This window comes from Caloenas nicobarica, chromosome 2 (assembly GCF_036013445.1).
Source record: "Caloenas nicobarica isolate bCalNic1 chromosome 2, bCalNic1.hap1, whole genome shotgun sequence".
NCBI classification, from domain to species: Eukaryota; Metazoa; Chordata; class Aves; order Columbiformes; family Columbidae; genus Caloenas; species Caloenas nicobarica.
In genome coordinates, this window is record NC_088246.1 from 97,587,848 (window position 1) to 97,651,323 (window position 63,476).

A 63,476-nucleotide genomic window follows, 5' to 3' on the forward strand; every position below is an offset into this window, starting at 1 on the left:
CAAGTGCTATTGCTAGGCAGACTGACAGAGATTCCTCAAGTAAAGTTAAGGAAATATTAATACTTGATTACAAGGCACAGGGAAAATCCATCTGGGTTACTGTATATAGTTGTCCATATCAAGGATGAAGACTTTTTTTGCAACTTTTCTATTCAAGAGGTAATTAACAGCCTTCTTGGGGCATAAGAGGACTGAAATTCTAGACCAGCCTTTTAGAAATAGGCAGTACAAAGAATCAATTTGAGTCAATGTGATGAGGTTGCAAAGGGATGCTGTGGTGTGTTCACTTTCTTTGGCAGGGGCTGGACTTATAAGATCCCTTCTAGTTCTTTAGTTTGACCACCCTGTATCATTGTATGCAATGGGCCTGTAGGGTTTAGCTGACAAAATTCTTTCTTGTGATATATACTATGTTAGATTTTATATATAGTTTTCAGTGGCATGTACTTACCTTTTAATATCACTGAGGTACAAATGGAACAGTCTTGTCATAACTATACCGAAAGAACGAGGATGTGAGTAAAATCTGTGATATTTGTTAACTTTTTTTTTTAACATATATTTGACCAGTGTATCATAGGGTCATTGAAAAGGTGAAGGGACCTTTGCTTTCAAGTCTGTTTACAAGAAAGATCTTATGTTCTCCAGACCTTGTTCTATAACGATTAGAGAAATTCAGGTAAGCAGATTATGCTTATGATTTTAAAGGTCAGATTTTGTAATCTGTTTCATTTTCTATCCTTTTTGTCAGAGCATTTAGTACAGTAAGTTCTCTTACAGAGAGGGAAGAACATACTCTGGTAATTATCATGAAACATGCAATTTTGTAAGCATACATTATGGGAAACTGAATGTGGTGGTGATTCACAAGCAGTTTATCTTCCTGATAAAAAATAGTACGAAACCTCTATATTCATCCTGAGGCCAGTGGATTTTTTTTGCTCCATATTTGCTAGGGCTATGTATGTATTTAAGTGAGTTTAAACAGGGGAGTGGCAAGGGGTGTTTCATAACCTTATAGGTGATTACAGTTTATAGCCAAATGATCTCCTGAATTACATTAGCTGAAATCAATGTCTTCTACTAGATGAACAGACTGTTCCATAAAACCTTGACAGGTAAAGCATTAATAAGTGTCAGAGCTGACTTGGTCAATTGAATGATTTGCTGACACTTCTTTTTGCCACAAGCCTGCACTTTTAAGTTTAGTGTCAAAGGTTCACTATATATAGCTGAAGGCAGCAAATAGATGCTCTGTTTTTCTGCAGATTTCTAACTAGCTGCCTGTTTCATTATCTCTTCACTGGAGCAGTGTTTCCAGTCAGAAAATTAAAAATATGGTGAAGCTCCAGTTGCCCAATCGTGGCCTGGAGGACAGGATACCTTCTCATGCAGAACTTGAGGTCCTTGAGAAAGAAGAGGCAGACTCCAGACCAAAATGGGATAACAAGGCTCAGTATATGCTGACATGTGTAGGGTTTTGTGTGGGCTTAGGAAATGTCTGGCGGTTTCCGTATCTCTGTCAGAGCCACGGTGGAGGTATGTCTCTAATATATCTTAACTAACTTTGGCTCTAAACTAGGTTTAATCTCTCTTTTGGGAAAAAAATAATGGAGTATGTCTAGAACTGTTTGGTTCTTGTAAGAACAATGATGTTCATCTCTACGGGACTGTCTTATGGAGAAGGTTATTTCACAGGTTATGAACACCCACTGAAGTCATGCTAGTGATGGAAAAAAAGGAAGAAACTGGTTTTATTTCAGGACACTAGATTGATCAACTCAGTCTTGCATTGTCATCTACACAGTATATTTCCTCAATCTAAAACTAATATTGCTTTATCACATATATATATATAATGTCTATTTCAAAATATTAACAAACTACTTGAGAGTATGATTCTGATCATGATCCCAAATGATCTTTTCATAATAGGGTTTTCATTGGTTTGGGGCTGCTTTGTATATCAACTGTAGGGTCAATGTCTGTGTAATTTGTAACAGGAGTAACAGCATGAAAGTAATTGACACTAAGAATATGGTTTTTAGCAGTTGGTGTTATTAAGTAGTTTAAAATCCAAATGTATGCTGTTTACCACATAATTCACTGTGACTCCTTAGGGCTCAGGTTAGGACTGAAGGACCATATTAACATTTTCTTTCATGGTTTTGCTGTTTGTTTTTAAAATTACCTTGAACGGAACCATTGCTTAAATATGACAACACAAATTTCTCATTTTCTGACAGTCTTTTCTGCCCACTATCTACTTGTTATCTGCATTTTACTCGGATATGTGTAAAAATGGTTTGTTCCTTTGTGAAGTTTGATCTTGACAGAAAACTTATGGCTTAAGGAACAGTATTTCAAAGTAATTTTCATTAAGTGTACACAGTGAGATGCTTAAAAATTGCTCTTCCTAGTTAGAGTAGAGACCAAGGAGGGCTCTGCAGGGAGTTGGTTGTACAAACTCAGGCACGTTTAACAACAGATGACTCAGTTGCAAGAAGAGATGCTTTTAACATGGATATTTTTATAACATGGGCTGGTATTTAGATTTCGCAGTGCAAAGAAGGTCATTTGCATCACAACGAACTCTAGTTACAAAAACGTTACAAGACACACACACTCAAAAAATCAAAACCCCCTTTCCATGTGTGACAATTTTAATTTGAAAAAGTGGATGGTTATCTCTAAAAAGCACTCATTGGCTTCTCAGGTTCTTCTGCTTAGTCTTAGAAAGTGGACATGCCTTGTTTCCCCAGGATTGATTTACAGGCACTTTCCTGCTTCTCTGTCTATCTTTTCTTTCCCTCATGTTCTAGCCACATGAAATGCAGCTGGAAAATGAACATCAAACAAACACAAAGAACGTGGTATGGACCATGGTTTTCTGACTGATTTTGGTGATTTATGAATTGCTTGTGTGTGTCTGTCAGTAATCTGTTTTAATTTAGCCTTTGGCAGCAATTATTATTCTTTGTCATCATCCTGTGGCCTGTCCTTGCTCAGGGACACTTAACAGTTATCCTCAGCTTCTTGGTTCCTTGGGACTCTCTCCCTCACTCAGTTTTTAGGCAGAAGCTGAAAGGCAGCACATAGCAAAGAAATGACATAGCTGGCTCTGGGCTTTGAGCTACTGTACAAATATTGTCCCTGTAGCCAGGCTTGCTACTTTCTCTATCAATTCTTCTGTATAACCCCAAATACTGTGACTCTTATCAATACATAAGAGGAAGCAGCGATGTCTTCCCATGGCTTCCTTAGAAAGAGCTCCTTAACTTCATCACACGTGAGGGTGGAGAGCTGTTGTGCAATCCCTTGTCCCTCCCTGCTCTACAGTGTATCTCAGCCTCTTCTGGCAGGTCTAAATCCAATTCCTGCCACCACTGCCATCCTGTCATCACAGTTCTCTAACTTCTCCAATCAGAAAAAAAAAGTATGGCTCTTGCTGTTCTTTAGATAGATAGCTCTGAATTTGATCATGTGACTATCTGTATTGTAAAAACAGATCTTGAAGTTCTTACTTCTGAAGGTATTTTGGTGATGAGACATTTTCTACCTCATGAGATTTTTCTGGCTCCTGCAGCTCTAATTCCTGTTTAGCCATGTTCACAGCATAGCAAACACCCAATAGATGCAGCGCTCTGCATCATCTTTGATTGCACTGACACTCTTAAGCTACCTCCAGCTGGGAACACATATTTACCAGACATTTTGGACAAGTTCTGCCTCAGTCTTCGCCACTCAACGTGATGACCAAGATGATTCATTCATCTTTGCATTTCTGTAGCCCACTCAGGGACACAGACCTGCCTCTAACAGAGTAGAAGAAAAGTGCAAAGTTCTGCACCTTCTTCCAAGTTAAGTAATACAAAGCATATACTAGACTCATGAGTGTGTTGAGGGAGCTCCATTTTCCCTTACTCTCTCCAGTGCCTTTACCCTGGATGGTGTATGTCTTCGCACTTTGTGTATTCAAGATATGTCTTTGCTGAATCCTGGGTGCAGAGCAGCAGGAATCCCTGCTGCTGCTCTCTCACTAGAAATGGGGATTGTGCTGCTCCTCACTCTGTCCCTGGCATGATTACTTTACAGATTCCTAAAGCTGACTTTGGATATGAAGATGGATTACAGCCATGCATTAAGAGATATAAAAAAATACAGCTATTTTCCACACAGTAAATACCTGCAGAGGATGAGAGAAAGTCCGATATCATCACATGATTAGAAGCCGTCTCATAAGGTGCATGCAGAGTCAGGTTGCATAGACTACCTCATGAAAACAATTTCTAATTTCTGAGGCTTGTCTTTGCTGCCATAAATTCTTTCTTTTTGAAATATAAGTTATATTGATGGACATTTGGAGCCATTTAGCATGGGTGAGGTCTGGTAGCAAGGCTATAGATAGTCATATTTCAGCAAGTACACTCCCAAATGAGATTGGATGTCTACTTATTTTGTGAATGAATCAGTGTTTGCATGTTTTGTATCTCTCATGAAACATAAATGGACTATAATGAAGTACAAAATTTACCATCATAGTGCTTGCACTACAAGGAAGGTGGATATTTTTCCCTGCAAATGGATGGTAGTGAAGGCAGTTAGGAACACTGAGTTGTACAGATAAACCTTATTTTCAGATGTTTGAACTTAAATCTAGAATTATTTGAGGACTCCTTCTTCCTACACACAACACAACAATTGTGTTTTAACACCATGATACCCAAATATACAAAAAGAAATTGGTGGTTACATAATTTACTTACTTTTGTTGTCATAGGTTACGAGCTTATATTTTTAAAAATTGAATATTTAGCCCAGTAAAATTTAGTAGAGTAAAGCACATTTTATACTTTTCGTGTCTTAAATGTTGCAAAACACACCATTATCACAGGCAAACTAGATTTCAATATACACATAGCATAAAAGGTACAGTGTTTGCCTCAGTGCTCTCACCAGCTTAACAAGATTGAAATTTCCTTTCAGTTGGTAGCTATCTCTGACATTACACATAGCTTTTGTTTAATCTTTATTGAGCAACATGTCGTTTAATCTTTATTGAGCAACTTGTCATTTAACCAACTGTTAAACATTTTCCTTTCATCCCTGATGAGTATTATAAAAAAGAGGATGTACATTTAAAGTTTAAACCATCAATATATATAAAAAAGGTCTTTAAGTCTACTGCTCACACACGTCTGCTGTAAAACTTGCCACTGCATGAGTGAGAATTTTTTCATCTCTGTGCATGTCACACTGAAAGAAGTGACAGTAATGACATCAGCAGTTCCTTCCTGGTACTGGTACCTTCACTACAGCATAGATCTAAGAGTACGATAGCACAGAAAAACATCTCCGCCTGAAAGTCTACCTGTCTTCCCTTTATGAGGAATTATGTGAAAGCAATAATATTCTTTTTCAATTTCATGTTAGAAACTCTTAGATTAAAGAGAGAGTAATAGCCATACAGGTATTCGATCCAAATATTATGTGTGCTGAAATCCAGTATTGAAACAGGAGAAGAATCTAATATCTCAGATTTCAGACTGGAAAGATTACTCATTGTTTATATGTATCTATACAGCATTTATTTTCAGATCGTTGGCTTATTTGTTAGGTTTATAAAATTTTGACAACTTTAAAAGCATAGATTTTTTTTATGTCCCATATAGTAGCTTTGCAGAGTCATTGTCCCTTACGTTTCCATTGTAGCTTCTTTCAGAAAGGCTGGAGAGAAATTGAGAGAAATGGAAAATACAGCAGAGTTCAATTTCTGAGCTGGCTGTTAGAACTGAGCTCCAGAAAGAGAAAAACCCACGCAGGAGAAAAAAGTGGCATACACATTTGAGAACTGCCATTTTATTTCTTTTGAGAATTTACCAATATTCTTGCAGCCAAATATAGTTGGCGTTACTTATTTGTCCAGTCCTAACATATCACACCCTGCATTTTTTAAATCATCAAGCTACTGTGCTACACATGGCTAGTCCTTCAAGCTAGAACTGTTTGAGTTGTATTTTTTTTTTCATAGGGATATGAATTCTGCACCACAGTTGTATACACACACCATCTATTTTATGTCTGTGATAATGAAAGGGGTGGGCGGAGACCCACCTTCTCTGTTTGTGTCCATCCAGGAACCTGAAATTTATTTTTCCTGATGATTTCAAGGTAGTGAGGAAGCCAGGGAGCTGAAGCACGCAGTTGGACAGCATACCTTTTTCATGTAGCAGGTGCTTTCACAAAAGTCATCCTTTCCCCTTTTTGTGGCTGCACAAGGAGGAAGGTCATGGAGTCCCTTTATCTGACTGCTCTGTCAAAGATGTGTCATGCTTAAAGACTTCTCTTATGACATCTTAAGAAAGGTCCCTCTGTCAGTATCTCTAGACGCCAGGAAATCCCCTGAGGTTGATGGAGCTCTTGTGGCACGTCCACCACAGAAGATGGGTCAATGCTGAGACTCTTGCAGCAAATTTGGTGCACTGTGCTACCCTCACGAAGAGTTATGGTGTCAGGACAGTGCTGTTGCTGAATCTCACTGTCTTGGAGGGTGAGACACAATGTCTACCTAGATTGCTAGAGCTCTGCGAGTGGACGTGCAGTTTGCATTTGTGGTTTCCAAGAATGTCTCAAGCTTGGAAAAAACGGAGCTTGAATCAGAATATCCATCAGCCTGCTTTCTACCGAAAGTGAAAAGTTCCGACTGCCTTTGAACGCTTTCTAAAGGAAATGCTTTGAATGCTTCATAGGAAACAGCCTCATCTTCCCTTCCTTCTGCTGATGGAGATGGTAACGACCAAAAAAATACTTTCTTTGACAGTCATGAGAGGAAAGAAGTGGTCATAGATTGAAAGGATTATAAAGGCTGTGTATTTGCTTACACAACAAGATCTTTGACCATGGGGAGAATTTCTAATCAAGTCCTTAAGCAACCTCACTGTGACCTGATGAAAAATAAGTGACGTGTCTCCATTAGAAGTAAAGATGGTTAAGCAACGCACCTTGGCAGAACTAACTGCTAGTTCGTTCTTAAATTTCAAGAGATGATCTAATATCAAGTTGAGTGTCAAAGGGTGACAAGAACTAAGCCCGAGTGCAAATGAGGAGCATTTGGATCAGGTGGCTGTACAGATCCATCTTCTGGACTTAATTACTACCATTGCTGAAGAAGGGCTTTACCAAGAGAAGTGGGACTGCAGTACAGCAGAGACCTATCCAGCATCCAAAAGGGGAGGTAAAAAAAAAAAAAAAAGATCCAGATGGAGCAGCCATACAAACTTTGTAGGGTCAGGTTTCAGACTCTTAGGAGGTGTCTTGGGCTTAAAACAGAGAGAATGCTCTGGAACTAGAAATTGCTGCCATAAACACAATGATCTTGTTCTTATCTCATCTTACCCTGGACAGAGTGTGACAGGAGGGAAAATGTGTGCCGGTGTGACATGAGGTTGGAGCACATGACATATTTCTGGCTCCTTGCAGCTCCACGCATTGCTGAGTAACCTTGTCTCTGTGAAAGGCCAGAGGCTCTGTGTGTGGTGGTTGTCCCACTGACTCTCCCATGGAGGAAGGAAGCCATCAGGATGTAGGAAGAGGGATCGCAACAGTGAGAGGGCACTCATCATATAAACTGCAAAAATCCTGTTTTCTATAAAAGCAAGAACAAAACTTCTGGGAGAAGCATTGTTCACAGAAGTAGGGAGGAGTATCAGTAGAAAACAAACCCTTTGAAGCCAAATCTGCATGCACTGCATGTCTAATCAGTTGAAGAGAGGCCCTTGTGCACACACCAGTTCCTGCACAGCTAAGCCAGTCCACACAGACTAAATGGGACAAACCTTTGGCAATGCCAGAAACTATCTGAAAGGACAGAAGGGGTCAGTTGCTTGCAGTGACAGAGTCTGGTACAATTTGAACGAATCCCAGAACCTCTGCCAGAGTTGGGTAGGACTTTTACATCGTCAACAGCGAAGCTGGCCCAGAGGCAGCTGAAGAGTACATCACCATTTCTGGCATAGTTGCCTTTCAACAGCCAGGCAACAAGGCTGGAGAGAGGGCTGCCCTGTTACATCTGACATTAGCAGCTCCTGCTGCCAGTAGTTTTGTAGAAGTCCCTGGAGTGGTGGGAAGACAGAGAAGAAGAACCTTGCTTTCGAAATGATCTTAATCCCTCTAAAATTAAAATATGCCCTATATGTTTCACACATTTCAGAAAGACACAAGTCAGGAAATTATTGCTTTAGCATTGATACTGTTTGTAATGATATCTCATCTAAGGCCACAGTGCTAAATTTGGATTTGCAACTAAAGGAGTTCAGTTACTTCAAATCTAAGGTGGGCCACCATCCTTCATTCCGTAATAAATAACCACTTTCCCCCAAGGTGAGAGAATACCAGCTTGAGGCACCTAGATCTAACAGCTACTCCCCAATGCTGCAAGGCTTTTATTCTTGCAAGGACGACAAGGTCTCTGGAAAAGTGAATGTAGCCAAGATGTGAGAAGTGGAGAAGAAAACAAATGGGATACTAGACTGACACAGAAGAAAGAGAGGAAGAGTCAGCAGAGCTGGAAATTTAGCAGCCTTCTCTACAAATAACTCATAATGAGCCCTTCAGTCTTCACTAATAAAAAAATTACCCAAGTCAGTTATTCTTCTGTTCCTCCTTTGAAACCCCTTCAGTTTGCCAGTCTCTGTTTTTGCAGTGATAGATAGTTTTTAATGCATGCAAGATGAGCTACACTGATTTTGAAAAGTGTCACATTTTTAGTAAGAAGTTTATGCATTGCTAAATCACATGCTTTGCGGTCGTCTGAGAATATCGTGTCTATATGGCTACCTTTGGCAACTGGCTTCAACAAAAAATATATTTTCTGCTGCATCAGGGATTAGTCATTCAACATGATGTGTGGCATGTGCATTTTTGAAGTGCTCAGCATTTTGAATAGCATTTTATGTATTCAGAACTACTGATTTTGATTAACAAATCTTAAAAATGTCAACAAAAGATGAAAGCATTACTTAAATTCCATAGGAGTGGAAAGTAAAAAGTATAGTTGGCTGATTTCATTATAATAGTTTCCACTTGATACAACAATATTGTTTTTAGCAGGCTTTACTGAAGTACACAGAAAATAAAGACTTTGCATTAATGATAATTTCTAAAACTCTGATGTAGATGACCTCAAGATACCCCATGGAGCAGAAAAGCATCCATTTCAGCTCTTCCAAAAATCCTTCAACTGCCGTGAATTCAAAACTATAGTTTCCATTCTTCAAATTTCTTCTTTCACTTGCTATCTGATTTTCATTGCATACCTGACAAAAAAGTCAACAAAACCCCAAACCTGAACCATTCACATACCGTTTTGCATTTTTTATGCCCTTAGATTATTTACTGCCTATGATTAGGAAGTGAAAGACTTTTTGCTTTGACAGATAACCATAATTCTAATATGTAACAATATTCAAGCATTTGTGTCTGTACTTTAGTATTCCAGTATGGTGTTACATGTTGTCTCCCATGTCCGAGGTACACCTTACTCAGGAAAAAATTATTTTAAAAACTTGTACTGTACTAATCAGCCTCGTCATAATTCACAAAGTTTGAATCCTCAACTTCAGATCTCTTCTGTTCAAATATAAAAGCTGTTGAACGCAGCTACCAGGAAGAGGTTGATTATTTTTCATAGACAGCCCCAGGCTCCTGCTTACTCTCTCAAGGCATCTTGCTTAGTTCATTCAACTACTTCATAGAATTTGCATGATTCATGATTATAAACCCATAACCTTTTGCAGACTAAAAAGGAAGTTGTTCCAGGAAAGTACCTTTCCTCCACTTACAATCTAATGGTGGCTTCTTCAGAGTTTAATCTTGAGAGAGTGTAATTTGTGTTTGTGTTTGTCACTTGGGAAAAATAAGAATTCCTCTCTGAAACCACATATATAATGAAGTCCCTTGCTTGAGAAGTCAGACAAAAGTGTTGTTCAGAAACTGGAGAAGGATTTCCACAAGTATGCTTACAACTCGCTTGCTGTTTCAAAGGCCTCAGAACTGAAGTTTGTGCTTTATTGTGGCACTTCACTCATGGGAAACATCTTTTTTGTTTTCTTCTTATCTATTTCAGGAGCCTTCATGATTCCTTTCCTGATTTTGCTGGTCCTGGAGGGTATCCCCCTGCTTTATCTTGAGTTTGCCATTGGTCAAAGGCTGAGGAAAGGCAGTGTGGGTGTCTGGAGCTCTATCCACCCTACCCTGAAAGGGGTTGGTAAGTCTGAAGAGGATACAAAAAGGCACCTGAGAAGCACAAGTCTCTGAACTGGTAAACTTAAGAGCAAAGCTTCAGGATTTTATTCCGATGTGCCAAAAGAGATTCCAGGATCTATTCCTTTTCCTTTCTCACTAATTCTTCGTTGGTAGATCACACTAATCAGGATAAGGCACTATGACAAGATTGTGTCCATGTTCCCTGGGACTGTGGGTCCAGTTAAAACATTTCTCTAATTTGAGACCAGTTTTGGGCTTCAGAGATATTTTCTGTATTATGATGTTGGCTGTTTTTACAGTTAGGATGAAAGTTCAAGTGTGCAAAAATATTGTTCTGTAACTGTTCCGTGGATAAATAATAGTTGAATCTGTTTCTAAGCTGATTTACCAGACTTTAGCTCCATGTGATGTTACTTTCTTACATCTAAGAGAGGGACCACACTAAAAGCAATGGAGATAGTATTTAGCAGAAAATATCTCTTCACATCTGTATTAGACTTCTGAGTATTCGAACAGTCTACCTGACAGTGCAGTAAAAGCAACATGATGCACACAGCATCAAAACCTCCATGGATACCTTATTACACGGGAAACACAGGAGGAGCCATCTGAACACCAGGAAACACTGGGAGGGTGACAAGTACTGGCACGGGTTGCCCAGGTAGGTTTTGGAGTCTCCATCCTTAGAGATATTAAAAATCTGCCTGAATTTAGTCTGAGGCAACTGGCTGTAGGTGGCCCTGCTTGAGCAGATGATTGGACAAGATGACATCCAGAGGTCCCTTCTCACCTCAGCTGTTCTGTGATTACCACACACTTGAAAGGGAAGAAACGCAGCCAGTTAGAACTGGTTTTGGCATCCACTGCATCTGCAGATCAGTTACAAAAGGTATTTGTTCATTGCATCTGGAATTTTTCAAACTTTTTCAAACCCTAGGAGCCCTCAGGAGCTAATCATTAGTGTTTATTGTCTGCCAGAGAAGTGACCAAAGGTTGATTACGTAGGAGCAAGTGGAGAAAGGAGAGATAGTGGCTTGAATCCTGCACCTTTTCACAGACCGTGCCTCCTGGCAGCTATCCAGCCTGTACAGCAAACGTTAGCCCCAAACATCTGCTGACCTCTGCAGTGACACTGTGGAAGGGGAAGACAATCCGGGTCTCATTTAGGCAAAATCCCAAGTCAGTTGAGCTTTACACTTACCCAGCATCCCAAATTCCCTAGATATCAGTGGGCAAGACTGTGACCAGGATTGTGTAGGGTCTGCAGGGAGTTAGTCCACCCATAATGTTGGCTCCCAAGTGGTGTCAGCTTCAGTCCCTGAGTAATTTTAGGCTGTATGCAGGACTCACCTGTCCAACCTTTAAGTAAGTAATTCACAGTGATCTAGCCTACATCCAAAATCAAGAGAGGACAAGGGAAAGGCTATAAACCATGGAATTAGGGTGGGAAGGAAAGCAGGGAAAGGTTGAGGCTCATACCATATATTTTGATATGTCTTGAAGATGAGAGTATTGAAATTTGCATTGTGTTCTACTTTTAATTTTTCAGGCATAGCAGCAATGTTGGTATCCTTCCTGGTGGGTTTATATTATAATACTATTATTGCCTGGGTGATGTGGTATTTCTTCAACTCCTTCCAAGAGCCCCTGCCTTGGAGTAGCTGTCCTCTCAATTACAACAGAACAGGTATATTTTATGAAATATTGTAATTTTTTTGCACAGCACATTTTTCTATTTCTAGCAATTAGCCTGATCGAGTCTCTTTCTGTAAAACAACAGCAAGGCATGGCAATCCTGTCAGGAGCATTGTGTTATTTTAGTGCTTGTGTTTTGTAAAAATTCATATTATATACAATATGATCAATGCTTAGTCTTTGAGATAAAGTTTGATTTTTTTATATGAAACTTCGTGGCTGATTATGACAAATGTGTTCACAAACAAAATATTCACAAAGTGCAAGTCTGGCATAAATATTAACACTTTCCAGATTTAGACAATATGTTTCATTCATCTCTTCACCAATACCCCACCATTAGCATATCGAGAAGGAAAAAAAAAAAGAGATGTGCAATTCATATGAAACACCTTTATCTGTCAATGTGACAACAGTCTACAGTTCCTTGGAGACTGCTTGGTGACAGCAGCTTTGTTTTCAATGGTCAGCCCTGCATTAAACTCTGTGAAGCAGGGTTTTCTGGTGGGTCAGTGAAGAGCTCTTCAGAGAGCTTTGCTCCTGTCCTCCCAGAATAAGTATTAAAAGCCTCATATAAAGGCAGGCCAGGGCAGAATACTGCACAGGCCAGCGCATTGCAGGGAGATGAGAATCCAGCCTGAGCCGACAAGACCTTGAACAACGCTCCACAAAACTGAAAGACAAAGTGTTGCTGATCCAAAGGAGGTATGGGAGGGGAAGACATGCCTGGCTGCAGGAAGCTAAAAAAAAAAATAAACTAATTCCGTGCACTAGAAATATATTTATGCTCCAAAATCCTGTCTACACTTTCTTTGGCACAAGAGGCTTCTAACTTCAGGTTTTTGTAGGAAAAAAAAAAAAGAAAAATTATAAAGAAAGAAGAGTCTTTGAGTGAGCTTCAAAGATCTTATCTGCGTGGTTGAATTAATAGAAATAACAATAAAATCTGTATTAAAATCCTGTCAAACAATTTTAAATCTCTAATTTTTCCATGAAACCATCCTCTAAGAATCTGAAATTTGCCAACAACAAATTTATTTGCATTAGTTGGTATAATTTAGAACATTGGTGGTTATTATTTAACTTTTTTTTTTCAAGTAAATAAAAGACATACAGAATAACAACCATTTTGTGGTTACAGATTACATAGAAGAGTGTGCCAAGAGCTCTCCTGTAGATTATTTCTGGTACAGAGAAACATTAAACATCTCCACTTCCATTGACAATTCAGGCACTATACAGTGGTGGCTTTTGTTATGTTTAACGTGTGCATGGGGTGTACTGTATGTATGCATAATCAGAGGCATCGAAACGACAGGAAAGGTACACTATTTTGGTTTTTTATGAGATGATATTTATTATGCTGTTGTGATTCCTTATTCATACAGACTTAATCATACTGTAGAAACTGTCTATTTCTTGAGTAAAAGCACATCCAAAACTTTGTGTGTCACCACTGGGGCTGCTTTTTGAAGAAGGAAGCTGAATGAAATGGAACTTGATTTGATTTGATTTGATTTGGTTTGATTTATGCAGAGATTTTTGTGAGCAATTCAGCTTCCTTGTCCTAATAGGTCGTAGTAAAACATTATTTAGGTATTACCACCATAACATTAGCCTTTAGTGCAGGATCAAGGGACTCTGTCTTTTCGCTTTGGCCATTCCCTTCAAAACATACGTGTACAGATTTATTTGGGTTTGTGCTAGTCCTTAATATTATCCCTCTAAAGTATGACCAATGTTCTGCTGCCCAGCAAAGCCCTAAGAGCCTATCCTTGCATCAGCGGAATCAACCTGATCTCAGGATGTAGATTATTTTTTATGCTGCTTTTGAATGAGCTGAGTTTACTTTCAACGATGATATCTTGTCTTAAATAGAGCACAATAACCGCAAAAATGTTCAATATCAAAATGTACCGCATGTACATAGTTTTCTGTTGTATGTCAATAGTGTCTCATTTGAAACTTTGGGTTATTATTTGTTAGTCAAAGTACACTGCTTGTTCTCTTTTTTTTTTTTTCTGCAGTGCTATTTAATTCAAGTGTTCTGTTTTATTTAAGTGTTTTATTTATATGCTTCTTGTGCAGGCCGTGTATATAACATCAACCCTTCCATACCTCGTGCTTACCATTTTTCTAATCCGCGGCTTGACACTGAAAGGATCAACCAGTGGAATTGTGTATCTCTTCACCCCTAATGTAAGTCACTGCATAGTTCCTCCCTCAGTAAAACTTGACGTATTAATAGTTCTCTCTGTAACTAAAAACCAATCGAAAATAAGTCCCCTCCATTGGTGCTTTTCTAACTGTGCCTCAGACACCTTTAGAATCTCGATTCTAGGAGCTGAATCCTTTGCATCAGATGCAAAATATACACGTACACATACGTTCTCTCTCTCCACCCACATCAAAATCTGTTATAAAAAAACTGAAGGATCATCACAAAGCAATGCCATAACGGGGGTTGCTTTGTTTTTCTGTATTCTAGTTAAGGACTAGTCTAACTTTAAAGCACGAATCATGCAGCTGGGAGTAGAACCCATTTAATCAGTATGGCTATACAGACAAAAGACCTAAAAGAATGGTTTAACTATGCAATAGTTTCTAAACAAAATTAAAAGGGGTTTGACTTTCCATAAGAAGACCTGTGAATGGTTATTGTTAATGCTAAATAATAAACAACTTTTCTGGAAACAGGCATGGCAGCTGTCAGCTCTGGAAAGTAGCTTGTTTAACAATTTTCAAAATATTTGAGGAAAACCTCCAGATAGTTGTTTTTTTGTTTGGTTTTTTGTTTGTTTGGTTTTGTTTTTGTTGGTTTTTTGTGGGTTTTTTGTTTTTGTTTTTTGGTTTTTTTTTTTTTTTTTTTTTTAAGTTTGACAGTGGTATTAACCTATTTGTTATCATTCTTCAAAAATGGTGAGTTCTGCATGGTTAACATTATTGGTTTATTTATTGTTTTAAGTTCCTCATGTTCAGCCCAAACAGTAACGTTGCATATGCTTAAAGCTCTATGTCTGTTTCCTCAGGTTACCGAGCTGGCTAACCCAGTGACATGGCTGGACGCAGGTGCTCAGGTCTTTTACTCTTTCTCCTTGGCCTTTGGAGGCCTCATTTCATTCTCCAGTTACAACTCTGTTCAGTGAGTAGCCAGGCAAAAGCCAAATTTTATATGAAAATTTCATTCTTTCAAATGAAGCTTGTCCACTTCTGCCCTATCGTTGCACAGTAATTACTTGGGACGGGAACACCATCCCCTCAGCCACATAAGGCACATCTCTGATTGATCCTAGATCTCCCGAACCAGATTTCAGGTCCCAGTGGTGGCTGATTTCCTGCAGAAAGACATTGTGGTGCAGACTGGAAAGAAGGGGACTGGCTGCCCACCAGCAGCTGATGAGCAGGAGCTTCTTTTGCAGGAGTGCTCAACATGTGGTGTTGCTCTTTGTCTCCACGCTATTGGAGCTGGGTGGTGGTACACACATTTCAAAGCAATTTACAGACCACAGTTTAAATCTTTAGTTCAGATATTAGAAGATATATCTAGGAGTTTTCAAATTCAAATTCAGTTCCTTCCTCTATATATGTCATGGGGCTCAGGAAGAGTTGAGGTACAAACTCCCATCACCCAGGGAATGACACAGTTAGCAAATTATGACATGGCACTATGTTCTACACTCACTCTCCCAAAATATTGGCAGAACCACCAGTACCTCTTGGTGCCTTCCATCTCTTCAACACTGTCCTCTTGAAAGACAAACTGTGCAGCATTCTCTGAACCTAAGATTTTTGATAAAAGTCTCTGAATTAAGTTTTAGTTAACTGGTTTGATCGTGCATTCAGAAATCTGTGCTTCAGTTTTGGCTCAGGTTTGAACACACCACGCCAGCATTTCAGTCACTGATGTAATTCCCTCCTACCACTCTTGATTTCAGATGTTTTTCAAAAGTTTGTCTGGAACTTTTGGTGCCTGCAAGTCTCAGTGCGAAGTGACAAGCCCCGCTTCAGGTCCAAGTCAGTGTTTCCACAACCATGAAGACTGCTGAGATTGTTCTGCATCTTTCCAAAAGACCCAAAATAAAATGAGTAGCGTCCTCCTGCTTTTCCAAGGCACAGGGCTGTAGAACCAATCCATGTTCCTTCAGCTCTCAGTCATTCACAACTTGAGGAAACCACAGAAAGTCATGAAATTTCCATGGAGATATAAGAAAAACACCATGCAGATTCCAAAGTGTGACACTGTGGTGTTAAGCCACCTGCAGTTCAGCACCAGCTGGACCAGGAGTGAATGACTCTGCTCCCAGATGGTTTGAGAGTGTAAAGATCTCAGGAAATACCATGAGGTTTCAATGCCATCAGGGATTCACGTTCATGACCAGGAGGAGCTTGAGCATCTTACTTTCGCTGGAGGGAAGAAATATTTTTATCAAGCCTGTCATTAAGAATCTCATGTTACAGTGAAAAAATTGACATGAGAGTACTGCAAGGAATTTCAATTCAATGCACACCATGCAGTAGAGACCTATTTGCAATGCTACAAATAAGGAAGGCCACAGTGTCACAGGTCTTGACTAGACAGGCTTGTCTTTCCTCTCCTCTTGAAGGTGATCAGAAAATTAAATATGACAACATCAAGTTAATCTCAATAGTTGTCTCTTTCCCAAAAGAAATACAATATCTAGAGCTTTACAGCCTTCTCATAAAACCATTAACTAATTTAATATTGATTCTTTATCTCTCCTCTTAGATGAAATTTTCTTTCTGGCTCTGCAATTTTTTTGTCTTAGCACAGATACACTGGCAAGAAGTGCCGGCAGCGGAGAGGTCTCTACCAAGCAGTTTAACTTTCACAAAGGAACAGCTTGTCTGCTCAACCTTATCTGCACAACGTTTCATCATATTTCCAAAACTTCAGGATGTTTTGAATTATCTTTTGTCCAGCAATGAAACAAAACTGCTCCCAAGTGCTCTTGGCTACTGCGATTTCACCATACTGAAGTGCTATGGAAACTTTTGGTTACTTTTCCCTTCTGACTGTCTGAATTCAAACCCAAATCCTTCACCTTGCAGCAGAATACCTCAGTAGCTAAGATACAGCTTATTCCAACGTGTGTTTGCATATCAGACATGAAAAAGAGGAGACATAGTTTTTTGCCCCTTATGTTTTACTTTCTATAAGCCAGATGTGGAAACAACTCAAGCAGTTATTCCTTATAAATAGGATCATTTGAGGGGAAAAAAAAAACCTCAAAACAAACAAACAAACAAAACTCCACAACATAGCTCTTAAATTACTTAAGGCACCAATTCACTAAATCTATCTTGAACAGCTGCATTTTTATACTCTTCGAGAACATGCTGATGAACCTAAGCATCTCTAGACTACTTTGCTTTAGTCTTGACAACCACTTTTTAGTATTCATTTTGGGAATGTGTTTGCAATCCACTGTTTCTTTTCTTTCAATTGCAGCAATAACTGTGAGAGAGATGCTCTGATTATCTCAGTAATCAATGGTTTCACATCCATCTATGCAGCAACAGTCATATACTCCATCATTGGATTCAGAGCCACAGAAAGATATGATGACTGTTTTGACAAGTAAGTTGTTGGAAAAAACAAAAACAAAAACACAGAGTATGCAGGTGTTTAGCTGAGGCAGGTCTGTTAGCCTGATGATAATGGCTTTATAATTTCTGAACAATTACAGCACCTGACCTACATGGCATCAGACCACCCATTACTTTAAAAAAGTTAAATCATGTGATATCAGCTCCATGGGGAATGATCATTATTTGAGCCTCCTTATTTGCTACATAACTGCTGGAACCACATTTTACATTATTCCCTGATGTTTCCAAAAAGTAACAAGGAAGGCAAAGAATACTCCATATTTGCTTTTTCTTTTTAAACATTTCTTTCAAATATAACTGCAGTTAATGTAACAATTTATATTTACATAAGTTTGATTCAGTTTGTGATATATTATTTCACTTAAACATTCTCGAATATCTGTAGTTTTAGAGGTAAATGTGAAAAATTAATCGCTTGCATCAGTGGACATGAAACATGTTCTGAGGGAACGTATTACTTAACTGGATAAGGCAAGTTTTAATAAAACTGGTTCTGTGAAAAACTGGATTTTTCATTACATACTTTAAAAACAAACAAACAAACAATCAAAGGATACTAGGCTGCTTTCTACTCTGGCTGATGTCAAATCCTCAAAGGCCTCCTCAGATAGTGGCCAAACTATGGAGTTCTGCCTTGGAGATCACTAGTGATGAGCCACTGAAAGCGCTGCCCAGTTTAAGAAAGCTGCCCATGACCAGGTGGCTCTGACAGTCCTGCAGAGCCCTCGCCACAGCTGGATCACAGTGTAGGCACCTCAGGTACTGCTAGTGACTCCACATACGACATTGGGAAATCACCCAGATTAATTCATTAAATTCTTCCCATTTTAATTCAGTAGATGAAGTTCTACCAGCCACTGGAAAATTGTCCAGAAACTTTGAAAAAAAGGAAATAATGCAGAATTCACAGTAATTGATGCCTGCTGAGCTGACATATGGCATCAATGTATTGTAATGTACCCTGGTCCCTGGGTCAGATCTGTGTTTAGGTTGCCTCCTGGAGAGCCTAAATACTGAGGTGTCATCAGAGGTAGCTAATTTTAGCAGAGCAATTCAGACTCCCTTCCAACCAGGGCTGCAACACTGCGCGTTCCAGTCAAGCTCCTCCATATTAAGCTATAAAAGTGCATGATACGCAACTGCAGACACCTCACACGTTCCCAGAAGCTGCCCAGTCTGGGAGCTGCAACCCAGTCTGGGAACTGGTGCCCAGTCTGCGGTGCAAAGATGTGCACCTAACTTCTGCACAGGTCCCTAGCATGCCTGATCTATTTAGCTGTCATCTGTGCCACAAATACAGTGCCAGACTCACCCGGGAATAAGAAAGAAAGAATTGCACATGCACAAAACTTGTGGACTTCGCAATTTCAAAATCTGATCTTCAGCAACAGAAACAGTGTGTCCTTTGTATCTTTATAAAAGACATTGTGCTCTTGATAACTTCCTCGATGATGAAAATGAATCCTGAGGATGCTTACAAATAAATAATTTCAAGTTACTTGTGTTTCATTTTTTCAGAAATATTCTTACCCTGATGAATGCATTTGATTTGCCAGAAGGTAATGTAACGCAAGATAACTTTGAACAAATGCAGCAGCTATGTAACATGACCAATCCGACGCTTTTTGCAAGCCTGAAGTTTGAATCCTGTAATCTGGAAAGTTTCCTGAATGATGTAAGTTTAACACCCTGACTCATATTTATACCATAAATATGGTAGGAACACATAGAAATTTCTTTTTTTTTACAAGGTTGTTGGGTTTTTTTAATATTTCCACTGATTCATTGAAATTGGCTTGGAATGCCCTTAGACTGAAGAATTTTTTTTTTTTACCTCATTTTGTTTTTGAAGAGATAAACTGTTTAATTTTTCTGAAAAGTATTGGCAATCTGTCAGACTAGCAATCAAAACGACAAGTGTTCTAGGCTGGCCTCACGTAGCAGCGGGTATTTCTCTGGAACTAGCTGGTGACAGCTGTGGTGGGACAAGATGACCAGGGAAGAGATGTCCAAAGCGAGGAAGCAGCTGGAGCAAGCCCTGTCCCGACCAGTACGAGTGTGTCACAACACAGAGAGAATGGATCTTGATTCTGGGGTGAAAAAGTTACAAGAAAAATTTGTGACTAAATGGGTGCACCTTTTTTTTTTTGTTGTTAAAAAGGTGGTGAATTACAGATGAAAATAGGCATCCATAAAATTCCTTGACATAAAATTTGTATTATAATTACAGTAGATATTTTGCTGGATTAGGAGGTCTTTGTGGAAACAAAAAGCATAAGTATTGTGGTATGGTGTAGTATATACCAAGTCTAGTTAATACTGATGCAAATTTAAGTGCCGTGTGATGGTAATGAGCCTAATTTTGGAGCTTCCGAAATCTTCCACAGGGAGTCGAAGGAACTGGCCTGGCCTTTATTGTCTTCACTGAAGCTATCACCAAAATGCCTGTCTCACCTTTGTGGTCCATTCTCTTCTTCATCATGCTCTTCTGCTTGGGTTTGTCATCTATGTTTGGAAATACAGAAGGTGTGCTTGTGCCTTTACAAGATCTTAATATTATACCCCCCAAAGTGCCTAAGGAACTTATTACTGGTAAGTGATTTTTCAGAGATCAGTGACCTCCCCCGTCCACAGGGAATAGCTTGTATGCCAGAAAATCAACCCACCACCCACCTACTTTCTGATCTGGCGTGGTCCTCAGAGTCCTAGATAACCTACTGAAGGTTTCCTCATGTCCCCCAATGGGGCAGATTTTGTGAGGTTCCTCCTGAGCCTGCAGAGAGCTGCCCGCCCTGTGGCTTGCCTGTCAGCCCTCTCATAATGATCATCATCATCTCCATTGGGAAGCTGGAGGACCCCAGTCCTTCACCCCAACAGGATTTCTCTCAGTGGGACATTGTCACACCAACTAGGAGGAAGAGGACCTGTTTTCTCTCCTCAGCCTCTCCCGTTTTTTTGCAGGATCAACCTGTGCAACCTTTTGCCTGTGCAACCTTAGGAGAGTTTTGCCATTTTCCCTGCACAGAAGCAGGCCTTCTCAGAATACCGTTAAAAAATAAAGTTCTTAACTTCAGGCTGCAAGTGAATTAAAATATATAGCTTTCTAGCTGCTGGGAAATTTTCTTACTTTTTTTTTCTTTTGATTTCTTTCACTTTCTTTGTCTAAGTACGCTGTTTTTGTTTTTTTCACAGGTCTGGTTTGTTTGGGGTCTTACTTGATAGCTTTTCTTTTTGTGCTGAAGTCTGGAAATTACTGGCTGGCTCTATTTGACAGTTTTGCTGGCTCTATCCCCTTGCTAATAATTGCATTTTTTGAAATGTTTTCAGTTGTCTACATTTATGGAATTGGCAGGTATGAAATACAAGTTAAACATTACTAGAAACCAGTGCATAGATTGATTAGTTGTGTAGCTGCAATCTTGCTACATAGCGGTGCATAGAATTTCTGTTATAAAAATCACTGAAATGACGCAACTGTAGTTTGGTGTTGCTTATATGATTTAGGTTTCTGAAACAGTTCTCGAGAAAAAGAAAAAATGCTTTGTTAAGAGTGCAGTGGAGATTTTTATTTGTACATGAAAGCTTTCCACTTTAATAATACATTATAACAGGTAATGCTTTATAACAACGAGCTAAAATAAACACAACCCTAAGACACTGTAATAAAATATTAAGCATTAGCAAGTGCATTAGAGTATAATAATAGGAGCGCAAATAATTTATTTTTAAAGTCAGCATCAGAATGTACGTCTTTGTAACAGTTACATAAGTGCCACTATAGGTCATTTACATTTTAAATATGGTGGCTCTTACAATAAATCCTCTTAGGATAATTGCATTAAATATTTAATTAGCAGAAGCAAAGTACAAGCACATTGGCACTGACCTGATAGCTTAAAACGGAGGTATATCCCAGGAGTGTTTAAAGTGAATGCTAAATAACAGTGTCCAAAGCAGGGATCTCCAGACAGGCTGCAGATATTGTTTTACAGCAGGATGCAAATCCAAGGCTACTGAGATACGTTCTTAGCTGATAGATTCAGGACTTTATCAGTTGTAGCAGTGAGTAATTGTCCTATCAGCTTTCTAGACGTGTAATAAATCAAATTTTGCCATCTATCTGTTCATAATTAAAATGTAGGAAATATGAAAAAGGCACAGGGACTTCAATCACTCGTAGGTTTTGCTTGAACCTGTGCCAGACCCTCCAGCTGTGCTGCTCCTGGCGATGGGGTGAATGCCCTTGTAGCCCATCGTCCCATACTTAGAGTTTTATATTACCTGAGAAGGCATGAGTCAACTCGGGTCTAATATATTAGGTGAGCAGAGGGAGTGCCCTTGGGAAAGAAGGCTTATTTTCATCCATTAAAGACAGAAAAGTCTATGTCAATCACTTTTGCTTCCCTTTAAAATCCCAGAACACTTTACAAAGTCAAATTAAAACTATTCCCAGGACACAAACATCGGATGAGGCCATAGAGTGGTGGGGGCTGATTCAGAAATGAGCTTCACACCAAACTTTCATGTTCCCCACCAGTACACATTGCTGCAGCACTCTCTGAGCACAGAGCTTATCAGGGCTGCCAAAAGAGGGTGTTGTCTGCTCTGGGTGAGTTTGTGTGACCTTTTTCTGATAAAGGGTCATTGGTAAAAAATCTCTCTCTCCTCCTTGAAGGAGAACCTGTGTGTTATCCATGACACTCACACGAACGAGACTTGGACGCACTCTGCAGTTGGGACACGGGAGTCCATGTAATTTTCAAAATGATACCTATATCTTAGAAGTTAGGGATGAAGAGATAAAATAATGTAGTAATTGAGACTCAGCTGAATTCTGTGTGTTGTTCATAGCTATAGGACCAATTGAATATTCCCCTCAGACTTATCCCCATAGGCTACGAAGGAAAGCTAGATAAGAGGACTAACAATAGAAATGCCAAACTTCCAAACTAATTATTTTTTAAGAAGTGTGTGCACATAGTGCTGCATCATATGTAGAGGTCATAAATTGGTTCAGGACTGATGCAGACAGTATCACTCTCAATGCAGGGGTTGTTTCTTCTTGTGGAGATATTTTTTGCCCCATTGTCCGTTGCATGCTCTATGAATAACCCAAATAACATATTTTTAGGTCTTCTTAATAATGTGTAAAGTTAAATATTGTTTCGGTATTCAACTTGAGAAAACTGATAGAAATCCAAATTAAGCAAACGTTATGCAAATAATGTAATTTTAAAAAATACTCCCATTTGCTTTTGCTCTTTTTTAATATTGTGTCATTCCTTTTGATTTCTGCAGCTCTGAGATGCTTACAAAAATCCCTGGAACAATACTGCCCTATGTTATAGGAAAGTCCACCTGCATTAATTTTTGTGCTGAAACTATTTCTGGTACTTCACAGACTTCTAAAGAAAGTACACTTGCAAAAATAATTTTCCTGATTTACTTTCGAAAACTATGAGTTAAAAACTTCTAATATGGTTACAGCTATATCTGCCTTAAATTGAAATACTTAGGTCTAACTCTTATGTTGCTATCAATCCTCGCTTCACGTTGACATTAGCAAACCCATGGGAAGCACAGCTATGTGTGTTTCGAAGTTCTGTGTTTATAAGCAGGCACCATTTGATCCTGACAAGATTTTACTCTCCTGAACTTCCTGATTTTGTTTCCAGGTTTAACAAGGATATCGAGTTCATGATTGGACATAAGCCTAATATTTTCTGGCAGATTACCTGGAGAGTTATCAGTCCCCTCATTATGTTAGTTATCTTCTTCTTTTATTTTGTGGTGACAGTCAGTAAAGAACTACTCTACAGCATTTGGGACCCCAGCTATGTAAGTATATAAAACCAAAATATTTATTTAGAATTATTTCATGTGTTCTTGTTTAATGTAAGAGTCATAGTCAGTTATATTTGTCTCCCATCTGAAAGAGTTTTCTGGTGAAAAACTTACTACAAGACATAAAGTAATAATAAAAAATAACACTTAGATAAATAAGTCCTCAATTCAGCTGTAATGCCTGCAGCTGGTATATAGTGACATCTAAGAAGCTTTTCCAAAGTGGGCAAAACCAAAACTTTGGTCCAGTTGTCGGGTAAGACTGAAACAGATATCAGTTCCCTCGTAGGGATTATAGAAGAGCTGGAAATGTCACATCCCTTCTATGTTGGCAAAGAACCAAATCTGAGAAGCCATTTTGATATTGCACTTGTTTCTGTGTGCATTTAAAATCACAGCACTGCAGTTGTGCTAGTTACTTATCACTGACAGAATGAATTAATATTAACTAATACTAATATTGAGATTTCTACTTTCCTCTTCCAAATGTATTGGTATGATTTAGATTATAGTTGCAGCAACAAGTTACTTACTTTTCCTTCTTTCTCCTTGCAGAATAAAAAGCTGTATATGGTACAGAGAAGGGCATAATAAAAAAATGTGGGTCCCATAATTTTCTCCATCACCTCATCTCTTCCGTGACTGTCTATTATAGCTCTGCTTTTTTTGTTCCCTGGTTCTGTACCAGTCGGCATCCTTAAAGCAGAAACAGTCATGCAGCACAGCTAATTTGTAAAGATGAATTTTTGTTTTCATAAGACAGAGACAGAAAGCGAAAGAAAGGAAGATGGGGAAATAGGCCTGTTTTCTTCTCTCATCCTTGACAACCTCACTTCCTTCTTAATAATGCTTCAGCCCTCCTGCACCCTTTGATTTCAGCCTTCCCACCCAAAGGCCATTTGGCCACCAAGCCCTGGTGACCTGTGAGCTCTTCACAGCCCCGAACCCCATTTTGCCTGGGAAGCACACCAGGAGCAGGGCTACTGAGCCCTTCTTGGCTCTTGCTTCCTTCTTGACACCTTCTCTCCATTGCTTTTAAGTAAAAATGACAGCTGAGACTGGAAACCCTTGAGCTGGAAACTGCTGTGGAATAGGCAAATTCTTGTGCCATTGTGGCTAGCTACTGCTCTGATTACATTTTTGATCTGTTGAATTAATGAACATGTGCATTTTCCCAGATATTTGCTCCTCATGACTTCTTACAACTTGATTGTTTGCCCTTTCAGGAGGATTTCCCCAAAACAGAGAAGGCTGAATATCCCAGTTGGGTTTATGCTATTATTGTAATCCTCGCTGGAGTGCCCAGTTTGGCCATCCCTGTCTTTGCCATCTACAGAGCCATCAGAAATTGCTGTCAGAAAAAAAATGATCGTACAGGCCTTATGATCGCCACATCTGAGACTTCTATTAATGGAAACTTAAAGTATTCAGCATAACACCATTTAAAAGTGTGGAAAAATGTTTTGTCAGTGAGAAAAGTAAAAACATTTTATTCAAAGAATTCAGAATTAATTTTATTTTCATAGAAGGATAACTATGTGTTGTTTTCATTCATTTACTTAAGAAGGCAAGGCACTGTGAAGAGTTAATGGCTTGGATCCTGAACGCAAAAAAGCCACATTTGCGATTGAGGCACTAGGCCAAATCATTTGTCCTCCTTCTGATTTTGAAGCCAGCTTATTTTAAACTGGCTTGCAGTTCTGTGTTTGGCAATGCACTGCGCTTGACATGCCGTAAGTGACTCTTTCATGTGCAATCATTCTGGCTGGGTGGCCAAAATGAAGAATAATTTAATACTGACTTCTCTTGCACATTAAATTGTTTTACTTTACATATCACTGTGTTGCACAAAGCCACCAATATTATTTGCAGAAGTTTAAAATATTTAATAAAAACATTTCTATGTATGAGAACAACATTTTGATTCATTTATAATACTGGATATTTTACTTTATTGCCTACTGCTTTCAAGTTCCCAGCACATAGCACTGCTTTTGCTGATGGCAGAAGAGGTGATTTTGCAATGGGGCAGCAGCAGTTCAGGAAATGGCAAAATCTGCCTTTTTTGGCACCCATGAGCAAGCAGTGCACCACTTGCTTGGGAGGTCCATACTGGTGGGGGATCCAAGGCACCCAAGTGGTGCAAAGCTGCTTCTCTCATCTGTCACAGTCAAGGTGGGTAGCTCAAGTTCACATACACACACACCCCCATGCATACAGACCTACTGTACGACTATTTTAGGCTTCTAATTTCCATGTGACTCAGAAGAGCTAAGTCCCATTCCTTATGTGGTCACTGGAGAGAGAAAGAGGCACCATTACAGCTCCAGGCTGAATGCCAGAAGCAGACAGTGTAAATGTCCCCTCTAGATAGGTAGTCCCTTTCATCCAGCTATCCCAGTATGCAGGCAACACATTTGTATCACTTTGTACTTCTTTCTATACACACCTTTTAAGACAAGAATAGATCCAATTGACAACCTGACACTTACTCATAATGAAAATACTCTTACAAGAAATAGGGATATTTAGGGTATCTACTCTAGAGCATATATTTAGAGTAGTATATCTGCTTTAAATAGAGAGTAAAGTAGCAGGTATTGTACGTGTATTTCATAGAATCACAGAATAGTTTGGGCTGGAAGGGACCTCTAGTCCAACCTCTCTGCACTGAGCAGGGACATCTGCAACTAGATCAGGTTGCTCAGAGCCCCGTCCAGCCTGGCCTTGAATGTTTCCAGGGATGGGGCATCTGCCACCTCTCTGGGCAACCTGTGCCCATGTTTCACCACCTTCATTGTAAAAAATTTCTTCCTTACATCTAGTCTGAATCTCCCCTCTTTTAGTTTAAAACCATTACCCCTTGTCCTATTGCAACAGGCCCTGCTAAGAAGTCTGTCCCCATCTTTCTTATAGGTCCCTTCTAAGTACTGAAAGGCTGCAATAAGGTCTCCCCAGAGCCTTCTCTTCTCCAGGCTGAACAACCCCAACTCTCTCAGCCTGTCCTCACAGGAGAGATGTTCCAGCCCTCTGATCACTTTTGTGGCTTCCTCTGGACCCTCTCCAACAGGTCCATGTCTTTCCTGTGCTGAGGGCTCCAGAGCTGGACGCAGAACTCCAGGTGGGGTCTCACCAGAGCGGAGTAGAGGGGCAGAATCACCTCCCTCAACCTGCTGGCCACGCTGCTTTTGATGCAGCCCAAGATACAATTTGCCTTCTGGGCTGCAGGTGCACACTGATGGCTCATGTCCAGTCTTTCATCCACCATGATTAAATTCATTTGCATTTCAATTTCAATTTTTTTTAAACTATTTGAAAGTGAGTAATTACTTCAACTTTTAAAAGAAGTTATTCTGTAACGGGAAAACCAATTTTTGTCAGATCTTCCTGCAGAGAAAAAGCTCAGCCACCAAGAATAAGTACAACTGAGTTTGCAGTGGTTGGCTGCAGGTGGCAGGGATAGGAGTGAGCGTGTTGCCAGAATGGTCCCTGCACAGCACAAGGTATCTCCCAGCACAGCAGCAGCAGCGGGAGTGATGGTGCTGGGTGCCCTGGCAGCAGTGATGCTGTGCAAGGGCTGCCAAACCACACTGCATACACTGATTTGTGAGTGCTCTGCGAGACACCCTGATGAGGGACCGGGAAGTTGAGTTGCTCCACTGATGGATATGGATGTCTGCAGAGCTGGAAGCAGATGAACTGTACTCATCTGGGGAGACTTGTGTAGCCTAGATATGGAACTGGCTGCTGGTTGGATGATCTGCAACGTCACCATATTTGTACGCTTAGCTGCAGAGCAGGGCTGCTTTTTCTCTCAAAGTATTTTGGTGGAAAAAAATAAATCCATCTTCAGTTAGATACTCTTCCCATTTCAAAAAGGAGAATCCAGGCACAAAGTGTTGATTTAGTGAAGCTATCTGGCTGGTCTCTCTAGTGTGGACTGAACTGATTTGGAGTGCAAAATAGCAAAACCCTGGTATAACTGAAAGACAACAGAAAAATGTTCCCACACACTTTCAGTTGAGGAAAGCACTCAGCTCTTGCATTCATCAGTAACTATTTAATGAACAATAAAAATATGCATTTGAGATTCATTGACAGGTGGGAAGTGATTAACCTCTAGCAGCTATGGTGAAAAGGGACCAGATTCTAATGTCTCAATATACACAGACTAATTTTTCTTGTCTTTTATTCAATTTTCTTTTTGCCTTTGCAAAAGATGTCTTCAATCATTTAACTCTGTTAACAAACTAAAAGAAGAAATGGCAACACTTACTTTATTCACAGATTTTTTCCAAGTATCCTACAATGTTAATAAGTCTGCTGTAAAGGTTTGTTTTTTCTAATTATATTCAATGTCACACTTCTCTGAAAGTATCTGAGAACAGAAGAACAGAAAATAAAACCCATTTGATCCTGAGTTACCCATTAACAACATATTCACACGTTCTCTAACTATAGAAGGCGCTGCAAAAAAGTCAATAATGGTAACTTTGTCTGTATAATAATCATTCCTGGTTTTGTCTTTAAACTGCAATGACATGTTCCTCTACATTACATAAAAAGAAAACTCCACCTCCCTTTCCAGGATCCTTCAGTCACCCCGCATAAAACCTGTAGGGAAGAGAAGGTTTTGAAGGATCTTCCCATTTAGAGGGAGCTAGGAATATTTCGTTAAAATGTCAAAAGATTTAACAGTGCCATCTGAAATCCCTAAGGAAGATGTCAGACCCAAGTGGGACAATAAGTTCCAGTATATTTTAAGCTGTATTGGATTTGCCGTCGGTCTGGGGAACGTGTGGCGATTTCCATACTTGTGTCAAATACATGGAGGCGGTAAGATTGAAATGACACTTTGCTAAAATACTAACTACAATTCTGATATAACTATACTACCTTATGATGGGCATGAAAGTTATATAATCACATGTATTTTCTTTTTTTTTTTTAAACTATGTAATTCTCATAAATGTTTTACACAGGTTAGCTTTTTCTACAGAAGTATGTTTAATTTTAAAATGATGCATTCATTAAGGAAGTAAGACCAGGCCAATGCTAACTCTCAGCAAAACCGATGTCTTATATTATTCTACAAAGTTCTTACATTGCTGCTACAGTCCCAATGGGAGGAGGAGGAAACTGAATGTGCAGCTCATTACTTTAAGGAAAAGCAAGAAGTCCTGGGGAAGTCTGAGTGAACCACCCACCAGCCGAACGGTGGCTGTGCCTTCCTTTGGGAAGGTGGGCGAGTTGTTCCTCTCCCTTCACTGATGCTCTTAGGAGCTACCTCGTCATCTGGAACTATCCTTGCACAAAACTAAGTTGCACTTTTTGATGTCGGTGAGGCTGTTGAAAATGCTCAGCTGATAGACCACAAACAGGAGCCTGCCAGGCGGTATGGACAGCTGCCCAAGCCTGTCCCTGGGCACCATTCCCACCAAGAATTGCTTTAGAAGCAGCCACTTTAGTAAATATAAATGGATCAGAAATTAGTACTTGATAACTCACCATTCACAGCAGCTTTTGAGATCTCCCATGGCAAGCTGTCTAAAGCAGAGTGATAAAGCAAATTGTTTCAGCCCAGTGTTGTTCATTATCTTTCAATTAACTGGAAAAAAAGAAAATTCAAATCTGAAGAAACTGTCAGATGACAGAAAAAATTTATTAAATCCAAGCTAGTTCTACCAAGGTATCTGTATTACTTGATGAACTACATATATTTGAATAAAACAATGAACCAAGAATGGATGCTGCTTTTAATGAAGGGAGGTGTTCTAGAAAGAAGTAGCCACTTAGGGACTCTGCTAAGTAGCTGAATGAATGAGATAGAGCAGGATGTATCAACAAAAATAATCTTGGCATATATAAGCAAAGAACTAGAAAGTAGGTGGATATATTGCTACCAATACCAAGAAAACTTCTGAACTTCTTCTGAAAGTCCACCTTTTCAAGTCCAGTTACAAAATTAGACAAAATGCAGAAAAGCCCCAACAATTATTCAAGGTCTGAAAAACTTATCAGACAAGGAACAACTCAAGAATCCAATCTATTCGGGTCATGAAATTGAAAATGAAGGAGTACATTTATCATAGTCTAGAAACAAGCAAATGGAAATTATTTGGGTGGCAAGGAGCTCTTTAACAGTGAACATGTAACAGTTGGAAGCTATGATTACACAAATTCAAATAATAGAAGAAGCAGTAGGTTAGATTTCTTCCAAGAGATGTTTTCCGTTATTTATTTGCAAGATGTGAAACCCAGTGAAACTCTCTCAGAAGAATGCCATAACCAGGTGGTTAGGAAGCCATAGGTTCAAGCACACACTCTCTATGTGTTTGCTCAAGGGAATGGCTGGAAAAAGCCTGTCACTTCAGTTAATGATATATGTGTTAATGAGATGTGTTAAACACCTTTAGAGACACCCCCATAGCAGATATGACACGGAGCCTGCAAGGAAGATGTTCTTCTGAAGCAGGAGTTGTAGACAAATACCCTACAGCATCTTAGGTGGCCTTTCCATCTTGGAGCAAAGGAACAAGCATTCAGTATTAACAGACAATATAATAAAACTAACCCAACCTAATGAACATTCAACACAAAGTGCTCAGTGGAAGGTTTGAAACGAACAGAGGGACCGTAGCAAGGCGCAGCTCCTCCACATGTTTCATTGACACAGAGCTGTTTCTGGGGCCACCGGCTGCATGAGGCTGCATGAAATTTGTGCTTCAGGGTTTTGTGCAAATCTCTAATACAGATTAAGATGAAATATCTTCTACTGACCATAAAAAGGCTCTCATGCCTTCCCATGAAGCACCAAGGGTCGATTCTTAGTGCTGGAGGCAGGGGACTAGCAGTGGCCAGCTGTTTGTCAACCTCTTCAGATCCTGACCTCACTTCAGAAGATCAGCAGCACTTGCCTCCTACTGAGGTTTGATCTTTCCCCTCCATGCTTCCCTTCCAGGGTCCCCTGCATCCCTGTACTACAGACCTCTGCCACTCCAGGAAAAGTGTGAGTCGGAGCACAAGGAGACCCATTGCAGTATTTCTTATGTACGCCATAGTCCTCAGAAAGCCTGTTTGCTTGTGTATCCAGCTTCTGAGCACCGATATATCCCACAGGAGCTGCTAGGGACAAAAGAGTTGGGGTTTAGAGCAGGTCTAAAAATAATAAAAATAGAAAAATGCTGAAGGGACAGAGGTTGAGTCATTCTTTTGCACCGTGAGTAGCAATTTGCCAGTGAAAACTCTATATAAAATATCTAGCAGACTCAGTAATGGTGTATAGCTACTTTGCATCAGTACCAACAATGGCACAAGACAGTGGTGAATAAAGCTCAATGTATGGTTGTACGGCCAGCATTTGGTCACTGGATTTTAACAAAGGGCTCAGAGAGCTCAACAGCATTGCCGGCTCTGTAACAAAGTGCTGTGGGGTTTGCGAAAAATGTATCCCAGAAAGCAGGCACTGGAAGAGCTTGGGTGAGTTTTGAAGACTACCAAGAAGACAGAGCTGTGTGTATAATGTGTTTGCATTTTACCTTCTGCTAATTTAAGGCAGTGATGTGATTTGGGGATGCATTTTTGAAAGCACACAACTCAGATGAAAAAGCCCAATAGATTTTCAGGGGTACTGGAGCACAAATCCTGCTTGTGTGCATCTGAAGATATGAACATAGGAGAGAACAGCAGCATCGTAGTTAACCAGGAGCCCTGAGAGGTGCAGTGGCTCCGTGTCTGTAGCTGCAGCCACAAGCAGAGCGAAACCTGCTATGGATTCAGCATAGACATGCTCTGAGGCTGAATAGCTTTGGGGGTACCAACCACAGTTTCGCAGCTGGTTCAGGTGATATCCAAATGTTTAAAAGTTAGGCAATGCACTTTTCCTCACTTCTAGATCTTCTAAATAACAAGAGATAAAACTAAGTGCTTGTATATTTTTCTCATGTCAGCTGTTCTCGTCAGACCTCTGGACCTTATTCATGCACATTAGTGTTACTCAGTAACTCAGATCTAATATAATATCAGTTTTGCTGACATTTATCACCTGCTGTTGTTACTGATTATTTGGATTTATTGCCTGAGTTAAGTTAGTTATTTACTTTTCCTGACTAATGGATATGAAGGTTGTTTGCCACAGTAAGTGGAGACAACCACAAAGGTTCCCCAGCAACTGGGATTGAAAAGAAGTCTCTAAATGACCTAGTATATAGCTTGGCACTTAAAACCAAGACTGAAACAAGTCATATAGCTATATATGTACACATACAGTCATTTGAGTATTCTTAAAAAAACAAAACAAAACAAAAACTCAGTTCTAGCTGGAACTTACTGCAGTGTTTTACTTTTGATTATAGCTAGTATATATATGCTTGCCTAACCCATGGGTATTAAAAACGTGCATAGTGCCTGAGCCTACAGGATGACTGAAAAATACCTTTAATGTAAAATACAGTTTCTTTCTAGGAAAATAAATACACATAAACACTAAAGTCCTGCTAAAAAGGGAGAACTCTTTTCTTCTGGGGCAATGATTTACAGACTTTCATAACTCCTGCCCTACCTGGCCTTTTGCTAGAATTTGAACCACAGCTTGCTACGAAATGCAGTTGCCTGGGTCACTGTGTCCTCAGGAGGAAAATAAAATGAGAGGAACAACCGGTATACCTGGAAGATACTGTTAAAAAAAAAAAGTGTGTTGGGAAGAGTAAAGCAGTTCACTCTCTGATAGAACAATTAATTATGTTACAATGAGTAATGAACTTCATTTTCTGTATTGTCGCCATGTCCTGCTCAAGTCCTTGGTGACAGGCTATGGCATTTGGGGTTGATCCTTTCCTAACTTCTTGTATTTGGTTGCCCGTCACAGCTCATGTTGGTGCATGTTTGCACATGGGTGCTGTCAGTTGCATCATTCAGTCATGAGTATTTCATAGGGATGGCCACCAAGGTTATTTTATAAGTTGATTTAGGGGTGTTACCCATCTTTGTTTAAAATGGCTATTGCCTCCTTGGTTTTCTGGACATGGCTTTAGCTTCTTCATTGTTGCTCAAGGAGATATAATCATTTACATGGAAAACTCAACCCTGTAAAATTTCAGAGTCTGTAAGGTGTGCAATGTGGCCTGTAAGTCAAAACCAGTGCCATCATAAATATGCTGCACAAATATGATGTTTATAGTAGTTCATACTTTTCATTTGGATTAAGGGATGTGCAGAAGACATGACAAAGACCATGAAGAAATGTTTTCCAGAGAGAGGGTTGAATATGATTAAGTTGCTGCTTTTTTTCCTACCTGATGTCTTGATGTGATGTGTTGCTTTGTTGGCTACTACGCTACTTAGCTGAACTCCCATGGGGGAACAGGTCTGATAAACCCCTTTCAATAGCTAATAGTTTTTTCTCTATATCTGAACAAGTAGTTATAACCTATTGCAATTTCTCGTTGGTAAAACATAAATTGTCACAGGTATCTTGCCATTAAATTCTCAGTCTTTTGGAAAAATGCACCCATCTCCATTTCTCCTATATACCAGCAGAATCAGTGAAGTGGATCTCTGAGTATTTGTTGGGTTGTATTATATCATACTGAGATGTCCTTTCTGAACTTTTCGGACTCTACAGAGAAGTGGTGGAGTCATCATCCCTGGAGGTGTTTAAAAGGCATTTAGACGAGGTTCTTAGTGACATGATTGAGTGCTAGAGTTAGGTTAGGTTATGGTTGGAATCGATGATCCTGAGGGTCTCTTCCAACTGAAATGATTCTATGATTCTACAGATGCATTTTCTTTGGAATTAGTATTTTGCCACTTTCCAGGTCACTTCAGTCTTCACTATAATTATTTTTTTCGATTCCTAAATCTCTGATCTGAAGGAAATGTATTATTCATGTTCTGGCCTTTCAAATGCTGTTGCGTCTTTGGATCATTACTTGCCTTACTTCTGCTAGCTGATCTGCAGGTGCTAGTAACATGCAATATTGAGCAGGTGGATCATTTCCTCCAAGTTTTTCTCCTTTTCTCATTTAAGAAGTCTTCATTGCTACCCCAACATCAAGAAAAGGTACTGGGTTTTCTTCTCTGCTTCTCACTGAGGGTCATCAATTTCTGTTGGTCTTGGTACATCTTGATTAGGAGGTCACCTGGCTGATACATCAAAATGCTTTGCATTTCCGCTAGTCGGGTCTATTGCTCTCTCTTTCCAAGATGTGACAAAACCAATTTGACTGTTTCACCCTGCTTTGCCAGTTGCCACAATTCCACTTTAAGGTTGTGCTCCTTCATCGGCCTCCTGGTTGTTCCGCCCTCTGGCACACCAGCACCTCTCAACAGGCTGCCTAGTAGTTTATGCATTTTTCTTCCAGATTGTCATGTGCATGTAGGTGATATAATAAAGATTGTGCCCTTCCTGTATCTTTTTGCAGGCAGAGACCTGAATAGGAGTGAGCAGTTGGTTTTCTGACCTGATTTGCCCGTACATTGCAATGAAGGGGCCAGGTTGTAAAAAATGTCAGTGTACCTGGAGTGCACCAGTTTTCTTTCCTCCTGCCATAACTGTAGAGGTATCTCCACTTTAATGGTTCTTCTGAGTTAGCAATGATACTGATCATGCTACATGCTGGTGCTTCTTTTCACTTGGGACTCTTGTTAATGAAACCAACTTACCAATATGTGCAGTATTTGTAGTTGATAGCTTGAGCTTGAAAAAGCTCTTGTCAGATTTCTGTGCCTTCTCATGTACACAGGGATTATTCCTCAGCTTTGTGGTATCCTTGTGCAGGATGTCCTTGCAAAATGACTTTCCACTCTGGTAGATTTTAGACTTCTTTTTTCCCTTGACCTTTCAGTAGTACACGCATCTACTTGCAGGATGGATGCTGTATGCATCTTGAGTGTCTTTCTGACAAAAAGAATGATGTAGACTAAGATTTTCCTAGGTCATACCTCAGGGATGCAACTAAATCGTGCTCTGATTATATTCTTGATTTTTATGGGCATTTCTCCAGGTTTTTATGGTACTTCCAAATGCCTAATCATTATCATTTTCCTTACTTATTTTTTGAGAGAAAATCAGTTACTGAAGCTAAACTTTTGTTTTTAGAGGTTCCCCTCTGGGCTTGCTTCTTAGGCATGTCATTTATTTTCCTCTCACTGTAGAGCATATAGATCGAGAATATCTCTATATAAATATATCTAGAACATCTCTATATACATATATCTAGAACATCCAGATACAGAATAATTTGCTTACTGGCACTTTATGATTGTTTCTGCTAAGATTTCCTTTTCCCATGCCTCACAGAAGCCAAACCTACTAAATTTCTGCTGTACGTGTGCTACACATCATATGGATGCTGATAAGGTTTTGCAGTGCCCATGTTTGAATGCTCTGTTTTGTGATACATGTTCTGCATCAGGTACCAGCATGCTTCTTCATGCTGCTTCTTGAATTTTCTTCTTGCCTTTTCCATAGTTAGATTTCTCATGGCAAGGTTTTGGTTTGGTTTGGGTGTTTGGGTTTTTTTTAGGTATTCAAATTCTGCCTTCTGTCACACCCTCTCCTATCTATAAAGCAGAGCCCTTGACTATGTAGTGTTGGAGGGTTCCTACACACTATTAAGTATCTGATACTGTTTCAGTTTTTTCTCTTTCTTTCTTTCTTCCTTTCTTCCTTTCTTCCTTTCTTTCTTTCTCTTTCTTTCTTTCTTTCTCTCTTTCTCTCTCTATCTCTTTCTCTCTTTCTCTCTTTCTTTCTTTCTTTTTCTTTCTTTCTCTCTTTCTCTCTTTTTCTTTCCTTCTTTCTATTGTGGAAAAGAGTAAGCTTCAAGTGCTCGAGGAAACTGTCTATGCTTTTCAGGACTATTTCCTTTTTGCCTAAAAATAGTGTAAAGCAAAGGAATAACTGTAAACATATCTCCGCACTACAAGCCATTTATTTGAATTATGCTCGAGAAATATTAGCTCTGTTAACTGTTTCTTCTTAGCTTAATCTTCTGCCATATTTTCAGGTTTGCAGACAGCATACTTTTTATATTGTTCTCATGGAAAAATCAGTGCTTTCTAAGTGTAATATTATGTTTTGCCATGCTGTAAATAGGACTGGAGATACATACAAACCAGCACAAAGTAAACAGGCCTTTTACCAGCAGAATATCTCAACATGCTCTGCTGTCAACGGTTCAAGCAGCAAACAGAAACGGAGAGAGAGATAACAGAAGGCAGGTCACTCTAATTACTACACAGTTATTTCCAGAGAGATATGATATGGGAGATAGGCCGGTCCCCTTACGGAGCGAGCGCTCTGCTAGCAGGGGCTCAGCATCTCAGGGACTGCAGCGAAACAGGCGGCGGGGAGAACAAGCAGTGCGCTCTGCTCTGCCGTGCTCCTGTCACTCGTGTCAAGGTTTTGCCCTTCCCAGGAGCCAGCTCAAGGTGTGGGTTGTCAGGAGGGCTGGGTGGGTGTCCCCAGCTCTGCTGGGGAGGGGGATAATGCAGCAGGTCTGAAGGAGAGCACAGGGTTGAGCATGGTGAGAGGTTACTGAGTGGAAGGATCTGCAAATTCCTTAGTATTTACATGGAAGCTTCGGTAAGTAGCTCCAGCTGAGACTTCATCAGGTGGTAAAACACTTAACCTATTGTGGTCCTTAGCTCCCACTGTAAACGTCTCTCTTGGGGGGGTTATAACAGCCACTTTAGAGCTTTGCCCAAGCAAGGGGATTACTGAGCAGGCATACTGAGGATCCAAATTGAGGATTTAACATACTGGGAATAAACTGTGAGACTCCTTTTCCCAAATCTGCTTTTTAGCAGCTAGAAACATCTTAAGAAATCAGATCATGAGGAGAGACATTTATTTCCACCTTTGGCAAATTAAGAACAGTCCTTCATTGAGAAAAGCTTTGCCGATTTTTGTTCCTATGTATTTCTTGATAAAGGGCTGAACTATTAGACAACACACCTTCTCTGGGTGTTGTATGTAGTTTTGCAGCACTAAGCAATCGGTAGCAAAGTTATTGCAGCACCTAGCAATAGGTAGCAAAGTTATTGCAATACTTAGCCCAAGTGACTCAATTTATCTGCCCAGCCTTTCTAAACAGTCGCTGACTGCAAAACACAGGAGCCATTCCAGAAAGAGACCAGAGATCCTTGTGTATTCCCCCACTTCCCTCTTGGGGATGGAGACAGGAGCAGAGAGCTGAGCTGCTCTGCTCTGTGCTCTCTGATGGCGACGGTGAACCTGCTCTCTCTACCAGCCTGGAGGGGAAAAGGTTTCCAGAGCTGGAAGAGCAGAGTGAGGTGGACTTAGATATGAGATTTGGAGGCAAAGCCGAAATTGTATAACAAGGCACAGGTTTACTGACAAAGCAATGAGGAGCCAGTGAGTTGGTATGAGTTTGTAGGAGGATTGGGAGGGGGCTGAGGCAGGACTTTTGTCTGTTTCCCCAGAGAAAAGAGGCTTCGCGGCGACCATGGTTGCTGGTCGTGGCCATAAAATTCAATCTATTACACCATTTCAGTTTAACTGGGCATTTGGGACGATGCAAAGGAGGGAGACACAAACCCACATCCCTTCTGAGGGAAGGTGAGGGAGATGAGACATCGCAGACCATTTTGCAGGAGCCAGCCAGGCTGCCGGCAGGATTGATACCTTCCCACAGGCACCCAACAGCACAGGCTGCCTCTGGCCCAGGGCACCTGCAGTTAGAACAACAGGGAAGACATAGAGGATGCAAATCAGGAGGAAATCAGGTTTCATCGCTCCCACGTCTCACAGAAAAACTTCAGTCTCATTTTCAGTTTTTCATTAGCCAGAGGCCCTGTGCTCTGAGTAGAACTTCACATAATGAAGTAAACTGGTCTCTTGGGGGTCTTCACTGCAAAACCCTGCTTTACCAGGGGAGGATGGAGGAGCACGTGTCTGAGAGCTTTAGGGAGGGAAATGAAGCAATGCACTGAAGGGGAAACAGATGGTACAGGGGAGAGGCAAACCCTTGTGCTTTATGAGCAGGGGGAGAAGAGAAGATGCTTGCAGCACATAGCATCCCAGTCCTTCCTCCTACATCTTCACCAACAAAATTACCATTAACAGATGTTACTTGGCAGGTATCCCCAGCAATGCTTCCTCTCTCAGCACATCCTACTAGGACTTTGTCAGGTCATAAGCACACAAATTATCAAACAGTAATTTCAGTGAGAAGCAGATACTTATGTGGCTCAATTGCACTTACTTGTGTTTTCAGGGGCATTCCTGATCCCATACTTCATCGCGCTTCTCTTTGAAGGAATCCCACTGTTGCATCTCGAACTAGCCCTAGGACAGTGCCTCAGGAAAGGCAGCATCGGTGCCTGGAACACCATCTCACCTTACCTTGGAGGAGTTGGTAGGTATCTCTGGGTCCCAGCTCAGCTGCAGCTGAGCTCCCACCCACTGTTCATTTCCTACAGACCTGTGCCTGATGCTTATTAAGATATACAAATAAATGCTTGTTAGGATATAAAATTTTTATGTTGAGGGTGGTGAAACGCTGCAACAGGTTGCCCAGAGAGGTGGTAGATGCCTCATCCCTGGAAACGTTCAAGGCCAGGCTGGTTGGGGCTCTTAGCAACCTGATCTGGTTGAAGATGTCCCTGCTCATTGCAGGGGGGTTGGACTAGGAGAGCTTTAAATGTCCCTTCCAACCCAAACTATTTTAGATGCTATAATTTTATATCACTTCCATCAGGTGTTGCTCAACACACAGGAGCCTTAAATGCAAACCTCAGAACCTTTGCTGTGCTGGGAAGCATGACAATCATGAGCTCTGCTAGCCAATGCTGCCCCGTTCCGACCATATCCTGGAGCTTAAACAAGAGCTGCCTGCCTGTGAAGCTTCTCACTCCTCCTGCACAGCCCCTCCAGAAGCCGGTCTTCTCTGTCCAGGGGTAGTCAGACTGGAGGGAGGACAGAAAGACAGGAAACCAGGAACAGGAGCCTGGCAGCTCCTAAAGACCCTGCAGCATCTGGGAAAGTTCCCTTCCATGACAGGAAGGCGTGGATGGGCTACTGGAGGGATGTTATTAACCTGACTGGGCACAAGGGACAATCCAGACCACAGTGTGCATCAGACTGGTGCACAGTCTTGTACTGGCAATCTTTTTCTATTTGTTTAATTTAATATATGATGAAAAACCATATATTGTGTCCTGCATACATTGTTAGGCTGCAAAAAGTGAATGGGAGCGGTCACCGTTAGAGGGCTGAACCATCAGCTCTACCAGTTTTGAGCCCACAACCTCCTGCCTGCAGGGACAAGGAGATGCTCCAGCCAGGCCTGCTGGACCATGACCTGCTTTAATGGGATTGTCAGCAACAGCCATGCCTGTGGGGGTGTGTGGAAGGAGAAGGGATGAGTAAGAGGGCTTATCCAAGGGCCACAGGGCAACCAGGAAGAAATACCAAGCAGCAGGGTGGTGCTCCCAGCTAAACCCATGTCCTACAATTAGGCATGTCCATCCTCCCTTGGCAAAAATGCAAGCAAGCAAAATCTGTGGTGCTGTTATTCTTCCTTCCTTATTGTAGGAGCAGAACAGTTACCAGTTTAGGGCATATGTGCATGATTTGGGACAAAAGAGTGCCCTCATGCAGATATAGTCTTATTTGGTCTCTGCTATTAAAATTGCCCCGTGTTGTAGAAAACAATGTGTTATATACTAGAGCAAAGACTTCAGCCCTAATAGTCTACACAATAGGGAGTGCCAGTCTTCTTGGAGCAAGGCCGGTGAACTGGGGGTACTGCACACCAGTGTTTGGCTACTGAGGACACAAATGCCCATCTTTCATGTGAAAATCTCTGGAGGGGGAAATAAATTACCTTGAAAAATTAGGAAACATGAGCATCTAGGAGCAAGTGTTGTGACTGATAATTTTTTCTGAAGCTTTTCTAAGCTGGGATCTTGTGGTTTCTGCAGGTGTTGCTTCATGGATGGTGTCGGTTCTGGTGAGCTTATACTACAACACTGTTTTAACCTGGGTGATGTGGTATTTCATAAACTCCTTCCAAGAACCTCTTCCTTGGAGTGTTTGTCCTTTAAATGAAAACAGAACAGGTAACCACCACTTTGAGCATCACTGCTAGCAAAAGGAGGATCACAAATGTCAGAGTCTGGGGGCTAGCAGGGGGAAAAGGGAAGTTTTGTTTGTTTTTTATGCTTGCGCTATGATACAAGTACCAATTAGAAAGAGTGTCCTCTCCTTTCTGTCTATGAAAAAATAGCCCTTTATCAAGACACACAACTGCTATCATAAACTATGCCTCAAGACACGTGAGATTGTTAACATAATTAAGAACCATATTTATGACTATGTCTTCCAGTAAATGCTGTAAATGAGACTTTGAGTTTTCATTAGGTGGTGATGCATTGGTTATGGCTCACCACAAGCTCCTACAGAAACCTTTCATCTCATTTGACATGATGTACTGAGTTGCCAGAGCAAAACACAGAGCCCTGCTGGAGAACTTTAGTTTCTGCCTGTAGATTGCTGAGACTAATTTTGCACATCTGACAAGACAGTTTCCTAGAGCAGCTAACCAAGAAAACCCTGAGAAGTGATAAATGATCTGGCCTCAAGTTGTGCACATGACCTGGTTTGTTTTGCTGTGAAGAAGCTAGGAGAGCGATGAAAGCCTACTTAAATCCATCATTCTCACAGGAGCAACAAAAGCCAGAAAGTCCACGACTCCTTTGCTTGATTTCAAAATGGGAAACGAAATAATGGTGTTGTAAAAAAGAAAAAGAAACGGAGTGGCTAAATAAGCAAAACACTTCTGAGGTAGCAGAGAAACTACTTAAAGTGAGACTCTTTGAGGCTCAGACCAAATACATGCCACCCATTACAAAACCTTTAGTAAGGCCAAAGACAGTGTACCTTAGCAGGATAAGGAAGACTGCTCTCAGTTCTTTAAAATTATTTTTCAGCTTTCTTTTTTATTCAGAGCAGGAGAGATGACAAGCTCCAGGGCAGAGCAAGAAACATAATCTGAGTAAGAGACTAAGAAAAAAGACAAAACAGCAGAAGTCAACTTTCTTTTGACACCTTAGTTATTCCTAAGGATTATTTTAGAGTAGGGAGACAGTCAGACATCCCCTGTCTTTGTTACAGAAGTAGATAAAATTATTTTTGTCTTGAGAAATAGGATTCTTTCATTTCTCGGGATTCAGATGTCCCAAGTAGTGAGCTGAACCAATGTTTTCCAAACCCACTTTGTAGAACAGTTTTTTTAAATCAACTAGTTTTTCATAAAAAACCCTGCGTTTTTGTTATGCATCTTTAAGAGAAGAACCTGCACTTCTCCATCATGACTGCAATGGTCTCTCCAGGGAACTGCTTTCTAAGTGAGTCAAGCAGCAGCTGTTCCCATCCACCAGGCTGAGCTGAACATAGACTAAAATGGCATTATTTCAGGCTCATGCACTTAAGCTGGGACTAAAGGGACAACAGCAGCAAAGCTTTTCACTACATAGCTCGTTACTCATACACCTTGCTAGAACCCACAGCCAAAGACTGTGTGTTCAGAGGCAACTGGGATTGCACTGGTTGGTCAATGTATGTCCGGGTGCATGTTCGATTCTTTTAATTCGGAGCTGAGGAAAGGATACCAGCAAGTCTGAGTACACGAGTGTCCTCATACACTGAAAGAGGATCACCAGTGCTGAGTGTAATGACATTTCAGCAGCAACCACACTTTCAAGTGTAAGTTTGTACCTGGGAAGTCATTTGGCTAAATCAGCATATCATGTACCTGCAAGTTACTTCATTCTCCACCTCATAATCTCAGCAGAGCAAGTTTTGTTTGAAAAGTTTCATAAAACCTCATTTACTCCTTTCCATCAGCATTTTGCCAGCTACGCCAGCTTTCCCAGAATTTAGCCCAGAGCTGAGGTCAAGATTTTGCCTCTACTTATTCAGGTCACTTTTCATGTTTTTCAAAGGTAGGCACCCTAGCTCTTTGTCTGCTAGAATTTCTGTAGTATTTCAAGACTTACAAACCAGCAATCTCATCTGCTGGGATTTGCTGCAACTATTCAGTTAAAAATGTAACATCTGTAGATTATTTTTTACATAATCTGCATTTTCCAGCTCATTTTTACCATTTGGCAGTCTGATTACAACTCTGTTTTATAGAAGAGTAATGGCAAAATGTTGATCTACTAATATTACCTTTTATACATCATAAATAACAATTCTGTGTTATCTTTTGTCGTGGTTTCTTTTGCTCTATTAAGAGGTCTTCCTGTTCTCTTTACCCAAGCTAGTGTTGATGGCTCTGCCCGCAAAGGGTCAGGTGGCAGTGGGGCCTCTCCTGCCACTGGGGCAGCACCCCACAAACCTCTCCCAGAGATGGGCTCCTCCGTCAGTCCTTGCTCCCAAACCACAGCAGAAGGACCCACAGCCACCATCTCTTCCAGAGGCTGGAGGGTTGCGAGGCGAGGATGGAAGAGCAACACACTTTGTTTCCTCCATCTACTTGAAAATATTTGAATTAACATCTATGCAAAGGTGTGAGCATGGGTCATGCACTGAGCCTGGCTGGGTTGTGCCTGCTCCCTGGGAACAGGTGCCCAACATTCCTGCTCACAGAAGTCCTGCAAATGTGAACCAAAGAGGCTGATGCCCAGGTCTTGCCCCACTGCTGGGCTGTGACATAGACAGGGGACCCTGGGCTTGGATGTATCTTCAGGTGCCTGAACCTTGTTATAGCTCCACCACCTTGTAGACATACAGGTAAAAAGTTTCATAGTCTCCACCACAATTAGAGTTCAGATTTCACCTTGCACTGAGTATGACACCTTTTCTATTTAGAAAGTTATCTCCTGTAGAAACGCCGGTGATGCCCTGGTGTAGGTCTGACCTAAGTCTCAGTCTCAGCCTGCCGTGACAGAGTTTACTTGCTGCGTGTTACAAATAGGGCAGAAAGGCCAGTTCAGTCCATCTCTATATCTGATCAGGCAGCCCACGAGAGACCATCCTGCCACTCTCCATTGATATAAAGTATTGCTTCCTAACTATAAAGCGAGTGGGAAAAATATTACCAGTTTTAAAATTTATTCTCATGCTTGCCACATTTTTTTCCAGGGCTCAACGAAGAATGTCGTGAAAGTACCGCAGTAAATTATTTTTGGTACAGGAAAACTTTGAACATAACACCCGATATCACTGAGAGTGGCACTTTACAGTGGTGGCTCATTTTGTGCTTAGCAGCTTGCTGGGCAATTGTCTATCTCTGCACCATCCGAGGAATTGAAACTACAGGAAAGGTACGGAAAGGACAGAGAAGCACGTTATCCCACATTCTGGATCTTGCTCTCCAGAGTTTCCCCACCAAGGAAAAACCTTCCCCATTTACCACTCTAGCACCATTTCAGTGCGCTCCTTATCTAAGGAAGCAATAACAGTGGTACAGATGGATCAAAATGACACCTCCCTCCTTTTCTATTACAAATGCTTCTGCCCTGCCAGTGTCCCCTCACACAGTTTGAAGAGCAATTTTGTTACGAGTAAGTTCTGCTTCTTTCAAAGACGGCAATATTAATGTGTAGCTGTTATGTCTAACATTATTAGGCTTATATCTTGCAGTACCTTAAATAGGATCTATTAATGCTACTGTCAGTAACTGTCTGTCTGTCTTGTCTTACTTTAGGCAATTTACATAACAGCAATATTTCCTTACCTGGTCCTAACTGTATTCCTTATTCAAGGACTCACGCTACCAGGAGCCACTGAAGGTCTAGCTTACCTCTTCACCCCCAATGTAAGTATTACTACTACTGTCAGAAGTACTATTTTTCCTTTTTCTCCCCTCAGATCTCGTACTGTATATTCATTTTCCAGCAACTCCTGATCTAGCTCCCTATCCAAAAGCTCAGCTAAGTTCTTTTTTCTTCAGATGGAGTGATATAGTATTTCAACATACTTCAGCAAGAAATGAAGCACCAAAGTATTCAACAGATCAGTAATAAGCATACCAGAAAATACTGGAAAATTTAGTATAAGTTTGTTATGCATGCCTTGGTCTCGAATGTGTAAGTAAAACCGATGCACTTCAACAGAATCATCTCTCTTTTACACATGATAAAGATGCGATATCCCTGCCAAGGCTCCAGAATTTACACAACTAATCTTTTAAGAATTAACAAGGAAAACAACTGAGGAATTACACTGCAAAGTGTAAGGTTTTTTAGGGTTGAAGTTCATTGTCTTGTTTCTCCATAGCGGGTGTTTTCAGCCCCCTGTAGCTGCCCCTGAAAGCCAAACTGCTTATTGGAGAATATCTTTCTCCCATTTTTTTTTCTCATCTTCTCAAGGGGACAGGAGTCCCAGATATCTACATACACTAGCTGTTTCAGCAGGATCTCTTTACGCTATTCTTAGTGGCCTGACCTCACACAAAGTCAAATTGTTCCACCAAGTGGTTTCTATCAAGCATAGGCCCCTCACAGCTCTGCCTTCATGCCATAAAGCTCTGTAAAGTGGTGAGTATAAAGGAGGAAGAGCTGCACCCACTGACAGACAGATGGTCTCGGAGCATCCCATGCCTCCACAGCCACAGCGGTGCTCCCTGCCACAGGAGCCTGGAATCACAGAATCACAGAATCACAGAATGTTAGGGATTGGAAGGGACCTCGAAAGGTCATCCAGTCCAATCCCCCTGCCAGAGCAGGAACACCTAGGTGAGGTTACACAGGAAGGCGTCCAGGCGGGTTTTGAATGTCTCCAGAGAAGGAGACTCCACAACCTCCCTGGGCAGCCTGTTCCAGTGCTCTAGCACCCTCACTGAGAAGAAGTTTCTTCTCAAATTTAAGTGGAACCTCTTGTGTTCCAGCTTAAACCCATTACCCCTTGTCTTACTGTTGGTTGTCACCGAGAAGAGCCTGGCTCCATCCTCGTGACACTCACCCTTTACGTATTTATAAACATTGATGAGGTCACCCCTCAGTCTCCTCCAAGCTAAAGAGACCCAGCTCCCTCAGCCTTTCCTCATAAGGGAGATGCTCCACTCCCTTCATCATCTTTGTGGCCCTGCGCTGGACTCTCCCCAGCAGTTCCCTGTCCTTCTTGAACTGAGGGGCCCAGAACTGGACACAATGTTCCAGATGAGGTCTCACCAGGGCAGAGTAGAGGGGAAGGAGAACCTCTCTTGACCTACTAACCACCCCGCTTCTAATACACCCCAGGATGCCATTGGCCTTCTTGGCCACAAGGGCAGAGTGCTGGCTCATGGTCATCCTGCTGTCCACCAGGAATGCCTCCAGGGATGGGGCATCTACCACTTCTCTGGGCAACCTGTGCCCGCGTTTCATCACCCTCATTGTAAAGAAATTCCTTCCTCATGTCCATCCTGAATCTCCCCTCCTTTAGTTTTAAACCCCTTGTCCTATCACAACAGGCCCTACTAAAAAGTCTGTCCCCATCTTTCTTACAGGCCCCTTTTAAGTTCTGAAAGGCCACAATAAGGTCTCCCTGGAGCCTTCTCTTCTCCAGGCTGAACAACCCCAACTCTCTCTGCCTGTCCTCACAGGAGAGGTGTTCCAGCCCTCTGATGATTTTTGTGGCCCTCCTCTGGACCCTCTTCAACAGGTCCATGTCTTTCCTGCATTTTCATCCCCCCACCCTGCAAGCCCAGTGGCTCTAAATGCTGTCAGAGCTCAGAAAGGACAACCATGGTCTTTACAGGAGATCAGGACATGCACTTGCACTTTTGTGGGGCCCTGACAAGACAATAAATGCTTGGTAAAGTGTCTCAATGAAGGAAGCATGTTAGACAACCAGAACTGCACTTGGCCTGTTGTCGTTTGGTCTCAGCCTGGATGTCAGGTTTCTGTTGAAGAACTCAGACATCTTTGGGACTTATGATCATTGTGCAGCGAACTTAATGCAAAAACTAGATTTGTGTGTATTCACAAAGTCTGGAGGTATTCAGGCACTAAGGGGGAACGGACCATCATAAAAGAAGAGCTGGATGGTTTGTAGGCTGGCAGCAGAAATCAGAATGAAAATTCAACTGCAATCAACCTGTGGTTAATGATTAGTCACTTTGAGGATGGAGTTCCTGGGGACATTCCTGAAGGGCCATCTGAAGACGGTTCTGATGATGAAACTGCGTTCTTATCAATGAACATGGAAAAAACGATGCAACAGCCTGGTAAGTGATATCTGCTATGGGTGTTGTTATTGCACAGAAAGACAGAGAGATTGTTTTGTTAAACTAACATACCAACTGTTATGGAGCATTTGGGCATTTCAAGGACTTAAAAAAAGATAGTAAAAGTACCACTGCAACATCTCGTCTCTTCTCCTTGCCCACAACTGCAGTACCAGCATTGCCTTTTCTTTTAGTTTGTTTAATGAAAAACTATTCCCACGACTGACATCAGTAAATACAAGGGTTTTTCATATTACTTAACTGTTTGCTGTTTTCTTCTTCTTTTCCTGTCTTTTTGAAGGAAGCTTGTGAAGTTTTAGCAAAATAAAGTAAGAGCTCACCTATTGCTTGTTTCAGCTTGCTTTAAAAAATGAAATAAAATTTTTAAAAAAAAATTAAACCTTCTTGACATTCTCCATTCGTTGGAGGCAATCTTTTCCAACTTTTTTCCAACTTTGCAGTGCAGTAGAAATTGTAGTTTCTTTGTAATATCTGCCACATCCACTCTCTGGTAACTGTTACACCTCACTGTTGTTTTTGAAAATCTGTGAAAGTAAGACTTAGTGTTAAAAGTCTCATCTTATCCAGTTTCAACTTCATAATTGCCCAACTGAATTAGATTTTTTTTTTTGAAACAACCATTGTTTAGGTTCATTCACTTTCCAAGTCTGTATTTTAGTTCTCATTAATAAATATCACAATTAGTAATTGCATGCACACAGATTTTAAGTATGGCAGGCTGTGGTTTTATTTTCATGCAGAAATACATAGTCAGCTTTTTGCCATGTGACACACTTTCACACCTTAAATTCTAGAACAAATAATGAAAATTTATTTTATTGACTTTCAGATATGGAGAAGTCTGATGATTTACTCACCCTCTCCAAATCCTGAGCTACTTGGAAAGTGAAATTGCCAAGAACACAAAAAGATATTTAAGTTATGCTTGCAGGCACTTGAAGGGAAAGCAGAAGTTGTACAAAGATGAAGCAATGCCAGAGCTGGAACAGAGAATTTTGGAAAGATTCTTGGGGAAAAAAAAAAAAAAAAAATCAGAGGCAGCAGAAAAGGGATCCTATCAAGCATCAGCAATGGCCTTTAAAGGGTTCAGCTTCTGAGGACCTGTGTGTCAGTTCAGGAATACAAATGTCTCCTTCTCCAGTGTCTCTCACATCTGAAAGAGCTTCAAGGACTGTAAACACCTGGGGGTTCTCTGGAAATGAGCAATTCCAGGGCCTTGGCTGGGCAACTGATGCCTGTCCCCAGAGCTCTGCAGCTACTTAATGAGCAGTGAAAAGAGCCAAAAAGAAGAAAAAGATGGCAGCACAGGCACTAGATCCTACATCACAGTGGCAATTTGTAATTTTTTCTTTTATTTTGCACCTGATATATTACTGTGAACAGACACTTTAAATTCCTTCAAGGTACCTGCTGCGTCTGTATTGTTTCTGGCATTAAGGAGAACAAAAGTAATAGAATCATAGAACATCCTGAGTTGGAAGGGACCCACAAGGATCATCGAGTCCAACTCCTGTCCCTGCATGTGACAACCCCACAGGTCACACCGTGTGTCTGAGGGCACTGTCCAGTCTCTTCTTGAACACTGTCAGGCTTGGGGCGATGACACCTCCCTGGAAAGCCTGAAAAAAAAAAGCATTACCTTAATGAACTGCTGCATTACTACTTGTTGGTCACTTGCTTATGAGAAAAGCAATAGCAGTTTTCACACCAAAATTACATCATAGGCAACACAGTATTTTTTAATTTTCTGATTTAGGAAAGTTTCTGTCTGTGTTTCATGTGTTCAAGTAATCAAATCAAACCCAGGGAGGAGCAATTGTGCTTCCTTTCTTCATTACTCCTGTGTTCTTTCATTAACATTCTGGTTGTATATCTCCATCCGTATATTTCTAGCTTCAGCATATTTTTTTTTTCTGAAGATACTCTTATGAAACCTATATGCCTCCTTACTGAAAATATAAATTAACGTTTAGATTCATAATGATTTGCTTAAGAAGAGATAATGACATTGCCATGGCATGCTTGCCTGTCCATTACTTCTTCAAGCTTGGGGGTTATCAGTATCTTTTAGAGTCAATACATGAACTGCATCTAGCACCAAACTAAACATGTCCAGACTCATTTGCCAAAGTCCCCAGTCACAAAGCTAGATAAGTAACAGCCACATCTATCAGCACTGACAATTTACTTGGCAGCACTTAAACTGACAAGGCCACGTAGCAATGTGAATGTTGATGTTCTGCATTGCAACAGCAACCTAGTTCTGCCTCTGCAGGAGGTCCTACCAGTGAGCACTCTGGCACTGGAGGGTTTGCTTATGATCTTCCAAAATAAACCCCTAGAAAGGCTTCCCCATGGTGAAGCCCGGCAGCCAGTAACAGTTGCACATCTCTGGTTGCCACACCACGTTGTACAAAATGTTACACCAGGTCTGCTGTGGTCAAAGCACCAGCACACCTGTGGAGGAACCATCTGCAGCAACGGCGTTCACTGCATCCCTCCACACCTAGGTCAACCCACCATTCTCGCTCTTTGAGCTCGGGCCAGCTTCAGAGAAACCCAAAATAGTTACATACTCGTCTCTTTTTCGTACAAATACTCCTAGTAGGATCATTCCTACAAACGATCCTAGTAATGTTCCAGGATAGCACAGGCACGTAGACACAACGCAGCAAACACGCCATTTGTCCTGCGTGACTAGGATGCAGATTTGACTCAGGCCGATATAAAAAAAAAAAGTGAAATACTCTACAGACCCGGTCCTGCTGATTTTTAAAACACTAATTCTTAACTAATACTGTTTCCTATTCCCCCTACTTGATAATGGATTGGAAAGTAATTCACCCAGTAGGGTGTGAATGTAACACACCACTTCTTCATTTCTGCAGGAAACTAGTATTTTTTGAGCATATTTACATTTTGAGCATTACTTATGTTTTGTGTTTTTCTTTTAGACTGATTTTAATGGTAAGATTCCTTCTTAGTGCAGCTATTTAAAAATACATGTTATTCTCTGTAATCCAACAATCACTGACTTTTTCATTTATCTTCCTCTATCACATCACCCTTACATCAAAATTCAAATGTCCGTCTGTCAATTTCTCCTTTTTCCCTTATTTTTCCTATGTAGCCCTTTTATTTTTTATTGCTGTTTTCACAGTACTTTGAATTTAAGTCACTCTTTTTAATGAATATCCTCTTTTGTCTGATTGGATTTTGAGTATTTTTAAATTTAAGAAAGTTTGGAAATCCATGGAATCACTTTGTGCCTAAAACAATGAACGTTTAGTATTTGCTTATATAGTTTTAGGAATATGATATTATTAAACTGTAAGTTACCCAGTATGTGCATTAACAAAAAGAAATATATTGAGGAAAAATGTAATGCACTGTCCTCATTGTGTGCCTTGTGCCTATCATTTAGAAACACATTTTTATCATCAGACAGAAGAGGTGTACAATGAAACACATTCTATAATTACTACATACATTTAAATAGACCAAATTATGTCTTCAGAAACACCTGCTTTACTGACATATTTTGTACTGATTTCCACTTTTGGTGTATTTAGATGGCAACAAAACTCACAATTTCACATGTAAAACAAGAGACGAACTACAAGAATGGAGAGAGAAAAACAAATTTTAATTCAAGCCTAATACATGCATTTATTCCAATTATTTCAGCTGCACACTTTGAAAAATCCCCGTGTATGGCTTGATGCAGCTACTCAGATTTTCTTCTCTCTCTCTTTGGCTTTTGGAGGGCTTATTGCATTCTCAAGCTACAATCCACCAAAGTAAGTAGAAGTACAACCTTTACAAGTGGGTTAAATTCTTGCTGAATTTCATGCAGTTTTCTAAAACTTTCAAAATTATTTCCTTGGTATATTTCTAAAGGATCTTAACAGCTGCTATCTTTCTAAAAGGCCAAATAGATTTTCTAACAGGAAGCGGGGAAAAAAATAGCTAAAGAAATAAAATGTTTGCAGAAACACCTGAGAGAATGACAGGTTAGAGATATTTTATTTTACCAATTACAACAGATTCCTTTCTTATGCTCAGCAAGTACATTCAATGTAGACGAACAACTTGTATAGCAGGCTAAAAATAAATAACTATTTTCCATACCCTGGGGAAGAGAAATACTGCCTTTTTTTAGTCACTTTGCTTGTTTGAATTCTATTTATAGAAATGACTGTGAAAAGGATGCTGTGACAGTAGCAATTGTGAACAGTGTGACGTCCCTCTACGCTTCCATCCCAGTCTTTTCTGTTTTGGGTTTTAAAGCAACCACAGGCTATTGGGACTGCTTGGACAGGTGAGAAACTTGCATTTCCCGTGTTATGCTGTGGTTTCAATGCCCAACTACATAATGTGTTACTTGAAAAACTTGAATTTAGAGAATTTATTTTCACTGAAAAGGAAAAGCATCTGTATGGAGACTTCTATAAAAACAGAAAGTATTACGGCACTGAGGCAAGAATGATCAGGAGTAGCGTTTCTAAGCAGCAAGACAAATTATAAAACAATCCACTGCAAGCAGTGCATCAAGGATCACATCTCGGTCTCAGACTAGCATTAGAAGTAGTTAAAAAAACACCACCTTTTCATATTCCACCAGATTCACTAAGTTATTAAATACAAGTGGTAGAAATGGTGTGGAGAGCTGAAAAAATAGGAATAGAAATGTTTTAGAGACTGTATCTGCATAAAGTACTCAGGCTTGTATCTGAAAGAGAAGTCATTAAACAGCCTTAATATTTTCCCCTAACTATTTTATATATAAAGTCCTCATTTAATATTTTCCTTTATACTGTAAGTAACAGCGCAGAAGGTAAACAAAACTTTCTATTAACATCTGAATATATGTCATAGCATTTCCCACCACATCATCTGCAAACATTTAAACTGAAGATATGTTGGTTTCTCTGGCAGGAACATTATCAGTATCATCAATGAATTTGATCTGCCAGAAGAAAGCATCACGCGACAGAACTACACAGCCTGGATTAGTTTCCTAAATTCATCATATCCAGAAAAAATTGCTGGACTCAAACTGAAAAGCTGTGACCTTCAAGAATTTCTTGATCAGGTACCATAATTACTTTCAACAAAATAACCCTTAAACAAAAGATGTAGAAGAACTAGTATCTTCATTTTTCTTATAAGTACTTGTACTTTTACTCTACTTGTAATGGATATATTATACATAATCATGAAACAAAACAATTTTTCAAAATTTGTAAAAAATAACACTGCTGTGGGACAGTCTGAACTCGAAGCTGCCTGGTACAGCAGGCAAAATTACACATTATTATCATCACAAAACTAGTCTTCAAAGGAGCTCCTACCTGGAGCCTACCATGGACACTGGATTAGCACAACAGAGGAAACACATCTAGCTGAAAGATTACAGAAAAAGGATGCTGAGTAGGAGTTTCCTAAATCCATTTTTAGGAAAGTATATTAAAAAAATCTATTAAAATGTTGACTGTTTGCCTTCAACCACATATATAACCACCAGGAAGGTACCTTATCACAGTCTTTTATCCTTTCCCCCCCTTTATCTTCCCTCTAGTCCTCTCCCTTCTATTTTTCCTCCCCTCTGCACAGAATCTAACCAATATTTCATTTTTGTTTGCCCCCAGCTCCCCTCCCTCCACCAAAATACATCATGATCCTCTCCTTCTTTTACAACCCTCCTAAAGCATTTCCCCAATCACTAAACACAGGTGTTTCTTCCCTATTTCCTTCTCCAACCTCATTCCACTTGCTCCAGTGATCCCACCCAATCCTGTAACTCTCATTTACTATTCACCCACTTGTACTCCCTTGTTACAAGTCCTCACCACCTAACGAGGAAAGAATAGGGCTGTGATTGGAGGAGAGAATAAGAAAGAAAGAAGCTGGAGAAAAGAATTAAAATCTTAAGACAAAACAGTGGACACATTTGCTAGAGACAGAGTGTGCTAATACACGAGAGCTTTAACACACAATGACAGTGAAACAGGCTGTTTTACTCATGTGATGGAGAAGTCCAAGGATGACATTCCAGCCCTGACACGAGTCGGTTTCTGTTTCGTCCAGCTTTCTCTGATGGCACCCATTTCTGATTTACAGTTTGACGTATTTTACTTCCAAATTAGAGCAACATCAGCATTTTTCAATGCTTAGATTTAAATATCCTTCACCTTAGGAGACTGAATTCAAATAAATTTGGCTGAAATTGGGTTTTTCACTTTTAGCCTTTTCTGCCCTGGTAATTCTGCAGGGTTTTGTGATTAACAATTCCCCAACTCTTTTGCTGTTAGAGTGGCAAACATACCTTTATTTACATCTTTTTCTTTCCAGCAGCTATTACATCACAGATTTTTTTTTAAAACATATTTAAGTTGGTATTAGCAAAACAATTGCTATTTCAATTACAACTCTCAGATCTGCTTTACTCTTGACTCATTTTCCTGTGCAAGCTAAAATTCTGCTCTATGGTTGTCTACACATCTCTGACTGACCATTTAAAACTGAAATCTCCACAAACACTCCCCACAACCCATTTTCTCAACGTCTGGGTGTCACAGAGCCCCACAGGTTGACCAGCACCCTTGACTCCAGGGAAGGACAGGAGCGTGTTCTAATTCTATATAGAATATAGAATTTCTCTATATAGAGAAACTACATTTGCATCTTTATAATATGTATTTTTATCTGTACATGAATTCTGCAGAGTGTATCAGGAACTGGCTTGGCTTTCATCGTTTTCACTCAAGCCATCATTCTCATGCCAGGCTCCCAGGCCTGGGCCATCCTGTTTTTCATAATGTTGTTCAGCTTGGGCCTTTCTTCTATGTTTGGGAACATCGAAGGAGTCTTCACTCCTCTTCTAGAGCTTCGAGTTATATCTAAATCACTACCCAAAGAGCTTTTATCTGGTAAGATATTTGCTTTGCTTTGTGCAGAGAAGGTGGCTTCTTTATAGATGCGCAAACTAGCACCTGCTTAATAATTATCACAGAATAATTAAGAATTTGTAATACAAACTTAGTTATCTCACAGTGTTCGTAAGGGCAGTGGTTTGTGTTTGCAGAAGATAAGCACACAGATGAGGTAGCAGTTATAGCAGAAGCTGTCAGATGACAGTATTATTAATATATTGCCCTTGCCAGTTTGTTTTCTTTTTAGCTTGCAAGAGCTGTTTCGGTCTGAGAAAGCTTGTTAAATTGCTGTTGCTGGAGTCAAGTTCACTCTGAGCTGTTGCAGAGATCAGGAGGAGCCTTGTCTTCACTTAAGCCTTTGGCACCTAAAGTCACTTTAAGGCAACATCAGCTGGTTTGCCATAACCACCTGTGCACAAACTTACCACATTGTCACAATCGTACAACAGGTCATTCACCTCTATTTGATTCAGGTTTATGCTGCTACAGCTTATTTCACATATACTGTGAACATGCCAGAGTAGGAAATTACCACTCAGAAACTGAGGAGCCAGTGCGTGCGATTCTGTACTTGCACCAAAGCTGGAATCTTTTCAACCAGAGACAGTGACTGAACCCAACCTGCTCCTGAGGAACCAGATTCAGTGAGAGTCTGAGAAATCCTGCTGCAAAATTGGTCTAGAAAAATCAGTCCAGAAAAATTTCTAGCAGTTTGAAGTAATGGACTAACACTTCTGCACAATGTGCCCTTCTAAATTCTTATGGCAAATATTGCTGTCATGCCTTTTTCAGGGTGGCATCTTATTGTATCCCTCCCGTTTAACAGCTTTTTAGGTAGAAACAAGTTTATTTACAACTTGATAAGGTAACTATAGTATTTTGAAACTGATTTTCCAGTTATGGAGCTACAACGAAATGTTGTAGCTCCATAGAGGGAGAGAGAATAAAAATCACTAGAACTAGAGCAAAAGTAATTTAGGACAAAAATATACTCACCTAGTTCAGTTCAGCACTTCAGTACCAAAGATATCTTTCTTTCTTCAGGTACAATATGTCTAATATGCTTCCTCATTGCTCTGTGTTTTACACTGGGTTCGGGGAGTTACTGGATTGACATTTTTGACAGCTATGCAGGCTCGTTGCCTCTTCTAGTCATTGCCTTCTTTGAAGTGATTGGGGTTGCATATGTCTATAAAATGAAAAGGTAAGTTGGAAACAGATGGAAGTTTTTCTCCTAAGAGGTAAATACATTTTCTTCTCAACCCTTGTATGTTGCCTACAGGTATACAATATTCACTTATTTCTGTACATAGCACTTACCAGTTCTGTGCATGTAGTTATCATTCCTTGCTTCAAGTCTCCTGTATTGGTAAAACAGGAGGGATAATCTCTGCATATGACTTACGGAAGGGGAGATCCTAAGTTTAAAGCTAGAAAGTCAACAGCCATTATGGCTCTTTGGCCAAGAGGGATTTACACTGTCTTTCAAATATCCTCTTGTTACTGCCCTGTTGGTTTGTATACTCTTGTATTTTTTGTTTACCATTATTTTTTCCCCTCCAATTTCATAGTAAGCAACATCATAAAGTAGCTCCCCCATATTAAAAGGTTCAGCCTGCCTGCTGAGAATCTCCATAGTCACAGACACTAATTAAATTCACTCTTTAGTTTAAAAACTTCCTGCATCCTTTGTATCTGTAAATGTCAGAAAACTTATCTCTAATTCTTACTCTGACACTTGGATCATGAAGGTCCTGATATTTGTAGATCAGTTTGTATACCATATAGACAACAAACTTATGATCAGCTAGTGCTGTTGCTTATCAAGGTGTTTCAGTATCATCCCAACTTAACAGAGGCTATGATTTTAAAAATAAGAAAATGAAGAAAAATCTTCCCTCAGTAACAGCTAAAGTTCCTGCATTCAATTTTCTGTTAAGATCCTTGGAGCTTTTCCCATGTTAAAGGGTGATAACTTCCAGGCTACATCGTCATAAACAATTATCACACATCACTCTTGCTGCACATACAGCTAGCCTCAATCTTCCATGATGAAGCAGCAGCAATAAAATCTGGTTTCACACGCTACAAAGGCTGTGAATTCCACAGCACCTGTATTTTCTCTGTTCTACTAGTATACACATACTTTTTCCTCTTTGTTACTATGGGATATGAGCACAGTCAAATCACTTTTTTCCTAGTTCTCAAGAGAATTTCTACTACCTTCAGTTAGATTAACAGAATTGAAGACAAAACTGGTGTTTGAACACAGACACACAAACACCACAGCTCCTATTCCAGATTACAAAACTCTTTCCAACTTGATAGATATGGGTTATCAAGTAAGTATCAAACCTAGACCCTTATGTCTACTGCCCATTCAATGTACAAAATCGTACGAGGTACACGTAAAAGATCAGCTCCACGTCCAAACAACTGCCCCTACTGACTGCAGAGGGAGCTGGCTCAGGTTGCAATAATTCTGTTCCTGACCTAACTTGAGTTGATTCAGTCTTCTTAATAACAAGATATGCTTGTGCCCTTGCCAATTTTGTCTTTTTAAAATGTTTGATTAGTTCTGCAGACTGGCTCTAATATTTTCATCACTTATTTGTGCTTAGAAACCTTAGCCTAGGTGCTCAGGTAACATAAACTAACAATGTAAATGGATCATTCATCCCTGCTAAGGATCAGTAAATATCTACTTTATTGATATTATTATTATTAAATAACTTACCACAGACTTAAATAAAGAAGGGTATGGAATAGAAAATATTTTGGAAGCTGTACCATATGTTCAAAAACTTATAGAAAAATATGAAAAATGTGAAACTGTTACCACTTGGATGCGACTATCATAAACTTGCCTCCTCTTCAAAGGTTCAGTAAAAATGTGAAATGGATGACTGGACGAAAACCCAATCTCTACTGGCAGATTACATGGAAGTTTGTTAGCCCTTTACTCCTGATGATTGTCTTCATGGCCTTTGTTACTCTCCAGATCCAGAAGCCGCCAAGCTATGCAGCATGGAACCCTGAATATGTATGTTCCTGAATATTTTCAAAATTTTTCTTAAAAGCAAGTGTTGTATATTTTTATTCCTTACTAGATCCTTTAAAATCATTGCTATCTACTAGTTACCTATGTAATGCAGCCCAAAGTCATGCAATGCTCACAATGAGAGGGCTGTGGTGTGCACAGAGGTTATGAGGTTACACGTACTGAAATTATTTCCTGCTAACAGGGCCTCTTCTTGAGAAGTCCCACATACACCATACTCTGTTTTTCACAGGTGTTTGTAATGGAGAGAGCTGTTGAAGTGAAATTTCTCAGAGTCTCTGTACCTACAGGGTGTTCAGAGGTGGAACAAATGCATGAGCAGAGCTTTAGAGCTGCATAAGAGATGCCAGGGATGAAAACATTTCTCAGTAAGAACTATTAGTATCACTGGGGCCCTGATGAATATATGAAAGTTTACCTTTGACAGGCAGACAGGGAGGGAGGTAGCAGTCTGAGAACAATGTTGGTTAATTCAGCACCAAAGAGGTGTCACTGCTGAGAATGTTTGATCTGGATGGCACTGGCTCACATCAGTTGCGGTCTAGAATCAGAATCATTTAGGGTGGAAAGGACCTTGTAAGATCTTTGAATCCAATCATAAACCCAACACTGTCAAGTCCACCCCTAAACCATGTCCCTAAGTGCCACATCTGTGTACATTTTAAACACCTCCAGGGATGGTGACTTCACCGCTCCCTTGGACAGCCTGTTCCAGTGCCTGACAACCCTTTCCGTGAAGAAATGTTTCCTAATATTCAATCTGAACCTTCCCTGGCATAACTTGAGGCCATTTCCTCTTATCCTAATAATTGTTACTTAGGAGATGACACCGACACCCATCTCGCTGCAACCTCCTTTCAGGTGGCTGTAGACAGCGATCAGGTCTCCCCTCAGCCTCCTTTTCTCCAGGCCAAACAGCCCCAGTTCCTCAGCCGCTCCTCATCAGACTTGTGCTCCAGACCCCTCACCAGCTTCGTCACCCTCCTCTGAACTCTCTCCAGCACCTCAATGTCTTTCTTCTAGTGAGGGGCCCAAAACTGAACACAGGATTCAAGGTGGGGCCTCACCAGCACTAAGTACAAGGGGACGGTCACTTCCCTGGTCCTGATGGCCACACGATTTCTGATACAAGCCAGGATGCTGTTGGCCTTCTTGGTCACCTGGGCATGCTGCTGGCTCATGTTCCACTGCTGTTGACCAACACCCCCAGGTCCTTTTCCAAAATCCCTCTCAAATACACTCTGCGTAGAGGTTTGAAGATCGATTCTGGCCTTAAACTGCACAAGGATTGCAGTCATCCTCACAGAAACGTGTCAACCTTCATACTATAAACACGCACACAGACTGGCACCTCAAGAAAAAACTCTCTGCTCCCAACAGTACATACACCAGCAGTGTATCCTCCAAACATCATTATGTATCTATCATCCCAAAATAGAACTCATAACCACAGACTTGCAGAAATCGCATTATCACCATTCCCTCCCAATTGCTCAAATAAATCTTTCCAGTTTGGCAAAGAGCATGTTTGGTGATTGCTGAAACCAAGTAGGCTTTGAGTACCTCAAAGAATAATCAGAGCTTAACCAAAGGAGGGTGCATCCCTAGGAGTACCTCACAATTCCAGCTATAAATCTTTGAAAGTATGAAACACTTACAGCCACATTTAGACCTATAAGAAGGGTGTACAGAGGACATGGCTATCAAATGCTATTGTAGAGCAAGAGCAAAACTTTTGCTATCCTTACTATAGCAGCACAAGAAAATGCATATAGAAATCGCAGCAAAATGCAAGTGTGCCTACCAATTATTTGATTTGCTTGTTTTTTTCTCTCCATAGGAAGGTTTCCCTATGAAAGAGGAGAAAGTTTATCCACCTTGGGTACGGGCCATCTGTGTGCTGTTAGCTGTCCTTCCTTGCGTGTTTGTACCTCTCGTAGCACTCTTCCATCTGATCAAACGAACGCGCAGAAGCAAAGACCCAAACTTTGTACCACCAGAAGTGTTTTCATGTCAGAGGGCTCATAGGAACTTTTTTAATCCAAAAGAATAAATACCCATTGTATCTGTCTGTAAGTAAAGATAAAACAGCCTTTGTTAGACATGATTAATTGTAGTATGGTATCATTCAACCAACCAGGTTTATGCAGTTCATATCTTACAGTCAATCATTAGCCCTGTATAACAAAGCTGCTATCTTTCTTTTATTCTCAACTAATTTCACAACATTTATATTAATCTTGTCCCTCCTACACCCTGTGCTGAATCCCACATACCGAGTATCAGCCCCATTGCTTTAACTCTTTTCACACATTACCAACTTCACGCCTCTGTCCAGTCAGACTTTAAATTTGGAAAGCCTGCTAGTTATTGCAAGCATCCCCTGTCTTCCTTCACTTCTCTTGTAAATAAACAGTCTGTTCCTAAGGATCAGCAACCTAAAGACTGGAACACAAGCATCTACGGTTTCATTCACTGACTCCCCTCTGAGAAATGTAGAATGCAAGCCCTTGAAGAACAACAACTTCTTTTGTCTGCTACACTCTTACTTTTTGTAAATCCCTATATGCATTTCAATAGCATTTATTTTATGATTATTTCATAGTCTCAAGCATTGCAAATACAAAAAATAAAGCATCAGCAGTTAAAAGAATGTGCATTAAATAAACCGGAGTAATTAATTTAGTACAAATATTTTACCTTAATATATTGCAGAATTTATTGTAGTAGCAAATACTGTGAAAACAAATGTCCCCATTTTTTCCCCCTTAATTTCTCATACTGAACACAGTAATTGAATAGTGTAATAAAAGTGCAGATACATGTAAGCCTCAGTGAGCTGCAACCTTACATGACATGGCAATGAAGTTAACCTTTCCTTACAAGCAGGTTTTCCTGTACTTGCCTACAGATCCTGGCCACTCTGCAGTGATGGGAGACGAGGATTCCTTTTCCCTAAATACCTTAGCAACCAGCAGCCTCTGGAAAAATACAGACAAAGCATGTGAGGATAAGGTATGACAAAGCCTTTAGGCTAATTAAAATGGTCAAGGAAAGGAGAGGAAGTATGCACAGCAGTTACCAGGCCAGAGCCTCTGGCCCTTCCACTGTGTGGGATGAGTAATATCACCTGCAAGACAGCTAAGTTCCCCGGGCTCCGCATGGTTTTATTTCTAAGAGTCGTGGACTTGACCAACGGGTCTGCATGATGATGTCCAGCAATTCCCCATGGCAGCCTGCCAACAGCCCCAGGCCTTCCAGTCAATAGAGAGGCAGGTCCATCAGCAAAGAAACACAGCTTCTGTTAGCAGAAACCTCACAAGTCACAAGCATCCAAGCAAACTTCTTGCTGTCCAGCAGCTGTGCACTGTAACGGCTCTTGACAACAACGCTGAAGATTTCAATTGCCACTCCACCTGTTGCAAATTAAATTTGAAAGGTTATGAGTAAAAAAGGCTTCAGTCAAGAATGAATAATCAAAAAAACCCAATATAATTGGAATTTTGAGCATATATTCATCTAAAGCTGTAAATACTTAAATAAGAATTTTTAATTAACTAAAGTGTACACTCTATATTAATGTCTCTGACTACAGATAGCTAGATGTTTGTTAGTCATATATGCATAGTATATGCAGCAGGTTTAAGTATTTGGTCAGAGATCTGTTCCTTAAGAAAAGCACATCCAACTAATACAGACACAAGCTCAGAAAATAATTAACCTACATATACAAGACTTTTAAGTCTATAAATCTATCATCTTGAGTCACTGTCATGGCACTCACAGACTTCTTGACTTTTGAGCTGCCCCTTCCAATTCACCAAAGGAAGACTTTGTGGGTCACCAGACACACAGTTCAGCCTGGGACAGGACCCAGGGGAAGGACAATTTTTAAGCTTCAGTAGCTACAACTACAGCTAACACACTAACTGCAGTTAATGTTTAGCAAAAGTAAGCATGTAGAAAATGTGTTGAGCAACTCTTGCAGGACTCTTGCTTTCCTGTTCTCAGTGCACTTCTGATGTGACCTCTACTGGAATTCCTGTGCCAGAACTGTAGCGTTATTCCAGTAAAATTAGTGCTACAATCTTCCCCTTCCTATTCATATAGGGTACAGCATCTTCTAGCTATTTTTTTTTTTCTCTTGAAAGTCATGGCTGACTTTGTTACTTGAGTAAGCACGTGCATGAAAATATGAAACTGAATCTGTGTCAAAGTCTTACATACCAAGCATTTTCTACTTCTGCTCACTCTCCTCCCAATCTTTTATCTACATATCCCATCAGACCTTTGCTGTAATACTCTGCTGTGAACTCATACCCTTCAGACAGACAAGACTTTTCTAGAATTGTCTAGGCTGTAAGTACAGCCTGGATTCTTTGAGGGTAAATCTGTAAAGGGCACAGACACAGGCATGGCGATGTTCAGCCTTAAGCAGAATCCACAGTCCTAAGACAAGGAGCTCAAGTACCTATTAAAGGAAGAAGTCTCAGAAGGAGCATTGCAACAGCACTATAAATAAGGTAGCATCCAAATTATCATAAAACGACAAGTAGAGAAAAGCTGCAGAGAGAAAAGCATATTCCTTCTGGAACACAGGCAATTCCCTACATTGCAAAATTTGATACCTACCTCAAATTGAGATTCACAGTCCGAAAGCCCCTCCTAAAAGGAAGCAATGGGGAGAAGGATGTGTTTGATGGACACGTGCAGATGCTATGATTTCCTCTAGAGAGGCTCCTGCCAAATTCCTCCCTTCCAGCCCTGCACAGAGACACTAGAAAACAACTTTTCAGCCCGATCACTCTTCCTCCCCTTATAAAGCCCTACAGCAAGCTGCCTTGCATGGTGGTTTGCAACACTTGCACAGGGCAGTTACACCGAATGGCTTAGCCCTCAGTCTCTTACCTCCTCCTAAATACTGAGACAATCTCCACCTTCTCCTAACCCTGAAATCTTTTGCAATTTTCCCAGCTTTCTAATGATTGTTGAAAATCCACATTACAGGTTCAGAATGCTCCTAAGGTAATTCTTTTAGTATTTCCAGATTCAAGTTATTCAACCCACCCAAATGTTTCCTGTCAGCAATTGCTGTTTAATGTACTACCTTGCTACCAATTAAGTAGAAAATATTCTACCACTATAATATAGCACATTATTTATTTTAGAACAGTTCCTTACAAAAGTAGCTTTATGGAATATTTCTACCTTCCCTACAATACAGACATCTCGTTTTATAGCATCAAATCTATGCCATTGCTGTGGCTAATCTATTCCTTTCAAATACGCTCACAGTGATTTTCCAATTGTACTACACCGTAGCAGCAAGTAAGTATAAGTTTCTACTACAGAACTGTCAGGTCGTCTTTACATTTCCAAATTGTCCATTTGTTAAAACACACAGTAGTTTCAGTATTATTTTCACTTGCCTTCTTAAATGGAAAATATTTTAAAATGAAATAGTCTTCTCTTGATTTCTGAATTGTATTTGCACCTGTTTACAAATAGCCTTCAGGAGCAGCAGTTACTGTTTAAAACTGACGACTCAGCAAGTAGTTACAGGGAAAGGCAAACATGGGCTCAGAGAATTGCAAGCATTGCACTTCACACATTTTTATAAAATTACACCTTCAACTGAGACCACATTGGCAGTTTATCACAGCATCCAGTGTGATACAGAGCAAAAGTGGGCTAATCAAGCCACTGGTGAAGTTTACATTCCCTCCGTTCTTCATGTTAGAGCATCCTGGGGAAGCCACATAAAGATGCAATGATGCTGGAAACAGGACCCGTTGTTCTGAGCCTTAAGGTGGCAAGAGCCCTATCCTTTTCCAGAAGGGAGCATGTTGAATGACATCAAAAACTTCTGTCTTTAACATTAAAACTTACAAAATAAAACTTGTCTTGGCTTACATGGAAAAAATGAAGTTCAAAGGCTCCTAACTACCTTGTTCTTGGATGGGAGCAGAGAGGTTTTCTTCTAGTCCTCCCCAGCCCACCTACCTGCAGTGCTTCCTGAAACACTGACCAGTTCAGCACAGCTTGTGCTTCAGTTATCTGCCACTCTTATGCAGGACACTCTTCTGATCACCCTGGAAGTTTGTCATGGGACAGTTGTCCACTGCAGAAAGGCTCCCTGTCCTTCCCAGGGGCTCCTCCTCCCCAAAAGGGATTTGTGCTGCAGGATCCTGGCTCATAAGGTACCTTTCAGGCTGCTCAACCCCTGTTCCAGACAATTCTTTTCAAAACAGGCATGCTCCTTGGCTCGCAGGAAACCACTGGGCTCCTCTGCCTCAGCCTTCTCTGAAGGTTCGTGCAGAACACAGTGACCAGGACAAAGTAAGCGTGCATTCATCCCCACTGCTGCCCATCAGCACAGCCTTCCTCAACATGACCTTTGAAGGTCCCTTCGAACCCAAACTGTTTCTATGACACAAAAAAATACACAGGGCCTGTGCAATAAGCAGCGAAGAGTCAAAGTTTGTATCACCCAGAACTACTACAGCAGGAGAGGGGAAGTGAAGCAGGAGAAAGTCCAGGAAAAGGGTGACCGGCCACGGGTAGGAACAGCTCCAGCCAAAATGTGGGAAGTTCTCCAGGTGCTCAAGTCTCATCCCTGACGAGGTCCTTGTTGAAGCATCTCGTTGCCTCTCCCTTCCACGATCCAATAAAATGAAGCTTCCTGCACCACCAAGCCTCTCTTTTGCAACCTTGTTCATTATACTGTCCTCTCACACCAATACATCTGCAGAACATTCTGAGGGACAGAGGGTCTTAAGTGTTTGAGCTGCTGGCTGGGGAGCAACTAGGCTGTTCTTCATCTGCTCTCTGCTCTAGAAGGAGTAATTGTTCTATGGTGCTTTTATAAATTTTATTTTCATTTTAACAGTGCCAGTTCATAGAAAGAAAAAAACCACAACTCTATGACTGACTCTCTGTACGTTTTGACAGTTTGAACTGAGTTACGATGTTAATGGACAGACTGCAATACTACAAATCAGCTTCCAGGAACTGTGTTACCAATCCCTGTGTGACAGTGGTCTGTCAATCCTTTGAAAACATCTGTGGAGTAACCCTGCCTACACTGTGTCTAACTCCAGCAACATACCTTCCATCTGCTTTGAGAAAACCTCCCAGCAGCTGCTATTTAGTCTATAACAGAGACAGAAAAATCCTAATAAAATAGCTATACATTAGAACAATGTAAATTCAACACACAAGCCTGGAAGAGGAAAAACAACCCCACAAAAACATAAGGGGGGCAGGTTTATCAGAGCAGCCACAGGGCAAAATTCAGCTGTGCACAACACGCCAACGCCAGGGCCAGACAGTACTTCAGTAACATTATAGAGCCAAAGATAAACCTAAATAAACAATAGGAAATGCAAAGAGAAGCGTAGTCTATTTGGTATATTATCTATTCAAGAAGTTTTGTTTTGTAGGTGTAAAGCACCACTATTGCTCTGTATGTCTCTGTATTAAAAATATCACCAAGTGTTCAAAATATATAAAACATACATAAACCTAACCAGCTTTGATACTGAAATTTTGGCATATATTAGTTGTGTTCTCTAAAGCATAAAATTTCTAACGTGCACATTTTGCTAGATAGTGCCATGACATGCACTTGCCCTGTGCAGGTAACTCTCAGGATATAACCCAGCTGGGCAGGATGCTAAAGATCACTATAAAATAAAGGTATTGGAGACAAGTATGTGTTATAGCAATTAACGAGACAATTTATTATAAAACGGTCTGAAACACAGAGAAGCAATGAACAGTTCTTCAGAAATGACACACCGAAACAAGAAAATAGATCTGTTCACACATAGTTTAATGACACCTTCA

The 63,476-nt window shown here is 40.5% G+C and overlaps 2 protein-coding genes across 2 annotated transcripts; both read left to right on the forward strand.

Moving 5' to 3' along the window:
- The first annotated feature begins 1,337 nt into the window (after positions 1-1,337).
- Positions 1,338-24,869, forward strand: SLC6A19 (solute carrier family 6 member 19). Its single transcript, XM_065628122.1, has 12 exons — positions 1,338-1,539; positions 10,124-10,264; positions 11,813-11,950; positions 13,100-13,281; positions 14,047-14,157; positions 14,988-15,100; positions 17,429-17,557; positions 19,108-19,264; positions 19,977-20,181; positions 20,782-20,941; positions 23,265-23,427; positions 24,660-24,869. Exons 1-12 carry the CDS (start codon positions 1,338-1,340, stop codon positions 24,867-24,869), a joined length of 1,911 nt encoding a protein of 636 aa, XP_065484194.1.
- Positions 24,870-28,112: 3,243 nt separating this feature from the next.
- Positions 28,113-57,681, forward strand: LOC135985116 (sodium-dependent neutral amino acid transporter B(0)AT3-like). The gene is made up of 12 exons (XM_065628089.1): positions 28,113-28,269; positions 37,671-37,811; positions 39,379-39,516; positions 42,545-42,726; positions 43,110-43,220; positions 49,320-49,432; positions 49,825-49,953; positions 50,571-50,727; positions 52,360-52,564; positions 53,612-53,771; positions 55,448-55,610; positions 57,469-57,681. Exons 1-12 carry the CDS (start codon positions 28,113-28,115, stop codon positions 57,679-57,681), a joined length of 1,869 nt encoding a protein of 622 aa, XP_065484161.1.
- Positions 57,682-63,476: the final 5,795 nt, after the last annotated feature.

Coding starts and splice junctions, on each gene's coding strand:
- LOC135985116 (XM_065628089.1), top strand. CDS start 28,113: ATGTCAAAAGATTTAACAGTGCCATCTGAAATCCCTAAGGAAGATGTC. Junction 42,727..43,109: donor GAATTGAAACTACAGGAAAG/GTACGGAAAGGA, acceptor GTCTTACTTTAG/GCAATTTACATAACAGCAAT. Junction 52,565..53,611: donor ACCCAAAGAGCTTTTATCTG/GTAAGATATTTG, acceptor TTCTTTCTTCAG/GTACAATATGTCTAATATGC.
- SLC6A19 (XM_065628122.1), top strand. CDS start 1,338: ATGGTGAAGCTCCAGTTGCCCAATCGTGGCCTGGAGGACAGGATACCT. Junction 10,265..11,812: donor CCCTACCCTGAAAGGGGTTG/GTAAGTCTGAAG, acceptor TTAATTTTTCAG/GCATAGCAGCAATGTTGGTA. Junction 15,101..17,428: donor TCCAGTTACAACTCTGTTCA/GTGAGTAGCCAG, acceptor TTTCAATTGCAG/CAATAACTGTGAGAGAGATG.